The sequence below is a fragment of the Neoarius graeffei genome, chromosome 18, assembly GCF_027579695.1.
Source record: "Neoarius graeffei isolate fNeoGra1 chromosome 18, fNeoGra1.pri, whole genome shotgun sequence".
NCBI classification, from domain to species: Eukaryota; Metazoa; Chordata; class Actinopteri; order Siluriformes; family Ariidae; genus Neoarius; species Neoarius graeffei.
This window is the reverse complement of record NC_083586.1, coordinates 21,268,907-21,340,995: the sequence shown is the minus strand read 5'-3', so window position 1 is coordinate 21,340,995 and position 72,089 is coordinate 21,268,907. Positions and strand designations below refer to the sequence as shown.

Genomic DNA, 72,089 nt, shown 5'->3' with positions numbered 1-72,089 from the left:
AAGCCATGGCTGACAGGGGAAGTCTATAGGCTCCTGTGGGCTCGGAATGCCACCTTCAGAGCTGGGGACGAGGTGGGCCTGAGGACAGCCAGGGCCAATCTGTTACGAGGCATCAGGGTGGCCAAGAGACAGTATTCCAGGCACAGTGCTGACCATTTCAATGACAGCAGAGACACCAGGAACCTGTGGCGGGGGATTCAGACCATCACAGACTACAAGCCCTCACGACAGACCTGTGACAACTCCACGTCTCTGCTGAATCAGTTGAACAACTTCTTCGCTAGCTTTGAGGCAGACAACAGCACCACAGCAAAGAAGACCCCACCACCTCCCGGCGACCAGGTGTTGATGCTGTCCCCAGACAGCGTGAGGAGAGCTCTCAGGACGACAAATGTACGAAAAGCCCCGGGTCCTGATAACATTCCTGGTCGTGTCCTGAGAGACTGGGCCAAGGAGCTCACAGATGTCTTTACAGACATCTTCAATATCTCGTTGAGCCAGGCTGTTGTCCCCACGTGCCTCAAAGCCACCACCATCATCCCGGTCCTGAAGAAACAATCTCCCTTCTGCTTCAATGACTACCGCCCAGTCGCACTCACTCCCATCCTCATGAAGTGCTTCGAGCGGCTAGTCATGAGGCATATCAAGTCTGCCCTCCCCCCCACCCTGGATCCTTTCCAGTTTGCATATCAGTCCAACCATTTGACCGATGACGCCATCTCCACTGCCCTCCACTCAGCCCTCACCCACCTGGAGACAAAAGACTCGTATGTCAGAATGCTGTTCATAGACTTTAGCTCAGCATTCAACACAATCATTCCTTAGCAGCTCATTCACAAACTGGACCAGCTGGGACTCAACACCTCCCTGTGCAACTGGCTGCTGGACTTCCTGACGGGGAGACCACAGACTGTACGGGTCGGCAGCAACTTCTCCAGCACCATCACACTAAACACGGGGGCCCCCCAAGGATGTGTGCTGAGCCCCCTCCTCTTCACTCTGCTGACCCACGACTGCACACCAACATCCAGCTCAAATATCTTCATTAAGTTTGTGGATGACACGACTGTGGTGGGTCTCATCAACAACGGCGATGAGACAATCTACAGGAGTGAGGTGAGCCGCTTGGCCATGTGGTGCAAGGACAACAATCTCCGTCTGAACGTGGAGAAGACGAAGGAGATTGTTGTGGACTTCAGGAGAGAGCACACCCAGCATGCTCCACTATCTATCGACGGTGCTGCAGTGGAGAGGGTGAGCAGCACCAAGTTTCTGGGTGTGCACATCTCTGAAGACCTGTCCTGGAACAACAACACCGCAGCACTGGCCAAAAAAGCCCAACAGCATCTGTACTTCCTCCGCAAACTGAGGAGAGCAAGAGTCCCGGCCCCCATCATGCACACATTCTACAGAGGCACCATCGAGAACATCCTGACCAGCTGCATCACCGTGTGGTACGGCGCCTGCACCGTGTCCTGCTGCAAGACTCTGCAGCGCATCGTGAGAGCAGCTGAGAAGATCATTGGTGTCTCTCTCCCTTCTCTTATGGATATCTATAACTCCCACCTCACCCGCAAAGCCATCAGGATTGCAGGTGACCCCACCCACCCATCTCACAGCCTCTTCAGCCTGCTGCCATCGGGGAGGAGACTGCGGAGTCTCCGGGCCAAAACCAGCAGGCTCAAGGACAGTTTCTTTCACCAGGCAGTCAGGAGGCTCAACTCCTTCCCTGTTCTGCCCCTCCTCCCCCCTCTGCCCCCTGCCACAGATTCTGCTCGCACACCCCCCTGGCCCCCCTTCAGCATCTGACATGTCATCCTCACAGTTCCCCCCCAACACACACACACACATACATACATACATCTCATCGTTCATTAACACACTGAACTCAGGGACCGCACATTTCACTTTACCTCGCTCATTTGCACTATTCCGCACTACCTCACCTCAACAGCTGCTAGTTTGTTTATTCTGCTTATTTCATGTTTCATGTTTACCTGCTATACCTCAAGTGCCCTTGACTGTTTGGTTATTTGTACCAATTTATGTGTGTGTGTGTGTGTGTGTGTGTGTGTATGAGTGTTTAGTCTAGTTAATATCTAGAGTGTTTATACTGTTTATATTGTCTGTTTGAGTGTTTAGTCTGTCTTGTTGTTATCTAGTGTTTATACTGTTTATATTGTTTGAGTGTTTAGTCTGTCTAGTTCCTATCTAGAGTGTTTATACTGTTTATATTGTTTATTTTTTCAATTATTCTATTTTTATTTATTGCATTGCCAGCATACCTGTCAACCCTCCCCTCCCGTTTTTCCCGGGAAATCCCTTATTTTGACTTATTTCCCGCTGTCTTCCCGTTTTTTTATTTTCCCGAAAATATCCCGTATTTTCACATTATATAAAAGTCGGTAGGTCCAGAATTCATGACGCGCCTCTGACAGGAGTTTACAGCAGGAAGTCGCGCCATGAATTCACGTCCCCGCCCTCTCCAGTACAGCAGGTGGCAGTCTAGTAATTACACATTGATTTTAATTGCATGTCTGTGAAGAAGACTGTCAGAACCATAGCGCTAGTCTGACCCATAGATTTACATAGAAGACTAGATTCCTCACCGCGTATTCCAGAACGTCCGCACAGGGCGGCCATCTTACCACAGACGAGGGGGATGAAGACTTACGCAAGCACAGCCCAGCCCAGCACTCACATTATGATTTACAGGAAATCAAAGTACTGACTTTGATGACAAGCTGATGTGTGTGTCTGTTTTAATTGTAGATGTTTATATCAGTATGTTTAGTTTTATTTTAACTGCACATTGGAGCCTAGTCAAATGAAATTTCAATCTTCTGTGCTAACATATATTGACTTTGACATGATAATCAGCTTTGAATGTTCTTTTTGTAAATGTAAAGAGATCTTTTTATCCTTGGAAGTATAACCACATGTGATTAATTAAGTGCTTTTTTTTGTCACAAACTACCGTGAGTCGCTGTCACTGTTTTATACTATTACTTACTCGGGCAGTGCATTTGTTATTATGCTGTGATGTGAGTTTGCATTTGTTATTATGCTATGATGTGAGTGCATTAGGTTTTTGAGGTGGATGAAGTATTTCTGAAGTTTCAGAAGTGAGTAAGCTGTTTATTTAACTTTAGCTTCCCCTACGGCCCTATCACATGTAAAAATATTTTCACTAAAAATTGGAAATAAATTGTATGGTTATTTGTCCTAAGGCCGCAGTTATCCATAAGTATGCAGTGTTAGGCTTCTCACAGCAGAGGAATTTCAGCATGCATCCTGTCTTACAGTCTGTAGTATGGACCCTTTTCACGTGACGTCACGACAAACGCGGCCGCCATTTTGGACATGTACTACCAGTAGTTTACCACAGCCAGCATTGAGGAACGGCAGGAAAGAAAGTGTTTATTTTCAGCAAGACTTCCATCATGCCACTATATTGTTGTGCACCTGGATGTAGTAACCATCAACAAACAAGGCAAGGGTTATCATTTTATCGGATCCCGACGGAGAAGATGGATAGCGGCCATTAACAGATTGGCAGCCCTCGGCATACCAACGCTTGTGCAGTGACCACTTTGTTGGAGGTAAGACGAATAAAATTAGCCAGAAAAGGCATTACATTGCTGTTAACATTCTGTGGCGGCGAGTGTGTAACCAAATAGGCTAAAATAACCCATTGTAACCTCTTTGTTCTTCTGTAGTAGCTATTAGCTAACGACATTAGCTAGCGTTGTGTTCCTTTGCTGTTGGTAGACTGTAGGACAGATCAGAGGCAGTGTCCTACAAACAGCGCTTAATTTGAGGGGGAGCAAGCCGGAGCGCGCTCCGGAACCTCGGGCGTTGGCTCCGGCAGCTATTTACACTGGATCCAGTGATCCGACACCTCTCTTGACTATGTAACAAAAAAAAAAAAAACGATTGTCTTTAGGCTTGCCATCCTTCCACTTGCGAGTGGTAAGTGATATGCGCTGGGATCACACACACAGCGGCTCAGTCCCGAATCGTGGCTCGTGCACTTCACTCGCGCGCTGTGTGAGCTGCGCAGGGCCGGAGTGCGCACCCTCCAGAGGGCACTGGCTGTTCAGGGCGGAGTGATTTGGAGCGCAGGATGCCTGCGGAGCCGAGCGTATCCGTGTATTGGTGTTGCTGTGTGCACGCGAATCGTGTATTGGTGTTGCTGTGTGCACACTAATCGCTTTTAAAGACGTTAATCTGATGATCCGCTGATACGGTCTAATGTAAACATGGGCTAAGTGTTCAAAACAAGAGGAACATGTATTTGTCTCTTAAATCCAGGCCGTTCCCTGTAATCTCTAACAACGGTTGGAGAAATAGTGAGTGCACAAACCGTAGAAGGTAAACTGTACACAGCGCCAGGGCAGTGTGATGGTATGTCTACTTTTAGATTGTGTTAGCTTATCAATGAACACACTCGTCACTTGACGAGTTTCACGTCTTTACGACGGATACTTAAATGTGTGTTAGGTATTATTGTTGCAGTCTAAGCAGTCATTGTAGCAGCTAGATGAGCGAGAACCGAAAGGGTCTGTGCCATAAACCGTTATTTCTGTACGGCGTTGCTAATGTGTCGTTACTGTTGTTATTTCTCCCTCTGCTCGCCCTGTAAATGCCCTACGTCGCTGGATAGCGAAGGTGTTTTCTGCATCTCGCTCCTTTTTCTTGTATGTTCTCCGTTTGTCGCCTTCCTCGCATTCAAACCAATTCGAGCCGAAGTCTGCTACATGTCCAAAATGGTGGTCGCGTTTACGAAGGTCACGTGACTGAAAAGGGTCTATACTGAAATATTTTCGCCAAGCTATGCGTATTTTTTTAAAACATAAAATGATTATTCATCATTAATATCATAAATACATACTTCCGTTTGTTTTTTTTATATAACAAACCAAACCGTTTGAATATCGATTGAAATTTGAGGAAGTTACGGTCATCTGAAAAGTACATATCGCTACCAACACAATGTACTGGGTAAGCCAGCTGTCTGAGGTAAGATGGCCGCCATGTGCGGACGTTCGACTTCGTTGACGGGCAACGGGGACGAGGCATCTAGTCTTCTATGTATATCTATGGTCTGACCAAGGTCACTGCTCAGAACTTCTCACAAAACTAAAAGATGGTCATAATTCTTTCCTCAGGGAGCGAGTTTCAGTAGACGGCGAGACTAGAGACATGAATAAAGAAAGGAGCGAGGCAAAACCAAAAAAGGTGTATTGCCGCTACTTGCCCAAATGGCAGGACGAATTTAATTTTGTGAAGAAAAGTCAGTTTGATTACCGACTTTCTGAAATTTTTGGAAAGTTCGACTTTCTGAAATTTTCGGAAAGTTCGACTTTCCGAAATTTTCCCTTATTTTGAGTTAAAATCTGGGAAATATCCCTTTTTTTCAAACCTCAAAGTTGACAGGTATGATTGCCAGTTTGCACCAGGGGTCAGAGAGGACTGATATTTCATCTGTGCTGTATGTCGAGCATGTATAGCATATTTGACAATAAAGTTGACTTGACTTGACTTGAATAGAGAGGATGGTTAGGAAACCCGGCAAACTTCAAAGGACCGTCCTATTGTTTCGTATTTGAGGTTGAACTGTACCGTGACGTCATCACGAGAGTGCACACTTTAACCCGGCAACAACAAACATAGCGGACGGATCTGACGACTTCTTCTTGTTTGGGAATGATTTTGATGCTATCTTAGATATTTTATTGGAAAATGAAGAAATAGAGGAGCACTTTATGACCTCAGTTGATGATGTGAGTATGAAATTTGTGAATTTGCGCGAAAGTTGAGCTGCCCGACTGCCCAGACTAAACTCGACTAAACTTGAACTTGATCTCTTGTGGTCTAGATATCAACCAAAAATACAAGTTCATGCCTAAGTTCAAGTTTTTTTTAAAAAACATTTGCACCCGAACTCTCGTTTTCATGTAGTTTTAGATCAGAAACTTTGTTTGAACAGCTTTCGTTGTTTTGTTATGGCCATTCTTTAATGCATTGGTCTCTCTTGTTTGGCAGGTTCAATCAACAGAAATACTTTGTAATGATTGTGGGAAAAAATACCAGACCAGACATAGTTAATAGAGGCTTGTTAGAGGTTTCATGGCTTCTCTTAGCGTTGTACGGTCTCAAACCGGTGCGCGGAGACTCACTGATCAATAACAAATAATAACTGAATACTTACATATTTCGACATCTTCAGGCGCAAAATGCTTCTCACAGGTGTAGACTGTATCCCTTTTGATCTTTTCTCTAAAATCTTGGTCTACTTCTCGTCTTCTTTAGCTCACCAAGCCATTCCTTTCGCCATTTCTTATGAGCTTCATCGCTCGCCAACAGCAGCTTAAAAATGCCGATTCCTTTGGTTCTTCTGCAAGAACCACAACCAAAAACCGCACAATTTCGGCCTGGCATTTCTGGAAACTTGAATAAAGTTTTGCTAAAGTAAAGAAATCTAGGAAAATATCACTCCCTTGAAATACTACTTTCTTGGTTCTCCCCTCTACTAACTCTGCTAGTGTGCACTCTCAGGGTCACGTGATCAAGCCTAAACCATAACAAAGAGTTATCCCTTTGAAGTTTGCCGGGTTTCCTAACCATCCCCTCTACTAAGGCCCTGTTTACATTATTTCGAATCAGCGGATCATCAGATTAACGTTTTTAAAACGATTCGCGTACACACAGCAATGCCAATACACGATTCGCGTGCACACAGCAACGCCAATACACGGATACACTAATCACATGACTAATTAGACGGCACGTCACATGATCCCAGTGCATATCGGGCATGCGCAAGTCACTCACCACTTGCAAGTGGAAGGATGGCAAGCGAACACCTTCTCCAGCAGATAAACACACCTGGCTGTGATGTTCATGTTCTCACTGAGTTTAAGCGCCTGAAGGAGGTTGAAATGTGTAAATAAACCTCAGTGCGGCTCAGCGCTTCCTCCTGCGCTCCAAATCACTCCGCCCTGAACAGCGAGTGCCCTCTGGAGGGTGCGCACTCCGGCCCTGCGCAGCTCAGAGAGCGCGCGAGTGAAGCGCACGAGCAGTGATTCGGGACTGAGCCGCTGTGTGTGAGATCCCAACGCCAGCGAATCAGAAAGGTGGATGTCACAGTGACGTTGTCCAATGACGACGTCAGCTAGAGCTCAGCACAGCGTATCCGCATATTCTCAATGTTTACACAGCACCGGACCAGACACGAACTGGATTGAATACGTGGGCTCTGGCGGATTCCCGTTTCCCGGCGTTTTAATGTGAACGGACAGTGCATCCGCAAAGAAAACGAGACAGATACGGTCTAATGTAAACTTGGCCTAACTCTGACACCATTTATCTCTCAGCCACCTACAGTGCAGTCCTTGGCACACTTCCCAGACAACTGAATACACATCCACATCAAGACTCAGCTGACTTCAGTGACTACGTTTACATGCACATCCAAACCGAGCTGCTGTCGGTAATCGAGCTGAAGGTCCCAGCAGGGTGCCAGAGAAATCCAATCCTACATGCACACAATGAAATCGGGCTATTGTGTGAGGTGCATTGTGCACCCGAGCCACAGGTGGCGCAACACGCCCCATCGTGTTGGTACACTTCCGGTTGTCGTCATGAAGAAGAGCTATTCAAGAGTGTAAACAAAGTTATCAGTTCCATGTTCGCCATTGCGCGTTTTTCTCCCGTCCATGAATTTTAATATATTCAACTCCTTAAGCTGAATGAGCATGAACTCTGTCTCCTCATTGCTCCAGAAGTGCATGTTTCTGCTCGCCATTTTCTCTTCTCCGTTTGTTCCTTCTGACCTCTTCTGCTGCTCGCTACTACTGTTGTCATGCCGACCGAGGCTGTTGTGTTTCCCGCTTGTGGTCTCGTCACTCGTCACTTCCGGAAGGGGCAGTAAGTACCCCGATAGCAGAGGGTCGTTGAAACGACGTAGAGTTTTGGTCAGAATGGTCGGTTTCCGTCGTACGTCAGAAAATCAACGTTGAAACGGCGCCGTGAAACGTCGATTTCTCCGCCGTCTGAGAGGGTCGATTTATCACCGTTGAATCACCGTGGGTAAAGGTTGATCTGTCGACCGTCAGAGAAGGTTGAATATACGACGTTGAACCATCGTCACTTTTGCCGGCCAGTTTTCAACATTGGTAGGATGATCTAATTCTGGCCCGTAGCCAGGGGGGATCGGAGGGTTCGTTCGATCCCCCCCCGCGACACCGCACCCCGGACACACACGCCCCTCAAGATTACTCAAGATTTATTCATTTGTTCATGTCCGATGAATATACATTGATTCACATTTAAATTTACAATATCAAATCCAGACTAATCAAAAAAGAAAAGTAGACTAAGTGAGGACGAGTTAGAAAAACGGGTTCATTTCTCCTATGTTTATGTTTACACGTTTTGTTCAGACTGCTTTACACCCCAATCCAGTGGGTGGCGGGAATGCCCCCATTAGACCCCTTTCACTGACGTCACCCGAAACCGGAAGTAAACAAACCCTGCGCCACATTGGAAGACCAACAAACTCGTGATTTGGGGGAAATAAAGGCAGCGCGCGGTATGTGAACCCACGAGGCACTTGGTTCATCATAAACCTACAATGGTAAACTTTTGTGCTGTGTTAGGGTTCTAACAAAGCTGATGGGAAAGGTGAAAAGAAGTCTTTCTACAGAATACCAGCTGTGATTGAGACACAAGGGGAGCAAACCAAGGAGCTTTCTGCCAGGAGACAGAGAGAGGATTTAGCTGCTTTATGCAGAGCGGATCTGAATACTTCAAGTCTATTTTGTTACTGGTAAGTCACTAGGCTAGAGTGTTGTAGAACATTTTTTTTAAATGTTTACTGAATAAAAACATCCTTAATTTTATCAAATATTCTCTACTCTATATTTCATTTCTTTCTTTTGTTTTAATTTTCCTCCCTCCATCCCTCTTTGGATTTTAAATATAGTTTTTCCCCATGTCCAAATAATGAGGTAGGGTGGCATTTAGAAACCCATAGCCTACTGCTGACTTTCTTTATCAATGCTGCATCAAATTAATTTTGGTTATGTTTTTCTGTTTCCATGTACAGGTCTGCGCCGCAGGAGGAATAGGCCACAATTATAAATAAATCATAAAATGTTTCTAAGAACTTGTTCAAGTGTGTTCTGTTCCTTATAAATGTTAAAAGTTATGCCTCATTAGATAGCTTGACAAACATTAGGAGAGGTGCATTGTTGCATGCATTTTATATCCTGTTGTACATTAAACAGGACGTAGCCTACGCACATTGATATAAATTAAGTTTCACTTTCATCGTTGAAGTATGCATGTGTGTGTTCATCCTAGGCAAGAGCCCCGATGCTTTATTGTTAGCTAGTTTAATTTAGCCTGTTTTGCTTAATTTGTAGCCTTCCTGTTGTACATAAAACAGGAAGTAAAGTTGGATGAATCATCGCCGAAAATTCAACTATAAATTGACCGAAATACGTAGTTGAATAAAGGGTGAAAGGGGGTCTATTCTCTGTCGACCACCAGCCACTTTTCAACGTCGTTTCAACGGAAACTCGTATGAGCAAAGCGGTGTTGAATCAACGTCGGTGATTCGACGGCGTATAGGTCGAAGAACATGCCGATGATTCCACGTCGAATCAACGACCCTCTGCTATCTGGGTAGCTCGACTACTAGCTCGATAGGGTATACATGCACTAAGTAGCTCGGCAGAAATCGCATAATCTAGGTCGTGTAGCTCGATTCCGAGAAATCAAGTTCGGTTCAATTTCAGCCGAATTAAGGTGTATACATGGCATTTTGAACTTCGATTTCAGTCGAGCAACGGCAGAAATTCGATTCTCTCTATGTGCATGTAAACGCACTGAATGACTCACATGATGGCAGAGAGAGCTAATGACCCACAGATCACCCTAATGACCCTCTAGGCTGCTAACACCATTCAGACCTGACCTCCAGTGACCCTAACACCTACAGAATGACTGAGAGGGTCAACGACCCATGTGACCTCAACGATTGTCCTGAGGGTTGTTTTTGGTCCACTAGAGGATAAATACCTGAAACTCCCCACTAGTCAGAAAGAACTGAAGAAGCCTTTTGGATGAGAGGTGAAACGTTTTCAAGGATTTCAAGCAAGTCCAGTTGCCTTCTTTAGCACCTACAGTGAACAAAATGTGTGTGTGTGTGTGTGTGTGTGTGTGTGTGTGTACCTGACAGACACGGAGAACTCTCCTGGAGTGCTCTCACTCTCTCGGATGAGGAATGCTCCGCTCTCCAGAGGTCTCAGTCGGCTCTCTGCGGCCAGGCGAGAAATTCCTCCGACAAACCACCTACAAAAACAAAAAAACCCACAGCTCACCGCTCACTGCCCCATTCAGCTCCATAGAATTATTATTATTATTATTATTATTATTATTATTATTATTGCCCCCTAGTGGTCAAAATGGGGACTGCAACAAAAAAGCATTAATAGAGGCCCTTCGGGGCAGGACCTATGCTGCCCCACGCTCAGAGGAGGTACAGCAGACAGGACGGATAATACCAGGGATGCCAGGTTGGCATATTTCACAAAAAACACTTGTTGTAGATTAAAAATACTCTGCAGCCATCAATAAATTGTTTTATATCTAAATTAAATGTAATAAATTTCTATGTCTGTCTACTATGTCTATGATGTACAGAACCATTTCTATGATATGATCTACGTTACAGTATTGTAGAGATTGAAAGAAAAGGGGATATTATGAGAAAGGAGTGAATCATGTCCAAAGATCAGAAATGCGTGTGCACCACAGTGACCTTGCTTCTCCACCAAAGGCTGAATGAACAGAAGAACAGAAAAAGTGTCTAGCTTTTCCAACACCTGGATATTTTCATGTCTTTTTATAATAAAGAATTTTTGAGCTGAATGTTTTGCTGAAACCTGCCAACCCTGGCCAGTGGTACTGTATTAAATCTCCAGGAAACCCAACAGCTTTATTTACAAAGTGCTCAAAAAAAAAACCTGCTGAACTGTATTACAGGGTTATGCTAAAAAAATTCACTAGATATTAGATTCTATTGTCCATTTTATACTACTACATGACTTTGTTGCAAGATCTCAGCATTGTAAACAGAAACACACACACACACACACACTAGATAATCCACTCATACACACACTTACTGATGATTTTTATTTACATTGGATACTTACGGATGAGGTCTTACATTGATATAATTTTTGGGTACGAAGCCTTTCCGTCCCGAAAGTTCGGCTGTGTACCAGTTCGGATCTTCATCCATATTCATCACCTGGATGGAACAAGCTTTTATTTATTAAGAGTTAGCTTTTATTTCAGTGCGTTGATGCTGCACTTCCTGAGAAAATATGGACACATCTATTACTAAAATGGGAAATTTGCTAAATTTCGACTCTAAATTTTTACTTAAACTCCATTAAATTTAAATCTTATATGTCACTCCATTGTACAACAAATAAACTGCACAACACATTTTTAGAAGCCAATAAGTTAATCATTTGAAATGTCAAATAAATAATGATTAAAAATGTAAAAAATCAGACAAATTAAATATTTATTTCATACAAATTTGCTAAATTATTTCATCACCATTTATTGTGAACAAGAAGTAATGAATTTAACCTGAAATGTGATTTTGTTTTATTTTAACAATCGATGATTCAAACAATTGTGAATTTCCTTTTGAACAAATTACATTTTAGACAACTATCTTTATACATGTCTATTAGCATCCATTCAATCCATGATAAAAATTTCACAATAATGTTCAAATGGTCTAAGCTGTATTTTACTATAAACACACATTTTGTGTGTGTGTTTACAAACTTTAATTTACGTTACATTCAAGTAAGTTTTCACAAATATTATAGCAGCTACAGTCATTTCCATCACCAATGTCTCTTTCTTCTCTCTCTTGAAGGTAATCAGACAAAAAAAATTCATGCAGTTTGTTGTTTTGTGTTTCAGAGAAACCGCAAAGAAGCATAAATTCCTCTGTCCTGAAGATGTTGGAAAAGTTACAGCTTCACCTCTGACTGTTACAAAGTGCTGACACTGGAGACTCCTTCCATAAAGATTACATAATAAACCTATCAATGATTGAATAAGCCGTTACTATAGAAACGATAACGTATTAGAACAAGTGCATTAATACAAACCTGCACTACAGTCAGAGCAGCTGTTTTAGAGAATTAATCAACAACTGACAACCAATCACGATCCAGAATTTCAAAAGTAGTACTATTATACTAAAAATAACTTCTTAAAGTTAAATTTGTACACACACACACACACACACACACACACACACACACACACACACTCACCTTCAGGATGTCACCCTTATTAAAACTGAGCTCATCACATTCTGTGGCTCTGAAGCTGTACAGTGCTTCAGCCTCCATCAGGTGGTGAAGGACAGAAAGGAGGACAAAGGATGACGTGAGTGAGAGAGAGAGAGAGAAAGAGAGAGATGCAGCAGGGGATGGAAATGAAAATGACAAAGGGATGAAATGAGGAGGTTAGAGTGAGAGAGAGAGAGAAATGGGATGTGAACCATGATAGAAGCCTTAATCTTGTGTGTGTGTGTGTGTGTGTGTGTGTGTGTGTGTGTGTGTGTGTGTGTGTGTGCGTGCGTGCGTGCGTGCGTGCGTGCTTTCACATCATTAGTTACTGTGTTATGAAAAACACAACCTATAAATGTGGGTATAAAGAATAATTAATAATTTGTCTTCCTTTCCGTCCACTGTCATAACTATTCATGCAGCTCATTAATGCTATGCAACATGTAAACACTGAACCTGACATCAACAATTTATTTCCTTGTCATTTTAAAAATGTTTGATTCAACAAACAGGAGAACATTTTCACTTCATTAATCGAAATAAACTCGGTGAATCTTCAGAGTTTGGGACAATCCAAAAGATGAGGTCACGAACGAGGACGTTGATTTTCACACATAAAATCCATCAAAATGCAAGAATCAAATTCTATTTATTTTTTCTGAAGATTGTTTTCCCCCTCACACACACACACACACACACACACACACACTTGAAAGCTCCTTTCAAACGTATGCACAAAAAATGAGTTCATGGATGTAATTCATAGATCATCTTATCTACCTGTTCACTAAATTTCTATGGATGAAAAAATTTCATTAGAAAAATGGAATAAAACCTTGGGGGACTTATGAGGTCCAGTAAAAGGACCTCACAACTTATTTTGTCCTGTTTCTATGCTTAAACCAAAATGTGGTCCTCATATGTACAGCACTAAATCATATCCGAGTGTTTAGGTAAAAGTGTATGTGTGGAAATACGCTTTGCGCATTTTCCTAACATCCTGTCACCTTGTTTACACGCGAATGGACTTATATGGACAAAAGATTTTTCAGGACAAACATTTGGGTCACCAAGATTAAGAACCTTGATAATTTAATGTGTGACTTTTACAGTCTGTGTATGAAACAAAATAGAGAGTCTGTTCTTGTGGGCCGAAAAAACAGAAAAGGACCTCACAAATCATTTTGAATCCCATTGGTTGGGATTTGGTCCCCAGAAGTCAGGTCAGAGTGTGTATGAAAATGGGATTGTTAGACAGAGTGAAATATGATCCTAGAATAAATGTTGGTAGTTTTGAGGACCGACAAAAGGACCTCACAAGTCATTTTGTTATGCTTGCATGCTTAGGTTGGGATTTGGTCCCCATAAGTACAGCACTACGTCACATCAAAGTGTGTATGAAAAAGAGATACGGTAGTTATACTCGCTGTCTGTGTTTGAGGAAAATGAGAGACAGAGCGATATATGATCCTAGAATAAATGCTGTTCATTTTGAGGACTAACAAAAAGACCTCCTAAGTCATTTTGTTATGTTTCTGTGCTTATGCCGGTATTTGGTCCCCAGAAGTACAGCACTATGTCATGTCAAAGTCTGTATCTAAATGAGAGGATTATGCTTGCTGTATGTGACACCTGAAAGACATATACTCCATCTTGGGGCATGTGTATGTGACAGCAAACATCTGAACCAACCCCCCCCCCCCCCCCCCCCACACACACACACACACACATACAAACACGGCATGCACACAGGCTGGTAGGATATTTGCTCCTGCAGAAAACATTGTACCAAATGAAAGTATTACTGGACAGTACCTGTGAGCAGGTAAGTAAAAAAAATGTTATTTACGTTAATTTTTTTGTAAGGAGAAATGTGTTTATGTAACATTTACAGAAGGAGTCTCCAGTGTCAACACTTCGTAACAATCAGAGGTAATGTTTTCGGGACGTCTTCCGGACAGAAGACTTTACTTTTTGTGGTTTTCTTGGTAACATGACAAGCTGCATTTATTTGTCTTATTAATGTCAAGAGAAAGAAAAAAAAGAAAGACTGACTGACTGTTTATCGCTACATTGACATCAGTGAGAACAGGAACTAACTTCCTTTTCATAGATGTTCCACAATGTAAAATGTGTCTGTACACATAACAATCTTTATATAAAATTAGTATTGTTAGTAAAATAAAACAAAATTAATTGTTAGTAAACTGCTGTGGTACAAGATGAATAGAACATTTCACACTTTGCAAAACTTTTGTTCATATCAGTAACTGTTCATGCAGTATATTCTCAATGCCTGTACACGTTATGAAGCATTTCTCAAACACCTTCAAAAATTGCTTGCTGAAATTCTGTACTATTTGCTTTACAATTCATCTATGCCTGTAATTCAAAGTTGTTTAGATTAAATGAATTGTTTGGGAAAAATCAAGTTCACAGAATCGTGTTTAGATCAATTGTAGATCTGAAACATTTCTTTATCCTGGAGCTATGATGCTAACATACTGTAGCTAACAAAGTAATAGTGACTTATGATCACCAGTTAGCATCATGCATATTGTAATAATGCAGTAGGAAGGAATGAAGGAAGCGTTAAATTAGAGATTTAGGTTGGAATATTCCTGGTGTAATTCACAAAATCTCTTTCTTTTAGAGTCCATTGTTGGGCTTATCATCTGTCGCAGCTCTGTCTCAGCTCCATTCTCAGCTCACCACAGTCCTGCAGGAACATCAACTCCACTCAAAGCAAAATTATCACTGGCAGGCAAGCTTTTTCTATGTATAACAAACAATTGCATAAAACATCACTGGACCAAATATAAGACCCTGTGGTACACCATGATATTTGTGTACCTCAAGAAGCAAGTGCTTTTTTATTGTTTGATTTTTGGTTGTATTTTTCATAAGCGCTATAGAGTGGCGGCTACAGTTTTCGACACCTTAATGATCTTTTGGCCATTGCAAAAGTAGAAAAGACTTTCATTAAGTAAATTATGCATGAATAACTGCTCAAAATTCCACTGAAAAAAAATGAGTTGATTCCTGATTACTTAGTGTATCAGATCATGTGACACCGTTCCACAGTTATTGACACCTTTGTTCACAGTTATCAACACCGTTCCACAATTATTGACATCCAGATGATTATTTATTTTAAAAAATAATCGATATTTGGGGGCGGCACGGTGGTGTAGTGGTTAGCGCTGTCGCCTCACAGCAAGAAGGTCCGGGTTCGAGCCCCGTGGCCGGCGAGGGCCTTTCTGTGCGGAGTTTGCATGTTCTCCCCGTGTCCGCGTGGGTTTCCTCCGGGTGCTCCGGTTTCCCCCACAGTCCAAAGACATGCAGGTTAGGTTAACTGGTGACTCTAAATTGACCGTAGGTGTGAATGTGAGTGTGAATGGTTGTCTGTGTCTATGTGTCAGCCCTGTGATGACCTGGCGACTTGTCCAGGGTGTACCCCGCCTTTCGCCCGTAGTCAGCTGGGATAGGCTCCAGCTTGCCTGCGACCCTGTAGAACAGGATAAAGCGGCTAGAGATAATGAGATGAGATGAGATAATCGATATTTGGTATTAAGTTAACAAAACATAGTTTTTATTTAAAATTTGTTTTACATAGACTTATATTTAGTACAAAATATATTTTATATAAATATATCAACGTCGGTGTTTATGTAAATGAGGAAGTAATTCTAATGGTTGTAAACAAATGAACTGATGTTTAACCTGTATTAGAAAATCTTTTTGTTTCACTTCCTACCCACTTTCTAAGTATTTTCGTAGATCACATTTTGTTAATCATTCGTTGCTGTTTGTATTAATTTCTAGTTTTGTAGTTTACCAATAAATGTCCACAGGTAATTGACATTGTAACCAGATGAAAATCCAGGTCAAAGGTTGCATGTCATTCCTTGAACCAAAATATAAAATGTCTACTGATATTGTAATATGTGGTTATTTGCAATAGGATTCCAAATACTCTATAAACATTCAATTCAGTTATGAATCAGAACAAAAAATATTATAAATCACAGCACTTTAATTTTTTTTAAAGTACTTAATCTACTTCAACAATGTTACACACAGATCGATCCATAACAGTTGTAAATGTCCATTAATTCCACAAGGTGGAGATAATGGTGGACACTGGTGAAAGTGATCACTATTATAGACACCTCATGTGACTTCTGAAACGCGCATTTTGATACAAACTGATGACTGTCAAGTGAAAGAGTAAGAAACAAAGTAGGTTTTGACAAGGATATCATGAAATATCAATGAATTTGATAAGTAAAAACACGTCCATAATCTTTCCACCATGCTTACCTGCGATGATAATGTCCGGGGTTTCCTGAGATTACTGATTGTGCTAAAACAAAAAATTCCATCTCAGGTAATGAGCTGTGTCATCAGACAACAAGATGAAAGGGCAAGGGGGGGTCTTCCGGTTGATTAATTAACCAATAATAACTGTTGCAACTGAAACTCACCTTTGTAAAATTGTTTTTATTGGTAAATCTGAAAAGGTGTTGATAATTATGGACTGTCGATAATTGTAGCTGCTGCTCTAGTTCTCTTTCTCATAAATGTCTTTTAGTTATAACATACAGTATAGCATTGCAAACATCCAAGTATTTTAGCATTATTACATTTTTGTACTTATCACTAGGTATACATGAAATTTTGTTGCATATGAAAGATACATTTCATGGATGCACAGGGACACATCATCAGTGATGTAATCTGGAGTTATCAGGTGTTTTGGGTCTTTCAACATCATACATCCTCTCCCAGGCGACCCAGCCAGGGTTGATCAGACCCCAGCTTGCATCCCAGCAGCATTCGTCCATGGATCCACCCTCTTAATCCAAAGCCACCTTGTGGCTTTCTCTGTGGCTTCTGCTGCATTCTTCATGGCTTTCTTCTTTGCCTGGCCTGTGATGCCCAGCAATGTAAATGCCCTGCAGAGTGACCGCCCTGCAAAGCCTGCAACTCACTTCCACTGGCTCACATCAGACTTGCCAGCCTTGGCTTTGGCATGTGTCCACAAGCTCCTGGTACTTGGCGCGCTTTCTCTCGTTGGCCTCGTCCACACGCTCTTCCCAGGGTACAGTTAATTCCAGCATGATCAGTTGCTTGGTTGGTCTTGAGACAATGATTATGTCTGGCTGCAGAAGTGATGGTACTATCTGGGCTGGGAATTTAAGCTGCTTGCCAAGGTCCACTTCCAAATGCCAGTTGCTGCTGGTGGTGAGGAGGCCAGCCTTTGGTCCTAAATGTGGGTGCGGCTTCTCACCAGCTCCCACAAAGTCAATCCTTTTGGACTGGTGGTGGCCCTTGTTGTTGTGGATAGCTGTGGCTACACTATCCGCAATTGCCTTGAGGACCTGGTTATGTCGCCAATGGTAGCAACCATCTCCCAGGGCTTTTGGGCAACCACTGAGGAGATGTTTCAAGGAACCTCTTCTGGAGCATTGAGGGCAGGTAGGTGTTCTGCTCTTGCCCGACATGGAGGTTTGCTGGACTTGGTAAGGTGTCATATACAGCTTGGACCAAGAACCTTACACGATGGTAGTCTGCTTGCAAGAGGTTAGACCATGTGACCTTCTGTTGCAGGACATTTTCCCATCTCATCCATGCCCCTTGCTGTCCCAGCCCCACCATCCTGCTGGCCCGGACTTCCTTCGTGCCTGCTTGGACTTCTTCCTGGATGAGGTGCTGCCACTCCTTGCCTTGGGCTTTGTCAACTGTGATAGTCGCGACATAGCCAATGCCTGCCTGCCCTACTGCAACGAACCCCACCAGCATCCTCTGCCTCAGGCATGACTCTGCCACCTCCAAGGATCTGGCTGCACTCCACTTCTTGCCTGTCTGAACCTGGATGCCAGCTGTTGCCACCTTTGGGTCTTTGGATTCTCTGTACTGCAGAGCTTCCTGAGTCCGCAACACCATGAATTCCTCAGTGAGGCCACTGACTGGGAACTGCAAGGTGTTAGTGGTGCCATATAGAGCAGCACTGCTCAGGCTGCATTGGAGTCCAAACCACCTCTGCAAGTAGCTGGTGATCTTCCTTTCTAGAGACTCAACCATGGAGATCGGTACTGTGTATATCAGCAGGGGCCACAAGATTCAGGGAAGCACAGAATGCTGGTAAATCCAGGCTTTGAACCTCCCTGGCAAACCAGACTTGTCCGCCTTGGTGAGCCAAGTCCCGAGCTCTTCACTGGTCATTCTGATGGATGCAGTGTCGTTCAGGCTGTAGTCAAAGATCTTCCTGAGGCTCCTGACTGGCTGCTCCATAATGGACGTGATGGTGGTTCTGGCAATAGAAAACCAGAGCTTATCCACTACTCTCCCCTTCTTCAGCACTAGAGACCTGGATTTTGTTGGCTTAAAGCTCATTCTTGCCCAGGAAATGAGTTTCTCTAGGCCTTGAAGGATCCACCTGTTGCCTGCAACTGATATTGTGGTCACGGTCAGATCATCCATGAAGGCTCTTATAGGTGGTTGTCAGACTCCAGACTTAGGCCCTGTCCACATGGCAACGGATTCAGGTGAATCTGATAAAATTGTTTATCATTTCGGCCTGGCGTCCACACGGCACCGGCGTTTTGGGTGTCCCAAAACAAAATCTTTTGAGAACGGGTTCCAGAGTGGAAAAATCTGGCAAAGGCCCCGTTGCGAAGTCGTCTGAATGAGTAGAACGGATTTGTTTATGATGATGTCACAACCACATGACTGTCAGTGCTTCACGCCGGGTAGAAGTGTAACGAACTCAATGCAAGTTGTCAATAAATCCTATAACTTGGTTCATGAAACACGCTTACAAAATATTTTCACTGTGAATATTTATTGTGTAATGGTGCAAAGTGAGAGAGAGAGAGAGAGAGAGAGAGAGAGAGAGAGAGAATAGCCCTTAGGGCAGAGTCTTTAGTCCAAACACTGTGGAAGCAGTACCAAACCACGCACCGCCCGTGCGCTTTCCAAAAACAAAAACAATCCCGCCAGCAAAAATAGGAAAAAAAAGGAGCGATCTCACCTCTTCAGATGTTGGTTTAAGTCTGACAATACATTCCTCAAAAAGGGCGTAGAAGAACAAAGTAATCCATCAACGTGTAGCATTCAATTTATTCCGGACCATTAAAGAATTCTGGAGGATATCAGAATGTTGGCGTACCGGCTTCCATCTACCCCCATTCATTCCTCTTTCCACGTCTTTTGTTTTATGCTACTGATTAATAATCAAAACTTTATGTGGCTAATGCTACAGAAGAAGGGGTTTATGCGCATGCGTCTACTTCTTCTATTGTTCTGGTGTCTCCGATGGGACCATCTTACAGCGCACATAGAGGTGCGGCATGTGTATTGCATCGTTTTCAGCAAGCGCTGCGTTGCCATATGTACCTAAAATTTTACTGATCCGTTGCCCAAGTGGACGCGATATTTAAAAAAAAAATCTCGTTGCCGTTGTTGTGTGGATGTAGCCTTAAGGCCTCTGCATGCTCTTGCGACAAGGCTTTCGCAGATAGCTTTTCGCAGACAGTTGTGATTTATTGTTGAGCGGGGATAATAGGCGTGCGCGATGTTATTCACTGGCACAACGCAAGGGGGCGCGAAGTCGCTAGGAGTAGTTGGTGGGTGTGGTTAGTGGAGTGTTTATCCTCCGGTTACTTATAATGACTAGAACTTTTTTTTTATAATGACTAGAACTGGAGTCGTATAGATGTATGTACTTCCTCAATCAACCGCTCTTCATGCTGCTCCATCTTCGCTCGTGTTTTTAAAAATGCCACTCGTGAAAACAAACCAAACCGGGAAAGTAGGGAAGCGGAAGTGCGTGTACAGCGGACCATCAGAGCCCTCTTGTCTGTGGCGCTGTCTGCGAGGCTTCTGCGGTGGTCACAATTTTTGGGAGGTGCGCGCAGAGCGTCTGCGAAGGTGGGGGGGCTATGCAGACATTGTCTGCGATGCTATCTACGAGTACTGGGTTGGCAGCATAAATTGGTCTTTAGTCAAGGGACCTCTGCATTCTGGCTCTGCTGACTTGACTACCATGTTCATGGCAAGGGTGAAAAGAAGAACTGAAATTGTACAGCCTGTTATAATTCCCTTCTTGAGCCGATGCCAGTCTGATGTGCCAGACCCAGCAGTGACTCTTAACTTGAAGTTGCTGTAATAGTCCAGGATAAGGTCCTTAATTTTCCTGGGAACATGGTGCTGAAGCAGAGCAAGCTTGATGAGTTTGTGTAGCATTGATCCATATGCATTTGCCAGGTTCAGCCACAAAACATGTCGTTGCTGCTCTAGTTCTCTTTCTCATAAATATCTTTCAGTTATAATATACAGTATAGCATTGCAAACATCCAAGTATTTTAGCATTATTTAATTTTTGTACTTATCACTAGGTATACATGAAATTTAGTTTATATATATATATATATATATATATATATATATATATATATATATATATATATATATATATATATATATAAAAGCAAAGCAAAAAACACTATTTATTTAGTTATTTATGTATGTATGTATGTATGCATTTATTTATTTATTTATTTATTTAGGCTGCCTGGAGCAGATGTTTTTTGCATCATTCTGTGCATTGGTCCAGTATACACTGGCCAGGAGCTTTACTGATCACCCTATGTGCAGCTAGCTTAATCACATGCCACGCCTTTGATCAAAACAGGTGACACACAATCACACCTGGCACATATGACACACTCACAAGAGTCCAACTGCCTGAAATCTTCCAGAGAAGCTGTTTTTTTCTATAATTAATTATAAAAACTGAATGTTCACGGCACTCTGCTTAGAGGAGGCCGTTGATGAAAAATCATAAAGAACGGGTAAAGAGGGGATACACAGTGAGACAACCAAGGGGCCAAGGCTAACAATCAGCATGATGCTCCCACCACCATGCTTCACAGGGTGTTTGTTAGGCTACCAGCAAATGTAACACTTTTTGTCATGTTCATTTTTGGTCTGTTTAAACCAGATAACCTTTTCCCCAAATGTTAACATTGGCATCTTGGTTGCTTCTCTGAATAACTCCCTCTTCAGGTTATCCAAGGTTATTTGGGCTATTCAGGAAGGCCAAAATGTTTCCTTATTAGGGTTCCAAACAGACAAATTTGTCGGAACTGTGCAATGAACAAAAGTCTGCTCATTAGTGGTCCTAGTGCAAAATGTATAGAAGCTTGATAAAGCCTGTTTAATTTTTATTCGGACCCCATGCGCTTAAGATTCAAGAACGTATCACTGACGTAAATTAATTAATGTACAACGTAGGTATTTATATTTTGTTATAACTTTTTACAATCAATGACAATGATAATATAATATTCTGTGTACATAACTAAATATACACACTCTTCTCAACATATTCATACTTGATCTTCCTATTTGGTTGCCATAGTGACAGCACAGCTTTGATCAGTAGCTGTGCTCTTTTGCTCCTCCTCTTGGCTGACCTGGTTGCCATGGCAGCTCTTCAGCAGCTGAAGATGTTGGAGATGCCGCGACGAGTGGAAACATTGCTGAATACTTTACAGGGTAGCGTCTGGATCTATGGACACACACACACACACACACACACACACATAGGGGATCGTAATAAATTTGCTAATGTACAAAACAGTTTGTTTAAATTCAGCAGTAGTGTACAGATTTAATGTAGAGGTTTGAGTCAAACCCTAAGTTATTAAATAGATGCAAACAACTGTTTTTTTTTTTTAAATAATTATTTTAGAAATAATTTAGTGTTTTCCAGTGGTGAACTGTTACTATTAGAGCTGGGACTTCAGCTCAGCCAAAACTTAGCCAGACACATCAAAAAAGCACCAGGACAAAAGATTTTGCAAGGGATTTGCAGAAGGGTGCCAGGTAGCTCTGTTGTGTTTAGCTGTTGATGTTGATTTTAAAAGTAACTAAGTGAATTATATCAGGAAATGCATACTTACAGTAAGTCTGAGTGAAAAATACTGTGGTGAGTGTGTGTAACCGACTATAACCAGTCAGTTACTCTCCTAATAACTAAAAGTCTCTGTGTGGCTAATAAATGATGCAGAGGAGGTGAAGAGTTGATCTGTCAGCATTTATTCTGGAAAACAATGAATGACCAACACACAGAGACAGGGGAAAGAATTCTGGCATCCCCCTTTCCAGACATCCCAAGCACGGTTAAAATAAAAAAATATATACTATATTAATGAATATTGTCCATGCAGGATGCACGTAGCCAGCTTACCCCTTTCCAGACATCCCAAGCACGATAATGTCCACAGGTGTGTTAGACTAATTAGCACCCCATCAGAAACAATAGTGGAACCATTAATGGAAGCCAACAAATTAACATATTTTACAATAAAGGGATTTGAGGAAGTTCACAACCCCTCCCCCCCCCCAAAAAAAAAAACTTTATTCAGATGAAATTATGACATTGCTACATGTGTGTGGAAGAAGAGTTTAGAGACAGAGTTCTTAGTTTCTCGGTCATTAGCCTGTGCTACTTGCTCTTGGTAGCACTGGCTTGACCACTAGCATTGGCCTTCGGGAAGGCCAAGGGCAATAATTGTTTGGTCCCACCCACTGTAAATCAAAATCTGATTGGTTAATTCATCTGTCACTTCCAACATAAACATACACTGCCATGGCCTTCTGTCCTAGCAATGAAGTCCCAACCAATGAGTGAGCCAGCTCTTCTCTGCCTAGAAACAACAAACAAAAAAATCTCATTGGATAACTCAATTTTAATGGTTTTAGGACAGTACCCCTTTCATTTCTGAAGTGAATTTGATCAAAAATGAGGCCAAATTAGAATTAGAAGAGAATAATTATAATGAAATTGTGAAAGAAATTAAATATAACATTGGAAATGCTAGGGCGGCACGGTGGTGTAGTGGTTAGCGCTGTCGCCTCACAGCAAGAAGGTCCGGGTTCGAGCCCCGTGGCCGGCGAGGGCCTTTCTGTGCGGAGTTTGCATGTTCTCCCCGTGTCCGCGTGGGTTTCCTCCGGGTGCTCCGGTTTCCCCCACAGTCCAAAGACATGCAGGTTAGGTTAACTGGTGACTCTAAATTGAGCGTAGGTGTGAATGTGAGTGTGAATGGTTGTCTGTGTCTATGTGTCAGCCCTGTGATGACCTGGCGACTTGTCCAGGGTGTACCCCGCCTTTCGCCCGTAGTCAGCTGGGATAGGCTCCAGCTTGCCTGCGACCCTGTAGAACAGGATAAAGCGGCTAGAGATAATGAGATGAGATGAGATTGGAAATGTTGATATGTTTGGGCTAAAAGGCCCTGACATGTCCTCTCTGTTGTTTTCCCATATAAACATGTGAGAGGTAATAATAATATTAATATCACTATGACTTGTACAATTATTATTAGTAGTAGTGGTAGTACTAAAAAAAAAAAAAACGTCAAAGTCCCTCCCTGTGCCAGCACCTGGTGTTCCAAGGCAGTACTAATTATCCCAGTACTAACGAGGCCCTTAAGGCACACAGGGCAGCGCCAATCTCTGTTTCCATAGCCCTTGGCCTCTCACCTATTACACAGCTAGGGTTACAGTGGGAGGCTGGTCCTCTGGTAACCATGAGAGTTTGACACCCTACTCACATTTGTATTGCAGATGGTACCATTTTGATAATGGACTTTGGTGTGACCTGACCATGAGTAGAACTCACAATCTCCTGATCAAGAGGCAGACATGCTAACCACTAGGCCAGCTCGTAGTAGTAGTTAGCAGTAGTTCTAATATAAAATTCTTACTTGCTGTAGACTTTTTGCTGCATCCACCTTCTGACTGGCTGAAAGACACAGAGGACCTATTCGTTCCCTCCCTTCCTGCTGTGACTTTACAGTGGACATACCGAGACGGCCGATTGGTTAACTTACCCGTCAGTCTCCTCGTAGAAGGTGACATCATCTCTCTGCGTCCAGGCAGCGAGGCCCCCACTGAGCTCAGGGGTATCCAGGTCAGCACACATAGCTCAGAGTTACTCAGAGTATAGCGAGACTGGTCAAGGATACAAAGAGACTAGTAGAAGCAGACGATTGTTTTATTTACTCAGTTTGGACATGACAAAGTATATTTTAAGACAAATCAAAGATATTGTATCCTTCCTTCAGCTTTGTCTGTCCCACCCCTCACTACAGGAAGAAGAACACGTCATCCTGTCTCAAAGCGATGTGTTCAGTCATCTCTCAAGTCCTCCATCCCCTCTAGATCATGAAAGGTCACGACCCCACCGTTTGCTCCAGCCTCAGCTTTTCAGGGTCACTCGCACTCCAGCAGTTGAAGTAGTTCAGTGAGTTGATGGAAATGTAAAATTTCCACTCCATACATACCATGTCCAAGAATTGGCTTAAAATGTTGATGTCCGTAGTGTAATGATCATCTGTGCTTCCCAGGAGATGAAGGGTTCACTTTCAAGTCTGGTTTATCCAAATCTCAGGTGTACTTTCTTTCAGGGATTTCATTATCAGGGATCAGAATCTGGGTCTTAATCTCTGTTTTCTAATTTGTAACAATTCTATATAATCAGTGATAGAAGTACATACTGTGTTCGGAATTCTAACACTCTAATGAACTGTACATGCTAATTCATAATTAGCATAGCTTGGCATTTAACTATCCTAACCAGCTTTCGCATCTAGCAGAGGTTGTAAAAAGTACTCAGATTCTTTTCTCAAGTAAACATCGAATAATTATCAAAATAAATCCTCTGGTAAAGGTTGAAATACAGCACAGCTTCAAAATCATTCAAATTAAAGGAGTAACATACTTAACAAGTGTTTCCAGGCAAAACAAACCTCGCCCGGGAGCACTTCTGATGAATATGAAGGAAAATATCATGAAAAAAAATAGGTACCCTATGGGTACATGTGGCTACTGCTTATAAATAAAATTGTTTTCTGATCCCATGTCCATACAGTAAATATAGCATATATATTTACACTATGAGGCAGTAGCCACAAAAATGAAGCGTAATCCAAAAATGAACAATTTAAAAATCACAGAAGTAAAATATACCAAGTGTCTGTACTTTATATTATTCTACTCTTACCTCTTACAGTTTTCAAAACTGAAACCTCCGAACCGAGGCTGATATACACACACTTTCGCCATGACTGAAACTCTTATTTCCTGGAAATGGCCTGGCGCTAGAGCTCAGTGGAACGCACTTTCCCTCTGTAATAAGCATAAACATGTCTGAAAGTGATTTCTTTAGTCTAGTCCATTTATTTCGAATGGTGAACCAAATTGTATACACTCACCGGCCATTTTAATCGGAACATGTGTATGCGCATGTGCAGTGCGCGATTGTTACACTCACATTCTTACAGCATGATGACGTAGTGGCTAGCGCCTCTATATGAGGCAGTAGACACAACAAAAATTATTTTGACTTTTTTAGTGACCTTGACTGGATGACCCTCAAAATGTTGGAGGTTCTATTTGAGACCAATGCCCATCTATCCTGAAAGTTTCATGAAGATTGGTCCAGCCATTTTCCCATAATATCGTTTACAAAGAAACAAAGAAACAAGCAAAGAAACCCCACCAAAAACAATACCTTGCCCCCGGTGGACTCCATCCTGGGCGAGTTAATAAGCTATCTCTTTAATTCATTTACTTAAAGATTCATCAACAAATAAAAATGCTTCAGATCAAACACTGATTTTAGTTACTGATAGCTTTTTTGACCAAGAAACCAAAACATAAGTGTGTAGCTTATAACAGCGTTACTGTTAATCTCTTACATGCTAGCTAGCTGACTACACAAATGAGCTGAATGCTAATAGAAATACAAAGCGTACGTAGAAAAGAGAGATTACAGTTATGAAAAGGTATGAAATCGAAAGTATTAACATTTGATAGGGAAAAAAAACAATGAAACATGAAACTTGTTCGCTGATTATTTCTGGTTGTCTTCATTCATTCACTGTGTTCCATCCTAATATTGATTATATCAAGCACATTGATAATAAAATACGCAAATTTGTATCGTCCTATTAGCTAATGATCTTGCATCATTAACTCTAAATAACTGCTCCATGTTTTATGTTGTCAAATACTGTTGCTGTTTTTCCCGCCTGTGTTCAGGAGGTGTTTGGAGCTTTCTCAGCACAGACCAGTCTCCGTGTTGGATAATGAACGCTTCACAGTCCAGATGTTACTCGAGCGAGGTCCTGTTCCACTAGCTTTGGTGAGTCTGGAATTTTATTTTTCATTCATTGCTAATTAGAAATCGTTGCACAATTAACAACACATAATGTACTCTACTTCCGAAGTGTTTTTATGTGAATGCTTTCATTTCATAGCTGAATAGTGTTTTGTGATGTGCATTCTGAAGTGTTTTATTCCTCTTATACTACAGCAGTATGCCAATGATTCAACTTTTTATTAATAGACAAATAGAAGAATTAAAGAGCATTTTAATTTATCTTTATAGTTTATCGTTACACTTAATGTTATCAGAAAAACAAATCCACAAAGCAAATATAGTCACTTCACAGCAGCTGTCCACCGTCTTCTGCATATACAAACTCACAGACACCTGTGATTGGCTGGTCTTGCTGTGATTGACAGGGCAGACAGCGTATGCCCCTCCCGCCCAGACAGTATGGACTTGCAATCTCTGGATGAAAAGGCAAACGGTCTTGTACAACCCCAATTCCAAAAAAGTTGGGACAAAGAACAAATTGTAAATAAAAATGGAATGCAATAATTTACAAATCTCAAAAACTGATATTGTATTCACAATAGAACATAGACAACATATCAAATGTCGAAAGTGAGACATTTTGAAATTTCATGCCAAATATTGGCTCATTTGAAATTTCATGACAGCAACACATCTCAAAAAAGTTGGGACAGGGGCAATAAGAGGCTGGAAAAGTTAAAGGTACAAAAAAGGAACAGCTGGAGGACCAAATTGCAACTCATTAGGTCAATTGGCAATAGGTCATTAACATGACTGGGTATAAAAAGAGCATCTTGGAGTGGCAGTGGCTCTCAGAAGTAAAGATGGGAAGAGGATCACCAATCCCCCTAATTCTGCGCCAACAAATAGTGGAGCAATATCAGAAAGGAGTTCGACAGTGTAAAATTGCAAAGAGTTTGAACATATCATCATCTACAGTGCATAATATCATCAAAAGATTCAGAGAATCTGGAAGAATCTCTGTGCGTAAGGGTCAAGGCCAGAAAACCATACTGGGTGCCCGTGATCTTCGGGCCCTTAGACGGCACTGCATCACATACAGGCATGCTTCTGTATTGGAAATCACAAAATGGGCTCAGGAATATTTCCAGAGAACATTATCTGTGAACACAATTCACCGTGCCATCTGCTGTTGCCAGCTAAAACTCTATAGTTCAAAGAAGAAGCCGTATCTAAACATGATCCAGAAGCGCAGACGTCTTCTCAGGGCCAAGGCTCATTTAAAATGGACTGTGGCAAAGTGGAAAACTGTTCTGTGGTCAGACGAATCAAAATTTGAAGTTCTTTATGGAAATCAGGGACGCCATGTCATTCGGACTAAAGAGGAGACGGACGACCCGAGTTGTTATCGGCGCTCAGTTCAGAAGCCTGCATCTCTGATGGTATGGGGTTGCATTAGTGCGTGTGGCATGGGCAGCTTACACATCTGGAAAGACACCGTCAATGCTGAAAGGTATATCCAGGTTCTAGAGCAACATATGCTCCCATCCAGACGACGTCTCTTTCAGGGAAGACCTTGCATTTTCCAACATGACAATGCCAAACCACATACTGCATCAATTACAGCATCATGGCTGCGTAGAAGAAGGGTCCGGGTACTGAACTGGCCAGCCTGCAGTCCAGATCTTTCACCCATAGAAAACATTTGGCGCATCATAAAACAGAAGATACGACAAAAAAGACCTAAGACAGTTGAGCAACTAGAATCCTACATTAGACAAGAATGGGTTAACATTCCTATCCCTAAACTTGAGCAACTTGTCTCCTCAGTCCCCAGACGTTTACAGACTGTTGTAAAGAGAAAAGGGGATGTCTCACAGTGGTAAACATGGCCTTGTCCCAACTTTTTTGAGATGTGTTGTTGTCATGAAATTTAAAATCACCTAATTTTTCTCTTTAAATGGTATATTTTCTCAGTTTAAACATTTGATATGTCATCTATGTTCTATTCTGAATAAAATATGGAATTTTGAAACTTCCACATCATTGCATTCCGTTTTTATTTACAATTTGTACTTTGTCCCAACTTTTTGGGAATCGGGGTTGTACTGTATGTTTATGTTTCAGTGTGTATCAGGCGTTTCATGTTGTGTATCTTACATATGAGTTTTTAGATCATGCAAAGGAAGTAAGGTTGGCTAACAACTAAACAAAGTGATTCTTGTATAAAAGTTTTTTCTACCAAAACTAGATGGTGTTGCTGGTCTTGAACACACTGCGCTACGTTCTGGGAGCTCCTGGAGTTGGACCGTGGCATATTACACTACTGCAGCTACCAGTACAACACACACACACACACACACATATATTATGACAATCCTCTCTGTGTTATACATTATTGTCCATCATAAACCCTACTATATGATGCACTCGTCCTGCTATGCTGTAGGTCAATGGCATCCTGCCGCTTTTACCCCTGACCTTCCCGCTGCTCTGGTTCTTGGTTGGAATATACGGCGAAGTGCGAGTCCTCCTTCAGCTGGACCCTCAGCCAACGGCCTTGTGGGTAAGCTCCAATTATCAGTCGTGTTGTTCACATGGAAATGTTTAGAAGGTATCCTAAAACATCTCAGGTAACTTACCATAGACAGTAATTTTGTCGACGTAAACATTTTGTAACACATAACTGAAAAATCATCATTATGCCAAAATAAAAAAAGACCCTTGAAAGGAAACTACAACCGTTACACCATTACTGTTTATCTAACATTAATGGAAGGTGTTTCCAGTGTCAAAGGTAAAACTGTGGGTTTCTGACAGGTGTTTACACTTTATTGCATTTTTACCATGACAGAATAAGCGGGGTGAGGTATTGTAATCAGTGCGGTTTGTTTGTTTATTTGTTTGTTTGTCTGTTTGTTTGTGTGTCTGCCTGTTAACAATCTAGCGTCTAGACGGTTGCACTGATTGACTTCAAATTTTCAGGGTAGGTGGGCAATGGTCCATAGATTACCTGATTAAATTTTGGGGGTAATCAGGTCAAGGTGAAGGTCAAGGTCACCACAAGGTCAAAATGTCATTTTCCATTATAACTCAAAAACGATTGCCGATAGACAGATGTTTACTCTTATGAGCATATAGGAACTCCCATATGGCCTTTGATTTGGCACCATTATATTTGACCTTGAGTGAGTTTCAAAGGTCAAACTCAATTTTCAGAGGGCTGTAACTTGAAAACAGTTGATGGTAGACAGATATTTACCATTATCAACTTATAGGAAGTGCCATATGGGCTTTCATTTGACACCATGACCTTTGACCTTGAACGACTTTGAAATGTCAAGCCCAAGGTCATGGATTTTCAGAGGAATGACACCTGATGATTGAGAAATATTACCATTATCAACATATAGTTATAAAATAAGTGCTGCCGGGTGAGGTTTGTTTTGCTTGGCAACACCTGTTGTGTATAAATTTTGTTTTATTCAGTGTCAGATGTGAAAAATGTTATCGACTTTGTTGTTGATTTTGACAAACAGGAAATGTGGAAGCTAACATGTGGAAAGTTTCTCGCTGTGCTTTTCGGACAATCTTCAGCGCTCTGTCACACTGCGAGTCTGCTGCACAACCTAGGCTCTGTTACTGTAAGTGTGTGTGTGTGTGTGTGTGTGTGTGTGTGTGTGTGTGTGTGTGTGTGTGTGTGTGTGTGTGTCAAAGTCATTCAAGTGTGTTCCTGGTCTAGAAAGCTAGACTTCCCAACTGTTATAGGCTCCCACATCTCATGTTTCCTGGTTGGAATTCTGCTGAAATGCAATGAAACAAAGTCTGTAATCAGGTCCTAAATTCTAGTTTCCTTGGTACATGTGAAATAAAACACTTTAGGACATGCTGAAATAGGAAAATAATAAACTTTGGTTGCTAGCAATAACTACACTTCATCACACCATGCCATGGTTGAGTATTTTCCTTTAATAGCCTGTGTTTTAATTAGATATCCAACATTTTTTTTTTGTATTTGAAAAATAAACAGTTATTGCTTGTGGAAATTTGGATCTTTCTGGATATTTGTGTGTGTGTGTGTGTGTTTCAGGTGTTGTGTTGTGTCGATAAGCAAGGCATCCTATCCTGGCCCAGTCCAAACCCAGAGAAGATTTTATTCTTTAGTAAGACTCTGTCCTCAGAGAGAGAGAAACAAAAAGAGAAAGACCGAAAGAAAACCAAAGACGACAGCTCCAAGGTGTTTCCACTTTATATTAAAGCTCATTAAATTGTGTGATTCGAGTCTGTGATTGGAGTCTGTGATTCAAGTCTGTTATTTGAGTCTATGATTCAAGTCTGTTGTGTGAGTCTGTGATTCGAGTCCATGATTCAAGTCTCTTATTTGAGTCTGTGATTCGAGTCTGTTATTCAAGTCTGTGATTGCAGTCTATCCCTATGTCCGAAATCACTCACTCGTTCGCTACTCCCTACTCACAATATAGGGAATTACTATATAGAGGACTATATAGTTAGCTCATTGGTAAAATGTAAAAACGCTTTCGGGCACTAGTCCGTCATGCTGGTATTTACGTCATTACTGTCACACAATTAAAATGTGCTAGATCAGTCGGCTAGTGGGTTTTCAAAATAATAAATACATGCATGTATTTTTGTGATAAATACATATTATACTGAGCGCATCTCCCACATTAATCAATACAAAGTACTTTGTGTCTGTTGCATCTTTCAGTTCTCTTAAATCAAGGTCGAATACTTTCTTCTTTGCTGCTGCTTTTTTTTAATCAAATTTGAGGCTTTTGATTAATTCCTTGCTCTGCACTGTAACTTTTATTCTTGTATTTTATCTGTCTTATTCTGTTTTAGCTTTTTTCTATTCTCTTATTATTTTTAATTGTACTTGAATGTCCATTTATAGTGTGTTTCTTCCTCTGTCCATTCACCCCAACACACTTTTTTTTCTTTCAGAATGACTGCAGTGCATGATGGTATATATTGCTTGGTTAGTGGCCATCGGTTGTACACTATTTTTCATGATGCATTGTAGGATACTTTGAGTGCACTATATAGGGTGTAATAATTTTCACAATACATTCGGACAGCACTACAAAATTGCAAACTCATTATATAGTCTACTATATAGTGAGTAGTGAGTGATTTCGGACACAGTCTGTGATTTGAGTCAGTTATTTGAGTCTGTGATTTGAGTCCATAATTCGAGTCTCTTATTTGAGTGTGTGATTTGAGTCTGTGATTCAAGTCTGTGATTCGAGTCCATGATTCAAGTCTCTCATTTGAGTCTGTGATTCAAGTCTGTTATTTGAGTCTGTGAATCAAGTCTGTGATTTGAGTCTGTTATTTGAGTCTATGATTCAAGTCTGTGATTCAAGTCTGTTATTTGAGTCTGTGATTCGAGTTTGTTACTTGAGTCCGTTATTCAAGTCTGTGGTTCGAGTTTGTGATTCGAGTCTGTTATTCAAGTCTGTGATTTGAGTCCATGATTGGAGTCTGTGATTTGAACATGTCATTAAGTAACAAATGAAGTTATAACACATATTAATTATAGCTAAATGACAGCATGTTGATAACATCCTGAACTAACTAAAATTTGCTTTCAAGCCTCAGTTCTGAATTTAACCAGTAAACAGGTTCGTTAAGCTGCTGTTCATTAATTTTACTCACGAATGGCCAGTGCAATGATGGACTTAATGTGTTCTGTTGACTGAAATATTGACATAAATGAATGCTTTCTGTTGGTTGATTAGCCCCGCCCCTTCTGTGGTCTGGAGATGCTGAGCCTCTCGTTGGACCGGGCGCACTTTGATGATACTCAGGTGCAGTTTGATGACATGCAGTGGGAGCGCCACGCCTCTTCTCTACGTCCGCTCGGTTTGGCCATTCAGCTGCTGCTTGGTGATGCCACCATGGCGACACGCATGCTCCGCCTCTCCGATCACCTTACCCATGCTGCACTGCTGCGCACACGCCCACCCTGCCAGCCAGTTCGCCCACCGTGGGGCCTCTGCCAGATCCCAAAGATTTTGGGTAAAAAAAACAAATACATTATACAAACAAATACATATTCAATTCTTCTCAAAAGTATTAACAACATGTAAATATAACAAGATTTACCAACAAAAATGAAAAGCAGAAGGAAATAATTGTAATTTAAACATTTGCACCACAGCTACAACTTTGTTGAAGGAAGTTTTTTAATTTGTCCATTTTTCATAGAAAATTTCAAATTTGATTTTGGATACATTTGCATAAATATGATTTTTCTTTGAACCCTTTCCTGACGAGTTGATAATCATAAACACATTGTCTTTTGTCTTGAACATAAGACTACAAAATGCAGCTTGTCACATTAGTGAGAAACAGCAAAAAACATCAACTCCTCTTTTACTTACAGTTACAGCTTTACCTCTGACTGTTACAAAACACTGACACTGGAGTGTTTCATGGCACTGTTATTTATACAGTCCTGTGCAAAAGTCTTAGGCACATGTAAAGAAATGCTGTCGACCGAAAATGGCGTAAAAAATAATGAAATGAAATGTTTCAACATTAAAAAAATACTATAAACAGCAGTAAGCTATAATAAATGAAACGAAGTCAATATTTGGTGTGAGACGACCCTTTGCTTTAAAAATAGTAGTCTGAGGTCCAGTGAGTGCAGTTTGATGTGGAAATGAGCTGTAGGTTTTACTGAGCATCTTACAGAACCAGCCACAGTTCTTCTGGACACTTTGACTGTCACACTCACTTCTTCATTTCGCACCAAAACCCAGCAGCCTTCATTATGTTTTCTTTTTTCATCTGAAAAGTGTTCTCTTGTGTAATATGCTGCTCAGATACAAACTTTTTTGTTGTAGCATTTAATTTTGTGCTGGAAAATGAACGTTTGGACTCTAAAATGTTTTTTGTACTGACTCGATAATGTAGAAGTCATAAAATCGAAATCTATAACAAAATTTGTATGAAATAAAAATAGGGTGCCTGAGACTTTTGCACAGGATTGTATATCTTTATGGGGCGCCGTTTGTAAAGCATGTCCGTGCTGAAAATTTCAGCAACATTTTGTCACATTTAGCTTAAAACAGTGTTTTAAAAATGGTGTGAATTTTTCAGACTCCCCTTTTTGCACATTTATAACAATATTTGTCATTCATTCATTCATTCATCATCTCTAGCCGCTTTATCCTTCTACAGGGTCGCAGGCAAGCTGGAGCCTATCCCAGCTGACTACGGGTGAAAGGCGGGGTACACCCTGGACAAGTCGCCAGGTCATCACAGGGCTGACACATAGACACAGACAACCATTCACACTCACACCTACAGTCAATTTAGAGTCACCAGTTAACCTAACCTGCATGTCTTTGGACTGTGGGGGAAACCGGAGCACCCGGAGGAAACCCACGCAGACACGGGGAGAACATGCAAACTCCGCACAGAAAGGCCCTCGCCGGCCCCGGGGCTCGAACCCAGGACCTTCTTGCTGTGAGGCGACAGCGCTAACCACTACACCACTGTGCCGCCCCCAATATTTGTCATCTTAGAGATATTTTAAATAGTTATATCTAAATGTTAAATGTTACAAATAAATGTTAAATGTTAAACCTAAATGTAAATATATATGTTAAATTTAAATATAAATATAAAAATTAAATCTAAATGTTAAAAGTAAATGTTAAATCTAAATGTTAAATCTATATATTAAATCTAAATATTAAATCTAAATGTTAAATCTAAATCTAAATGTTAAATCTAAATGTTAAATCTAAATATTAAATCTAAATTTTAAATCTAAATGTTAAAATATCTCTAAGATCATTTAACATTTATTTGTAACATTTAACATTTAGATATAACTATTTAAAATATCTCTAAGATGACAAATATTGTTATAAATGTGCAAAAAGGGGAGTCTGAAAAATTCACACCATTTTTAAAACACTGTTTTAAGCTAAATGTGACAAAATGTTGCTGAAATTTTCAGCACGGACATGCTTTACAAACTGTTTTAAGCTAAATGTGACAAAATGTTGCAGAAGAATTTTCAGCACGGACATGCTTTACAAAAGTTTTCAGCACGGACGTGCTTTACAAACGGCGCCCCATATATCTTTAAATCATAAATATCCATTGTGTAAAGTGGTGTTTTAGTGCTTTAGTGTTTAAGATGTTTTTATACAAATCTATAGTGGACTCAGACTCAGAAATGCTCTGTGAACATAAGCTCCATTTAATTCCCTATTAACCTGAAAAGCAGTAAAGCTCCATCACCCAAATTACTTTTGCATTTTGCATGTGTGTGTGTGTGTGTGTGTGTGTGTGTGTGTGTGTAGGGTTCTCTCCTTTGGCCCAAGAACCATTTCAACAGAGGATGAGCGTGGCTGCTTACACCTTACCCACAATCCCTTGCTCTGGAGAGCCAGGGGTGATAGCCCCTCCCACTGTTTCCATGAGACGCCTCCCGTTCTCACATCTCGTCGCCCTGCTGGTGCACCATGCACACACTGGTGATCACATACACACACATTTTCATATCACACTTCTGAGGACCTTCCATTGACATTAGTAAAGCTAATGAATATTATGCAAACCCTAAATCCCAGTTTTAATCTTGGTATCCAAAAACAAACCACTTGGGGACCAGCGACATGTTTCCACGCTGTCAAAACTATCAGAGATTCCTACACTTATGGGAACGTTTGGTAAAAGTGGTTATATAGTCCTGTCTTTGTGGGGACATTTGGTCCCCATATGCCACACACACACTTTGGAATTTAAATACCCATTATGTTAGCTCACACATAATTGCATGTGTTTACTCTGGCTTCCAGGTGAGTTCCAGCTGTTTTCTTATGGCTCTGCTGATGCTGTCCTCAGCACATGCTCTGAATTCTGGGATGGAGAAGACCTCCAGACCCTGACAGACTCAGACAGGTCAGAATCACATGCTGTATAAAACGTGTCTTCGCACACAGTTCAGGTGACACTTTATTTGGATAGAAGCTCAACATGCCAACAGATAATCAGTTTGTCTATCTTTCAACAACATGCAATAAAATTAATAGCACGCTTTTAATGTTAACTCATTAACAAATTATAATGACCTTCAACAAAGTACCTGGAGATGTTTATCGGTGAATTTATGACCTGATAAAATACCATCATTAATGGTCCTGAACTTGTGTTGTGTAGAAAGAAGGTGGTGGATTTTTACCAGCGCTCCTGCATGGCAGGTCAGTGCGTCGCTGTGTCATTCAAGCCACTGCTTCAACCTTATGATCCTGCAATAGATGGGATGTGTGTAGAACTTCCACCGAGTCTGAGCAACGAAGACGCAGGTTTATCTCTCTGATACGCTAATGACAATACGGTAGACATAACAACACCATAAATAAATCTGATTTTCATATCAGCACAGGATTGATGATATAATGAGATAAAATATTTATGCTAAAAAACAATGACTTGTGTGTTGACTCTATCAAGAAATACAGCGCCCTCCACAATTATTGGCGCCCCCTTTAAGATATGTTCTTAGGCTTCTAATAAATTCATTTTTTAAAAATAATATAGGACAACAATGCAAAAAAAGAGAAAAATCGAACCTTTAATTCAAGTGCATTTATTCAGTGGGAAAAAAAATCCCACATTAAGAAATAATTATTTTACATGAAATCATGTGTGCCACAATTATTGGCACCCCTGATGTTAATACTTTGTACAACTCCCTTCTGCCAACAAGACAGCACTTAATATTCTCCTATAACATTTCACAAGATGGGAGAATATAGAGAGAGGGATATTCAACCATTCCTCTTTGCACAATCTCTCTAAATCATCCAGAGTCCTGGGTCCTCTCCTATGCACTCTCATCTTCAGCTCACCCCACAGGTTTTCAATTGGGTTGAGGTCTGGGGACTGAGATGGCCATGGGAGGAGCTTGATTTTGTGTCTGGTGAACCATTTTTGTGTAGATTTGGCCGCATGTTTAGGGTCATTATCTTGCTGAAAGACCCAGTGACGACCCATCTTCAGCTTTCAAGCAGAGGCCACCTGATTTTGATTTAAAATGTCCTGGTATTTCAAAGAGTTCATGATGCCATGCACCCTAACAAGGTTCCCGGGGCCTTTGGAAGAGAAACAGGCCCACAGCATCACCGATCCTCCCCCATACTTCACAGTAGGCATGAGGTGCTTTTCCGCATACTCCTCTTTTGTGATGTATTAGAGTGTTTGTTGCCAAAAAGCTCTATCTTGGTCTCATCTGACCAAAGCACACGGTCCCAGTTGAAGTCCCAGTACTGCTTAGCGAACTCCAGACATTTACGTTTATGCTTGTAAGTGAGAAAAGGCTTTTTCCGTGCATGCCTCCCAAACAGCTTGTTGGCATGTAGATCGCGCCTGATGGTTGTTATGGAGACTTTGTGACCCCAAGATGCTACTCTTTGATGCAATTCTCTAACAGTGAACTTTGGAGAACTTTTTACTTCTCTTCCCATCCTCCTCACTGTGCGTGGTGGCAAGATAAACTTGCATCCTCGTCCAGGCTTGTTTGCCACTGTTCCAGTTGTTTTAAACTTCTTGATTCCTCTGACTGTAGATATGGGCAGGTGTAGGCGAGTGGCTATTTTCTTGTAGCCATTGCCAGACTTATGAAGGTCGGCACACATCTGCCTTACTCGAATGGTGTGTTCTCTTGTCTTTCCCATGTTGAAGAGTGGATAAGAGAAATAGGCCTCTGTGACACATCATATTTATACCCCAGGGAAACAGGATGTGATGAATTACTAATTAAAGGTTCCTAACTCTGATCAACTTTATAAACTACAGTAGAAATGACAGAAATGCTTTAATTACATTTGTTTTCTAGGAATTGTTATGGGTGCCAATTATTGTGGAACAGGTGATTTTATGAAAAATAACTATTTCTTAGTCAGGGATTTTTTTTTTAATTCACTTGAGTTAAGGGTTACATTTTTCTACAATTTTCAGTGTGAGATTATGCTTCTGCAATAAAAATTGAATTTATTTTAAGGCTTTTAACATATCTTAACCAGGGGTGCCAATAATTGTGGAGGGCACTGTATCTGCAGTGGTGTTATAGGAGAATAATCAATAATATACAGCTCAGCGGTACCACCATGAAGTCTGTACTTCCCCTTACACCAAGACAATTTGCTACCACTTATGATTTTTTAAAGATTTCTTTCACAACTTCATGTCACTTTTTATCTGCTTCTGGTTATATTTATTGTCGTGAAAAAGAAGAGAGATCATTGATCCATGTGCATGAGGTTTATTGAAAGGATTATCCAACAACTCGACTGATAGATGACATCGAAAGCCAGAGAAACAATAAATGCAACACAGAGTGATTGGCAAGACTTCGCAATGATGCAGACAAATGCATGAGTTTATTTTTAAATATATATGTAAATACTTGAACAAGGAAGTGAGAGAGCAAGACTAGAACTCAGGAGACAGTGACCTCTGGTGGTGGGGAAGGGCCAATGCTCGGGGTTCATCCGACGTTTACAAACGTGAGAGGAAAAAGCAGGTGTTAATATATTCTAGTAGTTTCTGTACACAAATAATTTCATAATTACATTGTTACTGGGTGGCATGGTGGTGTAGTGGTTAGCACTGTCGCCTCACAGCAAGAAGATCTTGGGTTCGAGCCCAGTGGCCGACGGGGCCTTTCTGTGCGGAGTTTGCATGTTCTCCCCATGTCTGTGTGGGTTTCCTCTGGGTGTTCTGGTTTCCCCACAGTCCAAAGACATGCAGGTTAGGCTAATTGGTGGCTCTAAATTGACCGTAGGTGTGAATGTGAGTGTGAATGGTTGTTTGTCTCTATGTATCAGCCCTGCAGTGACCTGGCGACTTGTCCAGGGTGTACCCCGCCTCTCACCCATAGTCAGCTGGGATAGGCTCCAGCTTGCCCGCGACCCTGCACAGGATAAGCGATTATGGTTAATGGATGGATGGATGGATGGATGGACATTGTTATTGCATGTGTGGCAGATAATGGAGTCATGTGAGAGTGTGTATGAAAGTATGAATAATGAGTGGTTAAAAAAAAGCCTTGTCCTTGACCGTGTGCGTGTGTGTGTGTGTAGAGGATGTGTTTTTGTCTCCCCTGAAGCAGCAGGTATTCCTTGGCCTGGTTTCTTCTCAGTACCAGGTGAGACCTGACATGGTCCGACTCATCTCTGTACTGGACAGCGCCTGCATTCGCTTCGTTTATTTCTCGAATGAGGAAGAGGTTCGGAGCAAGGTTCGTTTTCTCTCTCTCTCTCACACACACACACACACTACACAAACACAACCATAAATACGCTCTGTTAATCTAGTTGCAGGTCTTTTCTCCAAGCTCCAAAGATCCCTAATATACCACTGCAGTAATACACTGTTTATACCCTCAATTCCACACATTGGTTTATTCTTTTGTGTTAAATAATTAAAGAAACTAAAATATAAATAAATGAAATGTGAAATGGTGGATTTCAGATTTAAAAAAAAATCAAATAACTTGTGGTGATGTTACAGATAAAAAAAAAAACAGTACAGAGACTCGGAGTACTCTGCTTCGTAATATCAGAATTTTCTTTTAGTACATCATAAAACACTCTGTGGCATGCTGCTGTTGTAAAATAATCAACTTTGGCTTTGAAATAATAACTCCACTCATGTCAGGCCCCATCACACCATCCTGAAGTTGATTACTTTCCAGTAACAGCAGCTCCTGAAGTGTTTTATTCCTCTTATACTGCAAGAATTTGCCAACAATTACATTTTTTTTGTTTGTTTATTGAACAACTTACTTTTTTCCATTTTTAGTTGTATTTAATGTTGTGAAACTTCCACAAAACAAGTTCTCCGTGTTACCTGTTTCACCTTATTGACTCCTTTTTCTGGAAATATAAAGGTTAATGTTTTTACATGATTTAAATTTCTGGCTTTTATGCTTTGTGTTAGCATTTGATAATGAAATAAAACAATTCACAAAGGTGGATTACTGAACTCATTCTCTCTCTCTCCCTCTCTCTCTCTCTCTCTCTCTCTCGTGTGTATGTGTGTGTGTGTGTGTGTGTAGGTGTTTGCTGAAAAGATGGGATTAGAGACTGGGTGGAACTGTCACATTTCTCTGCAGTCAGAGTGTTTCCCTCTCGATCCAGAAAACATTCATATAACAGAAAGAGAGGAAGGTATGAGATATACACACACTTATAGACTTATACACTGACACACCTATGCACATACACACATACACTTATACACTAACATGCTTACACACATATAATTACACACATACACACACTCGCACATTTATACACATACACTAACACACACACACACACACACACACACACACACACACACACTTACACAGTTACACACATAATTACACATTTACACACAGACTTACACACATACACTTCACACTTACACACACTCACACACTTCAGACTTCTGCAGTTATAGACACACACACACACACACACACACACACACACACACACACACACACACTTACACAGTTACACACATAATTACACACTTACACACAGACTTACACACATACACTTCACACTTACACACACTCACACACTTCAGACTTCTGCAGTTATAGACACATACACACACACACACACACATTTATACAATTACACACATAAACTTATACACTTACACACTTACTGTACACACACATTTATACACTAACACACACACACACACACAATTACACACATACACTTACACATTTATACACTTACACCAGTGGCGGCTGGTAGTCTTTCAAACAGGGGAGGCTGGTCGGTTACGATATTTCCAGATTTTAAAAGAAAAAACACATCAATTTTGCCCATACTCTTGCCTCTGATCTGGCTGATTGTTGGCAGGGTCACAAACTGTGAAATAACAGGTTCTTTTGGCCCATTAGCCTACTGTCCAATATACATGATGGTGGTGTTGGGGGGGGGGATATTTTAACATTTTATATTTTAAAATTGTGGCATGTTGTTTAAAAATTGATCATTATTGAAAGCAGCTCTTTGTCAGGAACCTCAGCAGTAACAGCAGAGTGTTCTGGAATAGGCACAAGCACTGACCTTGGGGAGCCAAACATAGAGCTGGGGGCCACACATTTCATTCAATGACACTTTCCCTATATTTTACTTATTTTGACTGAGAAATGTTTTACTGACAATTTTGATAACCCTTCACTTTTAATCCAGGTCTGTAGTGTGAAATGTTCTCGGCTGTGTTTTTGTTTAAAAATGTTTTCCAAATTGTAGCTGTGTTTAATTCATATCCAGAAAAATATATATTCCAATATAATATACTCAGCATAAACATTTTAAATAGATTCTATATTTTTGGTCCATCCATGACATATTACTAAAGTAGCCTATTTACTGTTGTTGATGTGGGTCACTTGCTGTTAGCCAATTCACTTTCTCGTACCAGGAGAGCTGAAAGGAACGAGTATTATTCCCTACCTTTTTCACCAAGTCAATTTGAGGCGGTGATCTACCCTGCTCTTTAATTTTAATTTTTTCCTCGAAAGGAAGACTGGCAAATGGCTTCGCCAAAATTAAATCAGCAATGCTTGGCATCCGTGCGCAGCTTTCTTGCTAGCTGACTAGCCCCCTCAAGTTCAAGTTCAGTCACTCAAATAAACGACATTTCTGGAACTAAGATAGCAAACTTGACAACACTATATTTACACTTTATTTACAATGAAAATATATACAAACTAAAAAAGCTGGTAGAAACCGTATGTAATGAATGAAATCGAAATGTAAGCTGATCTCTTACAATACACCACAGCACTTGCGAATCCGCATGGGACTGAACTGAGATTCACCGCTGCCTGTCTATATTTGAAACGAGCTGTCAATCAAAGAAAATATCCGGCCGCTTTCACCAATCACCAGTCTCCTCGCGGAAAGCTTTGCCATGTCCCTCCCACTGTGAGGCTGGGAGTCCGTGGGGCAGGCGTTTTCGCAGTATTTGTCCAATAACCGTCTTGCATTTTGAGATTGAAAAGCGCAGAGCTCCCAAATGCCATTGAAGTCCACTGAGGCTAGGAGTCTGTGGGACTCCGTGGGCAGGCGTTTTCGCAGTATTTGTCCAATAATCGTCTTGCATTTTTGAGATTGAAAAGCGCATAGCTCCCAAATGCCATTGAAGTCCACTGAGGCTGGGCTGCATCGCGTTGTCACAAGGGGGAAAAACTCACGCACACATTAGGCGAACTGGGGAAAGTTATAACGGAATGATTTCGCACTGTAGTGGGTTGAGCACATATATTTCTATGATTCTGGATCTGAAATAGCAATGTTATAAGGTCGGCTATAACATAAGCCTAGCGCAATTCATCCTACACGATGTTCGTCATTTTTAGAGGAGGCTGAGCCTCCCTCGTTGTCTTAGAGCAATCGCCCGTGACTTACACACTTTTACACACATACACTTATACACCTACTTACACACTTATACACTTACATACCTCTATTGAGGTTTTTCACCTGACGTCACAGGGTCACGTGACGCCCCGGTGTCCGCCATTTTGAAGGTCAAGCTAGCTAATGTCAACAACATAGTAGCTAGTATGTTACTGTAGCAATGTTTACGTTCAGTCATTTGGATGACTGTTAAAACCTTTCAGTCTCAAGTTTTTCCTTTACTGTATTTACTGGTTTACTGTAATTATGATCCGGCAGCTATTTACACCGGATCCAGTGTAAATAGCTGCCGGAGCGCGCTCCGGCTTGCTCCCCCTCAAATTAAGCAGCGCGCTCCGGCTTGCTCCCGGAGTGCTCCGGCCGAGGTTCCGGAGCCCGCTCCGGCTTGCTCCCCCTCAAATTAAGCAGCACGCTCCGGCTTGCTCCCGGAGTGCTCCGGCCGAGGTTCCGGAGCGCGCTCCGGCTTGCTCCCCCTCAAATTAAGCAGCGCGCTCCGGCTTGCTCCCGGAGTGCTCCGGCCGAGGTTCCGGAGCGCGCTCCGGCTTGCTCCCCCTCAAATTAAGCAGCGCGCTCCGGCTTGCTCCCGGAGTGCTCCGGCCGAGGTTCCGGAGCGCGCTCCGGCTTGCTCCCCCTCAAATTAAGCAGCGCGCTCCGGCTTGCTCCCGGAGTGCTCCGGCCGAGGTTCCGGAGCGCGCTCCGGCTTGCTCCCCCTCAAATTAAGCAGCGCGCTCCGGCTTGCTCCCGGAGTGCTCCGGCCGAGGTTCCGGAGCGCGCTCTGGCTTGCTCCCCCTCAAATTAAGCAGCGCGATCCGGCTTGCTCCCGGAGTGCTCCGGGAGCAAGCCGGAGCGCGCTGCTTAATTTGAAGGGGAGCAAGCCGGAGCGCGCTCCGGCAGCTATTTACACTGGATCCGGTGTAAATAGCTGCCGGATCATAATTACAGTAAACTAGTAAATACAGTAAAGGAAAAACTTGAGACTGAAAGGTTTTAACAGTCATCCAAATCTCATCTCATCTCATTATCTCTAGCCGCTTTATCCTTCTACAGGGTCGCAGGCAAGCTGGAGCCTATCCCAGCTGACTACGGGCGAAAGGCGGGGTACACCCTGGACAAGAGTCATCCAAATGACTGAACGTAAACATTGCTACAGTAACATACCAGCTATGATGTTGTTGACATTAGCTAGTGCTAACAGCTAGCTGCTAGTACACTGCTACAACACAGACACCGACCCTAATAATACAGTTCTTGGTCATTGCCTGGTAACAGCAAATTTATAACGGGCCATGTCTCAACAGACTAAGAAGTTATTTCAATGACATTTAATAACATTTTGTTTATCCTGAGGACCGAAAGTAAATGAAAATGTGAACAAACCTTAGCTGTAATAAGATGGCGACCACCGGCTCCAGGGACGACCCGCTGATGTAGGCATGTTACCCAGCCTGACACAAAATATTTGTAGGCATCCAAACTCTTATACGCTTTCAGATCAATACCTGTGTATGGTGATGGGTTTTTAACGACATAGGTATACAGATCATGTGGGCCGAAGTCAGGTAAAGACGAGGGCTTCGTGTACTTCTGTACATCAGTGAACAATCCTGGTGGAAGCAGGTAAACGTCGTTCTCTAAGCCTGCTAACCTCAATTTTTGCAAATACCTCTCCCTCTGCTCGCCCTGTAAATGCCCTACGTCGCTGGATAGTGAAGGTGTTTTCTGCATCTCGCTCCTTTTTCTTTTATGTTTTTCTTTTGTCGCCTTCCTCGCATTCAAACTGATTCGAGCCGTGACGTCCAAAATGGCGGCCTCACATGACTTGGTCACGTGGGTGAAAAACCTCAATACTTCTATAATTACACACTTACACATATACACTTACACACTTGTACACTTATTACCATGTCTCAGTTCACATACTTCCTTTAGTACCCTTCCGTGTACACTGTGTACTGTGCACACTGTGCACTTACTTGTGTAGTGCATGAATTTGAACAGGGTCATCTTGTCTCAAATCAAACACAGCTAGTTGTACACTTTGTGGAAATGACCAATACAAAATCACATTCCACACACATCACAAAGGCATGGCTGTGGAAGAAGAAGGTGTGTCCCGTCTGTCCAATAGAGAATGTGTGGAGAATTTAGAAATGAAAAATATGACAGCGACGACCGTGTACTGTAGCACATCTTAAGACCTGTTTGCAGGAAGAATGGGACAAAATAACGCCTGAAATCTGAAAAACATACAATGAACATACAATTTTTAACATACAGTAGCCCTAATATACCAATTATTATTTGTAGTCATATTTCCTCCTTCCTTGAATAACGATCCTGTGGGGAAAAGATAAAAGGGACATTTTGACCGGAAAAGATCCTTTGAGCTATGTTTAATTGATTGATTATTTTTTTTAAAAAGCTTTTTTATTTGAATCATTTTCAGAGGAATCTCATCTGATTGGGGAGTGTGTGAGAGAGGAGGCAGAGTCAAGGTCGATGGAGCATGAAAGCACGTTTCTGACTGAAGATTTGAACAGGGTACCACACACACACACACACGCACACACGCACAAACACACACACACACGTTGTACCTAGTTGGTATTTTGGGTGTTTTTCAGGCTAAGCTGCCCAAAGGTATCGAGAACGTCCGTCCTCACCTAGAGAACATCGATAACGTCCCACTGCTGGTCCCTTTATTCACAGACTGCACATCTCAGAGTACACACACAAATCTATTTCTGTATTAGAATATTAATTTTACATAAACATCACATAGTGTGTGTGTGTGTGTGTGTGTGTGTGTGTGTGTGTGTGTGTGTGTGTGTGTGTGTGTTTGTGTGTGTGTGTTGTAGCTGAGTGTGAGATGGTATGTATCATGCAGGAGTACGGAGAAGTTGTGTGTTGCCTTGGCAGCAGCCAGAACATCAACAACAACACCATCTTCCTTCAGAGTGACATCAGGTCATGTGACGTCTTTATTCACCTTTTCTTTGATCACAGACTCCTGATGTCCCTCTAACTTTTAGCTTCTCTTTCTTCTCCTTCACACGCCCGCAGCATCGCTCTAGAGCCACTTGTCCCCATGTGCTGTCCGTCAAATAACGACACCCACCCGAGAACTCAGAGCCAACAGAGCGCTGTGAGTCTGAGTCAGCTCTCCAGCGCCATCTGTGGGTTAGCCTCCACTGTGCAGCTGCACCAACAGGACAACAATGCCATCATCAGACTGATCAGACAGGTACAAACACACACACACACAGAGTACTAAAGCAGGAATGTTACTGTCAGATGAACAGTGTAATGTGTACCACAGGCTCGCCATACCACAGCTGGGATCAGGAAGTGTTTCCTGTTTTTGCTTCAGTCTCAGCTGTCGCTCGTTCTTCTCCAGGTACTGAACACCCCACAATAATTCCACAGGTGCCGAACACCCCACAATAACTCCACAGGTGCCGAACACCCCACGATACCTCCACAGGTGCCGAACACCCCACGATAACTCCACAGGTGCCGAACACCCCACGATAACTCCACAGGTGCCGAACACCCCACGATAACTCCACAGGTGCCGAACACCCCACGATAATTCCACAGGTGCCGAACACCCCACGATAACTCCACAGGTGCCGAACACCCCACGATAACTCCACAGGTGCCGAACACCCCACGATAACTCCACAGGTGCCGAACACCCCACGATAACTCCACAGGTGCCGAACACCCCACGATAACTCCACAGGTGCCGAACACCCCACGATAACTCCACAGGTGCCGAACACCCCACGATAACTCCACAGGTGCCGAACACCCCACGATAACTCCACAGGTGCCGAACACCCCACGATAACTCCACAGGTGCCGAACACCCCACGATAACTCCACAGGTGCCGAACACCCCACGATAACTCCACAGGTGCCGAACACCCCACGATAACTCCACAGGTGCCGAACACCCCACGATAACTCCACAGGTGCCGAACACCCCACAATAACTCCACAGGTGCCGAACACCCCACAATAACTCCACAGGTGCCGAACACCCCACGATAATTCCACAGGTGCCAAACACCCCACAATAACTCCACAGGTGCCGAACACCTCACAATAACTCCACAGGTGCCGAACACCCCACAATAATTCTAAAGGTACCGAACACCCCACAATAATTCTACAGGTGCCGAACACCCCAAAATAATTTGTCAGAGTGCAGGCACTTACAGATGTAGGTGCAGAGGAGAGCGGGGAAGTAGATGGCTGACAAAACCAAAAAGATAGACAGAAGCGAGGTCAGGAAACAAGTGAAGGTCAGGTGATCGTCAAACAACGTAGAATGGGCGCGACAAATAGCGTAGTAGAAACAAGCAAGCAAAGGTCAGAAACTAGAGCGTCAAACAGAGAATACAAGGCTTGGTATGCACTGGGTAAACAGAATGATACTTCGCATTGGAGTGTTGTGTGAAAGTGGCTTTAATAGGTGGAGTGCTGATTAGGGGAATGCGTGACAGCTGTAATTAATACTCAGGTGACAGAGGGTGCTGTGGTTCTTGGGGATTGTAGTTCTGAGTGTCCATGTTTGCAGTTTGTGTGTTCTCAGCAGACTTACTGACAGACACCCCCCCCAATCTTTTGAGGATGCCAACCGAACACCCCAAAATAATTCTCCAGGTACCGAACACCCCAAAATAATTCTACAGGTACCGAACACCACAAAATAATTCTACAAGTATTGAACACCCCAAAATAATTCTACAGGTACCGAACACCCCAAAATAACTCTACAGATACTGAACACCTCTAAATAATTACAGTTTTAATATTCCACAAAAACGTAGTGATGTCGCATGCTATCTGTAACGTAGACAGTCAAAATACCGGAACATCAAAGGAGTATTATCATCATCATCCATCCATAAATCAACAAAGCAAAAATTGCCTGCCGTTTGTGTGTGTGTGTTATTGTAGATGCTGGCATGTATGTGCCAACTGCCTCCTCCTCTGGCTACCAGTGATGTTCTCCTTCTCTCATGTTGTTATTACCCATTGCTCAGGTACACACACACACACACACACACACACACACACACACACACACACACACCACTAATTCTAGAAAACACAGTTGGTGTATAAACAGTATCCTGATCCAGATTTCAGTTTAACATTTCCTAAAATTTATGAATAATTTATTTCTGAGTAAAATATTTGGATAAGTATGAGATCTGTGTTTATTTCATTAGCCAATCCTGACTCTCGGATCAATCTGTAGAAGACAGAAGGCAGTAATGCGAATTAGTGTATTTATGAGTCACATTTAATTTATCATTAACTGTTGCTATTTATATTTTTCTTGAACAGTGCTTAAGCTACAATAATCTCATGAATGTAGAACGTTTCTGCTCAGAATAGATTCATTTTCAGGGAAAAAACATGTCCTATTCATGTGTGGAACATCTGTTTCATGACTTCACATCTGTCCAGTGTGTCACTACTGGGAAAACCATCTGACAACTCCATCATGAAGGTTCCTACCGGAAAGAATCTGAGATTCCTACCAAAGAAGGTAAAAAGGAAATACAGGCAGTATTTTATTTGACAGTACAGAAAGAAGCACATATCTGATAGACCATCATACTCTTTACTCACCCCATCTTTACATATTAAACACTGACTACTTACCCCATACTCACCTATTATCACTAACTACCAGGATACCTATTAAATACCAGCTACTTACCCCCACCTTTACATATTAAAAAACTAACTACTAACTACTTATGAACTACTCTATACTTCCCTAATATTACTAGCTACCATATATTAAACACTAAGTACTTACAGTATCATATACTTATAATTACTAGCTACTGCATGTTTCCCCATCTTTACATATTAAACACAAACTACTTACTAACTATTAAAACTAGATGGCCTTTCGAGTTCATAAAATTGGTGAAATTTAGTTCCCTCTGAAATTTGGTCAATGTGATATATGTTTATTTCTGTAATATCTCGCAAAATATCAGGCCATTTTGTAGCTGGGAAGTTTTTTAATTTGAGGGGATTAAAGCAAATAATGTGCAGGAAATTGCTCATTTCGCGCAGCCAAGCAGACAGAAGAAATCTGGTGTTCGCATGCACACGCTTACCTTCGTCTTCTTCTTTTGGGTTTTACAGCAGCTGGCATCCATAGTGTTGCATTACTGCCATCTACAGGTTTACCTTGACCGTGCACTGACAGTTCCATCATTCTGTCGCTAAACGAACAGCTGATCACACCGAGGTGCTTGCTGACCGCCGATATTTATTAGTTTGGTCCTGCATTTACTTTCCTTCGCAACATAACGTCTTTTCTTCTCGCTTTCTATTACTATAGTCGATCTTTCACGTTTCATTTGCATCCTCCTTCTCTCCTGTTTCAAATTTGTATCCCACAGTGCCTTGCGTGAACAGGGAAAGCCCACCACATGATGTATGATGTAGTATCTTGTATTGTGTCATGTTGAAGCAGGAAAAAATAGCAGAGAATTTAGGGCCACATGACTCTAAATTCATTAATTGTTGTATAAAAAAAAACTAATAAAATTGGAAGTCTGTGATTCGAATTCAGTAACTTTCAGTCCACTAAACAAAAATAATTAGCTGTCAGGGAAAATTATTTTTATGACCTTCATTTGAAAAATCTGAAAGGCAGTCTAGCTTTACCTAATTACCTACCCTAAACAGTGGATATAAAAAAGTTTACACACCCTGTTAAAATGAGAGTTTTTTTCTGATGTAAAAAAAAAGAGAGAGAGACCACGATAAATAATTTCAAAACTTTTCCCACCTTTAATGTGACCTATAACCTATACAATTCAATTGAAAAACAATTTAGGGGGAAAACATTAAAAAAAACAATAAGCTGGTTGCATAAGTGTGCACACCCTCAAACTAATACTTTGTTGAAGCACCTTTTGATTTAATTACAGCATTCAGTCTTTTTGGGTCGGAGTCGATCAGCCTGCCACATCTAGACTTGGCAATATTTGCCCACTCTTCCTTGCAAAAGCGCTCCAAATCTGTCAGATTGCGAGGGCAACTCTTGTGCACAGACCTCTTCAGGTCACCCCACAGATTTTCAATTGGATTTAGGTCTGGACTTTGGCTGGGCCATTCCAAAACTTTTGCTTCTGTGCTCTGTTTGTGGATCCATGTTGTGGTGTTCTTGGCGGTGTTGCCTGGTGGTGTCACGGTGGCTATGCAGGCAGTGTGGGACATACTTTTGTGCACCTTTTGGTGGGACTGTGGGCAGCTACGCCACTGGAATTACATCTTGACCCTTTTTTGGTAGGCTTTTTTTTTGGTAATTGTAAAGCAGGGCGGCACGGTGGTGTAGTGGTTAGCACTGTCGCCTCACAGCAAGAAGGTCCTGGGTTCGAGCCCCGGGGCCGGCGAGGGCCTTTCTGTGTGGAGTTTGCATGTTCTCCCCGTGTCTGCGTGGGTTTCCTCCGGGTGCTCCGGTTTCCCCCACAGTCCAAAGACATGCAGGTTAGGTTAACTGGTGACTCTAAATTGACCGTAGGTGTGAATGTGAGTGTGAATGGTTGTCTGTGTCTATGTGTCAGCCCTGTGATGACCTGGCGACTTGTCCAGGGTGTACCCCGCCTTTCGCCCGTAGTCAGCTGGGATAGGCTCCAGCTTGCCTGTGACCCTGTAGAAGGATAAAGCGGCTACAGATAATGAGATGAGATGAGAATGAGAATTGTAAAGCAACCTTGGTTGTGAGAAAGATGCTATATAAGTTGAATTAATTATATTATTTATTATTATATCATGTAAAAGACTCAAAAAGGTTAAAAAAAATGAGTTTGTGAGCTCATGTATGAGGAAGGGAGTAGGTAGGGCTTTCTGTCCTAGTGAGTTACACTGTGCTGTGATGCAGCATGAACAGTGTACATGTTCACCCTCACCAGTTGGTTGGGATTTGACAAGTGACCAAATTGGGGAGAAAAACGAGGGGAGAAGAATTGAGAGTGAACTGGAATCTCATTTCCACTGAATAGCATTGCATTATAGAGTTACTATTGCAAATGTCCAAGTTTGCCCTGTTGGTGGTGCTACAGCTCTTGATTGGCACCAAAATTGGTGGGTAGGGAGCTCAGAGTGTCCTCTATCACTGTGCCCAATTTCATAGAAAGCATGTGAAGCGTTCTATGGGCTTTAGAAGAAACACATATAGTACTAGTACAATGAATACATTTGCATTTTTAATCAGTAAATATAAACAGACTCAAACGTTTCTGGAACTGGAAAACTTAAACAGAAATATATTAAATGTGGGCTTGTAATGAATGTGATAGCTATGTGTAAAGGTTTTATCTAACCTTGTAAAGTACACAAAATAATAATAATAATAATAATAATAATAATAAAAAAACTTCATCTCCTGTAGACGCTGCGTTTCTTCATGCTCTGTTTCTCGGTGAAGTTTGGCCTGACTGTGTGCATCTGTTTAACATGCTTCGGACTTTTACTTCATGCTTTCTGCCTGGAAATAAATCACGAGGTTGAGAAACTGTGTCACCCAACAGCTCTACTCATGTACGTGTGATATACATATATTTACATTTATCATTCTTTTCTTAGAATATTATTTTTTAACATAAAAGCTTAAAACTCTGAATGAACTATTAAAATTAAAGTATTTTTTTCTTTCATTGCTGATTAAACACAAGTTCCTTCATTGACCCTTTTTTTTTGTTTTAATCATTTACGAGTTTTCTTACTTATTCTAATTTCCTAATTTTCTTACTTACATTTGTATTTCATATGAAAGATCTATTCATCAGGTACCATTTTATTTTATCTTTTTATTTTGTGAATTGTTTTATTTTACAGCTTTCACTTTGTTTTTCAATTCAAATCAATTGAATTTCTTTAGACATTGTCACAAAGCAGCTTTACAGAAATGTATAACTTTTGAATATAGATTTTAAAACATATGAATTTATACATTTATCCCTTTTTATCTATTTTTTAAAACGTTTTTATCTAATATTCCTGTATGATTATATTTTATTTATTTATTTTTAAATTTAATTACATTTTATTTAAGCTTGTTATTTTATACAGTTAGGCATTTTGATCTAGATTTTAATATTTGGAAGAATTATATGTATTATTAATAAATTATTGATTTTTTTTGCAATGTATTATGAGTATTTGTTTATTTATTTAGTAAACCTAAGTAAAGCTTTCAGTTGTATTAAAATGCCAAAATTTACCAACATCGTTTCTTTTCTTTCTTTTTTTCACCAGGAATTCTACAGTGTGGTCCCCAGACTGGTACGGCAAACACTCGCATGGTCTTTCTCTGGGACAGAAAGTCATTGCCTTGCTCGTTCTTCTATATGCCAGTGAGTAAAATGTAGCTCCTAATTACAGTGGTGCTTGAAAGTTTGTGAACCCTTTAGAATTTTCTATATTTCTGCATAAATATGACCTAAAACATCATCAGATTTTCACATAAGTCCTAAAAGTAGATAAAGAGAGCCCAGTTAAACAAATGAGACAAAAATATTATACTTGGTCATTTATTTATTGAGGAAAATGATCCAATATTACATATCTGCAAGTGGCAAAAGTATATGAACCTTTGCTTTCAGTATCTGGTGTGACCCCCTTGTGCAGCAATAACTGCAACTAAACGTTTGCGGTAACTGTTGATCAGTCCTGCACACCGGCTTGGAGGAATTTTAGCCCATTCCTCCATACAGAACAGCTTCAACTCTGGGATGTTGGTGGGTTTCCTCACATGAACTGCTCACTTCAGGTCCTTCCACAACATTTCGATTGGATTATGGTCAAGACTTTGACTTGGCCATTCCAAAACATTAACTTTATTCTTCTTTAACCATTCTTTGGTAGAACGACTTGTGTGCTTAGGGTCGCTGTCTTGCTGCATGACCCACCTTCTCTTGAGATTCAGTTCATGGACAGATGTCCTGACATTTTCCTTTAGAATTCACTTATATAATTCAGAATTCATTGTTCCATCAATGATGGCAAGCCGTTCTGGCCCAGATGCAGCAAAACAGGCCCAAACCATGATACTACCACCATCATGTTTCACAGATGGGATAAGGTTCTTATGCTGGAATGCAGTGTTTTCCTTTCTCCAAACATACCGTAACACTTCTCATTTAAACCAAAAAGTTCTATTTTGGTCTCATCCATCCACAAAACATTTTTCCAGTAGCCTTCTGGCTTGTCCACATGATCTTTAGCAATCTGCAGACGAGCAGCAATGTTCTTTTTGGAGAGTAGTGGCTTTCTCCTTGCAACCCTGCCATGCACACCATTGTTGTTCAGTGTTCTCCTGATGGTGGACTCATGAACATTAACATTAGCCAATGTGAGAGAGGCCTTCAGTTGCTTCGAAGTTACCCTGGGGTCCTTTGTGACCTCACCGACTATTACACGCCTTGCTCTTGGAGTGATCTTTGTTGGTCACCACTCCTGGGGAGGGTAACAATGGTCTTGAATTTCCTCCATTTGTACACAATCTGTCTGACTGTGGATTGGTGGAGTCCAAACTCTTTAGAGATGGTTTTGTGACCTTTTCCAGCCTGATGAGCATCAACAACACTTTTTCTGAGGTCCTCAGAAATCTCCTTTGTTCGTGCCATGATACACTTCCACAAACATGTGTTGTGAAGATCAGACTTTGATAGATCCCTGTTCTTTAAATAAAACAGGGTGCCCACTCACACCTGATTGTCATCCCATTGATTGAAAACACCTGACTCTAATTTCACCTTCAAATTAACTGCTAATCCTAGAGGTTCACATACTTTTGCCACTCACAGATATGTAATATTGGATCATTTTCCTCAATAAATAAATGACCATGTATAATATTTTTGTCTCATTTGTTTAACTGGGTTCTCTTTATCTACTTTTAGGACTTGTGTGAAAATCTGATGATGTTTTAGATCATATTTATGCAGAAATATAGAAAATTCTAAAGGCTTCACAAACTTTCAAGCACCACTGTATATTTGTTGCACTTTTTGTTCATCCAGCCACATTAAAGTTAACATGAGAATAAAAGTGTCATTCTCCATGGCCTTGGTGAAAGAGTTCAGAAAAGACATAAATGAAACAATGACAGTGCAGTTCCACATGAGATTAAAGACAACAAATCTCAGATTTTATCCATTTTTGTACAATTCTCTGAAGGTTGTGAATTCCTGGACACACAATTTTTAACCACAAAAAAAAATTGTGAAATCTGAATACTTGAATCTGATTGGTCTGACAGTGTGCATTAATCTATTTGTATAACAGCAGTTCTACCTATAACATTAATGCGCTTGTTTGAATAGGCTATGTTATCGTTTCTATAGTAACAGCTCATTCACAGGGTTTTATATAGATTTAAAAAAATATATAATTATGAAGAAAAAAAAACATCTAGTATGGTATGTGAAATTTTTTGTTCGGACAATTTCCGATAACATTATGGATGGAGTCTCCTGTGTCAGCACTTTATAACTGTCATGGTGCTTTGTAAAGTTCAGACATTAAACAACATGAAATCTATGAAACTATAAAATGTTAAAATGTGTGATATACTGTTTATTAAAAAAATTAAATGTTGAAATCATCCAGACTGGTGGCTAAAGAAAAGTAATCCACCTCAAAGTGGAGCATGTTCAATGTGGATTATTTATATTTTGCTATTATTTTGTTTCACGAGTGTGCGCATCTGTGAGTCATGTACATCGGTCAGCGCCTTTGTGGAAGCAAAACCCTCTGAGCAACAAAAGCTGGTGTGCTGTTGTCTGTACGCTGTGAGTCTCAGTACATTTCTGAAATATTTTTGATGTTCACACACTGAATATTGTAATATAATTGTTTTCTGGTCTGGAAAAAATAAACATTGAAGGAAAAATGATTCGTATTTAACAATTTAATTCTGACACCATCGCAGGAGCGTTGTGGATGTTTTTGATCCTGAATACAAACTGAATTGATGAGGGTTATATCCATTTTGTTACATCTCGTAGCTGCAACCTGATGAATGCTGTGTGAGGAAATTACTCTTATGTAGCCGGGATTCAGACGTCTTTCTACTTTTCACACACACAGACTGTTCTAGAATTTGGACAAGAGTTTATTCAGATCATGTAAAGTGTGATGAGTAACAATCATAACACAGAAAAGACGAGAAAACTCAGAGAGTGTAAAACATACGTACAAAATTTACACATCGTTCTGGTGGAATATAGTTACGATATATTTAGGAAATTAAGGTTTAAGCAGAAAACTGTCATTTTAGCCAAAACTGAATTTTTGTCTTTTTCGACTGTTTGCCACAGTGATGTCTGATGGATTTTTCTAGACCAGCAACAAAACGTTTTTTGTTTTTGTCATGTAATCAGTTAAATCCTGTGTCTTTTGGATATAAAGAGAACATAACGGTTGACTTTTTAATTATCATGATTAAGATTTTATTTACATTTCAGCCTTATGCAGTTTTTCTGTCACGTTCAGACCCTTCCTGAGTGTTTCCATAGCAACTGGTTCCCGCCTCCTGTGGCATGACCCCACCCCTCACCACACTTTTCACATCAGTGATATACCTCTGGTAACCTGGTTGCTAGGAATTCTTTGGCTCCTCCCCCTCATGTTTATTAATGAGGGAATAAAACTGCATGAGATCAGGTAATAACTGACTCAATAATCCTGTTGCGAACAGATGATAGCTTTTATCCTTTTGTAGCTACGTGTTTACTCTCAGTAACGTCCATAAAGCAAGTTAGTTCTTGTTCTCACTTATGTTACAGCAGCTATAAACACTCAATCCCTCACCAGCCTGTAGGTCTTTCTTTCTTTCACTTTGTCTGTCTTTAATTCGGTATCTATCTATCTACAGTGGTGCTTGAAAGTTTGTGAACCCTATAGAATTTTCTATATTTCTGCATAAATATGACCTAAAACATCATCAGATTTTCCACACAAGTCCTAAAAGTAGATAAAGAGAACCCAGTTAAACAAATGAGACAAAAATATTATACTTGATCATTTATTTATTGAGGAAAATGATCCAATATTACATATCTGTGAGTGGCAAAAGTATGTGAACCTCTAGGATTAGCAGTTAATTTGAAGGTGAAATTAGAGTCAGGTGTTTTCAATCAATGGGATGACAATCAGGTGTGAGTGGGCACCCTGTTTTATTTAAAGAATAGGGATCTATCAAAGTCTGATCTTCACAACACATGTTTGTGGAAGTGTATCATGGCGCGAACAAAGGAAATTTCTGAGGGCCTCAGAAAAAGCGTTGTTGATGCTCATCAGGATGGAAAAGGTTACAAAACCATTTCTAAAGAGTTTGGACTCCACCAATCCACAGTAAGACAGACTGTGTACAAATGGAGGAAATTCAGGACCATTGTTACCCTCCCCAGGAGTGGTCAACCAACAAAGTCACTCCAAGAGCAAGGCATGTAATAGTCGGCAAGGTCACAAAGGACCCCAGGGTAACTTCTAAGCAACTGAAGGCCTCTCTCAAATTGGTTAAGGTTAATGTTCATGAGTCCACCATCAGGAGAACACTGAACAAAAATGGTGTGCATGGCAGGGTTGCAAGAAGAAAGCCACTGCTCTCCAAAAAGAACATTGCTGCTCGTCTGCAGTTTGCTAAAGATCACGTGGACAAGCCAGAAGGCTATTGGAAAAATGTTTTGTGGACGGATGAGACCAAAATAGAACTTTTTGGTTTAAATGAGAAACGTTATGTTTGGAGAAAGGAAAACACTGCATTCCAGCATAAGAACCTTATCCCATCTGTGAAACATGGTGGTAGTAGTATCATGGTTTGGGCCCGTTTTGCTGCATCTGGGCCAGGACGGCTTGCCATCATTGATGGAACAATGAATTCTGAATTATACCAGCAAATTCGAAAGGAAAATGTCAGGACATCTGTCCATGAACTGAATCTCAAGAGAAGGTGGGTCATGCAGCAAGACAACGACCCTAAGCACACAAGTCGTTCTACCAAAGAATGGTTAAAAAAAGAATAAAGTTAATGTTTTGGAATGGCCAAGTCAAAGTGCTGACCTTAATCCAATTGAAATGCTGTGGAAGGACCTGAAGCGAGCAGTTCATGTGAGGAAACCCACCAACATCCCAGAGTTGAAGCTGTTCTGTACGGAGGAACGGGCTAAAATTCCTCCAAGCCAGTGTGCAGGACTGATCAACAGTTACCGCAAACGTTTAATTGCAGTTATTGCTGCACAAGGGGGTCACACCAGATACTAAAAGCAAAGCTTCACATACCTTTGCCACTCACAGATGTGTAATATTGGATCACTTTCCTCAATAAATGAATAATCAAGTATAATATTTTTGTCTCATTTGTTTAACTGGGTTCTCTTTATCTACTTTTAAGACTTGTGTGAAAATCTGATGATGTTTTTGGTCATATTTATGCAGAAATATAGAAAATTCTAAAGGGTTCACAAACTTTCAAGCACCACTCTATCTATCTATCTATCTATCTATCTATCTATCTATCTATCTATCTATCTATCCCTTATTTACTTCTTTCTTTCTTGTTTTTCATAATGTGTTTCAACAACGAGAATTTGTGTGTGTGTGTGTGTGTGTGTGTGTGTGTGTGTGTGTGTGTTACAGGATGAGGGTGAGGTACCAGAAGAGGCAGAAGCTGCAATTTGACACCAAACTTGGAATGAATTCTCCTTTCTGACACACACACACACACACACATGCACGCATGAGTACTAAAGCAGGACAGCCGTGAGATGGCAGTGTTACTCTACAAAACACCAGATGCAGCGACTCCAGCACTGAAAACTCATCATGTTTGCCTTTTGTGTTTATTTTTTGAAAGTTTTGCTCCTTTAATGATCTCTGTTGACTTTGTGAGAAATAAAGCTGCATATTTTTCTGATATTTATTTCTGTACTGTGTTCCTTCTTAAGCCTGGGATCAAGATGATCAAACTGACAAAGAAGAACACCTTCCTGGTGTTGGTTCAGTGACAGCAGAGCAGAGAGATTTCATAAATTACATTTTTATTTTGTTTAGAGGAAATGAGTTTTTATCATTTATAAATTTTAAAGATGTGACATAAAGAGACACTGTCCACTTATTTCATATAATTCACGTCATTTAAATTTGAGTGCTTCTTTAGTGTCAGTAAACCTGCTGTCGAGACTCGAACTACAAACATGGACATTCAAGACTACAATCCCCAAGACTCATAGCGCCTTCTGTTTCCTGAATATTAACTACATCTGACACTCATTTCCTCAATTAGCCCCTCTCCTACTTAAACCACACTCACACTCCACTCCAACATCAAGTATCGTTCTGTATTCACCCCATTCATACCAAGCCTTGCATTTTTCTATCAGCCTCTCAATTTTCTGTCCTTTGCTATCCTTCCTTCGTTTACACCCTTTGTCTCATCTTCTCTACGTTGTTTGCTGATTGACCGACCCTCACTTGTTTCCTGACCTCACTTCTTGTTTATCGTTTTGGCTTCGTCAACAGTCTGCTTTCCCGCTCTCCTCTGCATTTACATCCGTAAGTGCCTGCACTCTGGCAGGATACTTCACCATTATGGATGTAGCGGAAGAGGCGAAGCGGACTGCTTTGAATGTTCAGGGTCGCTTGCTGGGACAACATCAACAGATGCTAGTGGACCTCAACACCCGTCTAACGCAGCTGACCACCGTGATGTCATAGGCCTTCCTACTGCGCCCTGAGTCTCTTCCTAGCCCCACGCTACAACTCCCTGCACCCGAGAAGTTTGCTGGAGACGCCCTTGCTTGTAAGGGTTTCTTAGTTCAATGCTCTATGTATTTCGCCACCATGCCGAATCTCTCCGATAAGCATAAGATTGCTAAATTCCTTTCTTTTCTCTCTGGCAAAGCGCTACGCTGGGCAAGCACAGTATGGGTCAAAGACCAAGAACAAACCACATAATATGAGCAGTTTCTCTCTATGTTCAAGAGGGTATTCGACCATGAACTGGAAGGTATTGAAATTGGTAAGTTTGCTTACCATTTCACAAGGTTCTCGAAATGTGGCAGAATACGCTCTCAACTTCAGAACCCTGGCAGCAGCCAGTGGATGGAACGAGCCCACTTTGAAGGCTGTCTTCCGTCAGGGTCTACATCCCGCTATTCTCAGTGAGCTAGCATGCCGAGACGAACAACTAACGCTGGACTTGCTGATTGATTTGGCCATCCAGCTCGATCATCTGTTGGCTCACTGCCCCTTCATCCAGGAAAGCGTTAAGCCTATCATGGCTACCGAAGACAGCTCTCCCATGGAGGTTTCACGCACTAGGCTGTCATGTCATGAACATTAGCTCAACCACTGTCCCATTCGTCCATCCCGTGCAGCTCCAGCAGAAGGTTCTACATGCTCTGTGAGTCCGGTGAGAGAATTTACATCCAAGTCTTTTAAAATCCCAGTATTATTGAAGTTGACCGATTCCACACACCTCCTGTGTGCTTTCATTGATTCAGGGGCAGAAGGAAACTTTATCAGCCGTTCCATCGTACAGAAACTCAACTTGCCCACAGTTCCATTGCAAAGCATGCTCAGCATTAGGTCCATTCACGGAGGACCAATAGGAGACGGTCTCGTCACTTCACGGACCGCATCACTTCACCTCCAAGTGGGCATTCTACATTCGGAGCAAATCTCGCTATATGTCACAAATGCAGTAAGTCATGACCTTATTCTTGGCTATCCATGGCTACAGCTTCACGATCCCTTGATCTCATGGCAGAGCAAGGAAATTCTTCAGTGGTTTACAACTTGTTTCATTATGTCGAACATGTATAGCATACCGTATTTGACAATAAAGTTTACTTGACTTGACTTGATTAACTGCATCTCTTATTTTCAAGTTAAGCTTTCCTCCACCACAGTTGAGAGTCCTCAACCTGATTCATTGGAAGGTGTCCTGGAGTGCTACATGGATTTGCAGGAGGTCTTTAGCAAAGGAAAGGCATGCAGGCTACCACCACATTGGCCCTATGACTGCACTATTGATCTTCTGCCAGGTATGTCACCTCCATGGGAGCGCATCTACCCCCTTTCCCAGAAAGAACATGCCGCCATGGAGGAGTACATCCAAGAGGCCCTGAAGCAAGGATGTATCCGCCTGTCCAAGTCTCCCACTTCTGCAGGGTTCTTTTTCGTGGAGAAATGAGGCAGCAGACTCTGACCCTGCACTGATTACAGAAAAATACCTTTTCCTCTTCCTCTAGTTCCTGCGGCTCTAGAACAACTTTGATTGGCTAAGATATTTTCTAAGTTGAATCTAAGTGCATACAACTTGATCAGGATCAAAAGGGGTGATGAATGGAAGACTGGCTTTAGCACAACCGCCAGCCATTTTGAGTACCAGGTGATGCCATATGGTCTTTCTTCAGCACCTAGCGTGTTCCAATGCCTAATCAACAACATGCTATGGGACATGCTAGACAGATTCGCTATTGCATACATTGACGACATCCTGATCTACTCCACAGATGAAGAGAATCACAAGAAGCACGTCAGAGCCATCCTGAAGCATCTACTCGAAAATAACCTCTACATCAAGGCCGAGAAATGTGAGTTTCATCAGGTTCGAATCTCTTTCCTCAGATACATTATAAGCACTGAAGGAGTTACCATGGACTCCTCCAAGGTCTCTGCAGTTACTACCTGGCCCACACCCACTTCTGTAAAGGAACTTAAGCATTTTTGGGGGGTTTGCAAACTTCTATCGCCGATTCATCAGGGGTTTCAGCACTATCGCTAACCCCTTAACAACATTACTGAAGAAAGGTCCAAAACACCTCCAGTGGAACCCTGAGGCTGAGGAAGCTTTTCAGCGTCTCAAGCAAGCCTTCACATCTGCTCCAATACTCCAACATCCAGACCCTACCGAACCATTTATGGTAGAAGTGGATGCATCAGACACAGGTGTAGGGGCAATCCTATCCCAGTGGTTTGGTGAGAAACAGAAACTACATCCTATAGCCTTCTTCTCAAAAAAAACTTTCTTTGGCAGAGACAAACTATGATGTCAGCAACAGGGAACTACTGGCCATTAAGCTAGCTCTTGAAGAGTGGCGGCATTGGCTTGAGGGGTCCACTCACCATTTTGTTATTCTCACAGACCACAAGAACCTGGAATACCTCAAGAAAGCCAAGAGACTAAACCCTCATCAGGCCAGGTGGGCATTATTCTTCACGGGGTTCAATTTCACCATTTCATTCCACCCTAGTTCCAAGAACACAAAGGCTGATGCTTTATTTTGCAGTTTTCGGTCTACGCACCAAGATCCTGTAACCCATCCCATTCTCCCAACTCAGTGCTTCGTGCAACCCATCACCTGGGACTTGGACAGAGAGATAAGAAGGTCTCAACCACAAAATCTTCCCCATAACCTCCCTCCTGGTCTACTCTATGTGCCCAAGCAGTTTCAAGGGTGACTCATCACATGGGCCCATGCGTCACCCACCACAGGGCACCCTGGCAGCCACCGCACTCCTCTGATGTTAAAGAATAAGTATTGGTGGGAAAACATGCTGACAGAAATTAGCCCATTCATAGCCCCTTGTTCTACATGTGCTCAGGCCAAAGTTCCTTGAGCCCCTCCCGCTGGCAAATTGTGCCCCCTCCCTGTTCCTCAAAGACCCTGGTTCGATATAGCCATTGACTTCATCACGGACCCCCTGCCCTCTGAGGAGAACACCACCATTATGGTAACTGTGGACCGCTTCTCGAAGGCTCTCAAACTCATCCCTCTACCAGGCATCCCAACAGCATCCCAGACAGCAGAACTCCTCTTCCAGTATGTGTTCAGGTACTATGGTATCCCAAAAGATATAGTCAGTGACAGAGGATCACAATTCATTTCTTGTTTCTGGACCTGCTTTATGGAGAGGTTAGGGGTTGCTGTAAATCTCACATCAGGTTACCACCCTCAGTCCAATGGTCAGGTTGAGAGAGCCAATCAGGAGATCAGTTGCTTCCTGAGAATCTTCTGCATGCGCAACCAGGGGGACTGGGCATGCTTTCTCCCATATGTACAGAACTCCCTCAGACACTCCGCTACACAGCTAATGCCATTTCAGTGCATACTCAGCTACCAACCACCCTTGTTCTCTTGGGACAATACACCAAGCCAGGTACAGGTGGTAGATGACTGGTTTACACGCACTCAAGCAATATGGGAGGAGGTTCACCAATGCCTCAAAACACCAACACTAATTATAAGGAATATGCAGACAGACATAGAGGAGAAAACAGACTTCTCCCCAGGTGACAGAGTATGGGTGGCTACAAAAAACCTGAGAGAGCCCAACACCTGCAAAAAACTTCAGCCTCGATACATTGGGCCATTCAAGATATTGCAACACATTAATGAAGTCTCCTACCGCTTAGAACTCCCCCCGCACGGCAGACTATCACCCATGTTTCATGTCTCCAACCTCAAACCAGCTGTCCTGGGACCCCTGGCCGAGAACACTCCAGTCCAGGAACATCCTGAACACCTTCTAGAGGGGGAACCCATCTACCAGGTAAATAAGATTCTCGACTCCAGACACAGAAGAAGACAAGTTGAGTACCTGGTAGATTGGGAAGGCTATGGACCTGAGGAACAAAGCTGGGTCTCTGCCAAAGACATCCTAGACCCTCTTCTCAAACAAGAATTTCATGCTCAACATCCACACAAACCAGCAACACAAAGTAGAGGGCACCCTCAGAAAAATTCAGCTCCCAGAGGGAGCTCCTCGGGGGGGCTCTGTCAGTCAACCTGCTGTCAACACTCAAACTACAAACATGGACATTCAAGACTACAATCCCCAAGACACACAGCACCTTCTGTCTCCTGAACATTAACTGCAGCTGACACTCATTTCCTCAATTAGCCCCTCTCCTACGTACTGTAAACCACACTCACACTCCACTCCAACGCAAAGTATTGTTCTGTATTCACCCAGTTCATACCAAGCCTTGCATTTTTCTATCAACCTCTCAATTTTCTGACCTTTGCTAGCCTTCCTTCGTTTACGCCCTTAGTCTCGTCTTCTCTACATTGTTTGCTGATCGACCGACCCTCACTTGTTTCCTGATCTCACTTCTTGTTTATCATTTTGGCTTCATCGACATTCTGCTTCCCCTCTCTCCCCTGCATTTACATCCGTAAGTGCCTGCACTCTGACATTTAGCTTGGTTTTAAACCCTGACACACACACAGACACACTTTTCCTTATTTTGTGCAATTTATTAAAGCTAGACAGCCTTTCAATTTCATAAAATCACTGAAATTTGCTCATTGTGATATATGATTATTTCTGTAATATCTCACAAAAAATCAGGCCATTCTGTGGCTGGGAAGTTATTTAATATGAGAGGATTTGCTAGCTAATAATGAGCATGAAATTGCTTGCTTCGTGCAGTCAAGCAAACAGAAGTCGTCCACATGCGCATGCGCAGGTTTACCTTTGACTGTGCACTGACAGCTCCATCATTCTGTCGCTAAACAAACAGCTGATCACACCGAAGTGCTCGCCAACCACTGATATTTATTAGTTTGGTCCTGCGTTTTCTTTCCTTCATATATAACATAACATAACATCTTTTTGTCTCGCTTTCCATTACTGAAGTCAGTCTTTCATGTTTCATTCGCACACTCACGCCCTCCATTTTTCTCTCCTGTTTCAAATTTGTATCCCACAATGCCTTGCGTGAATGGGGAAAGCCCACATGATGCATGATGTAATATCTTGATATGGGTCATGGTGAAGCAGGAAAAAATAGCGGAGAATTTAGGGCCATGTGGCCCTAAATTCATTAATTATTCTATTTAAAAAAAAAAACTAAGAAAATTGGAAGTCTGTGAGTCGAATTCAGTAGCTTTCAGTCCACTAAACAAAAATAATTGGGTGTCAGGGAAAATTCTTTTTATGACCTAAACTTGAAAAATCTGAAAGGCAGTCTACCTTTAACAGTGATTTATGAATGCATGTTGGAGAGATTTGCTTGTTTGCCTTGATTTTATCTTGATTTTTCATCAGAAGTCTGATTTACTGCAGCCCTGAAACTCAATGTGTGTGTAAATTAATACAACTGAAGGGCAGTTAATAAATTTGTGGAAGCTTGTTTTTTGTCATTTAAAGAAGAAAAACATTAATTTATTAAGAAACATTGAGATTCGTCACATTTTCACACTTCAGTATTCAACAGCATTAAAGAACCATTTGCATTTACCTTATAAACAGAAACATATGAGAACAATCTTTTATTTTATATTTATTTTATTATGTATTTATATTCACTTTGAACTTTTTAAATATTTATATATAAAGTTTGAGTTTAGTTTTACAGCTACTGTGAATGATTAGTACATAAGTTTTGTCTCATGCAATGCAGAAAAACATCATTTACACAAACATGCTCACACTAACTGCATGAACCTCGGCCAGACATAGGGCATCAGGATGGATCAGGCAGGTGTGAAGAGCAGTAGAGGTCAGCATCACTGGTGTCTCAGGATCAACATGTAATTCAACAGAGCAAGAGAGAGGGAGAAAGAGAGAGAGCAAACACAGGTTGTTAGGTATGCCCAATGTCATCTAATGAGTAAGAACAGGATAGATTTTGCACTGAGTGCAAGCAGGGACTCCAACAAGACTAACTATGACAGCATAACTTAAAGGAGAGAGCCAGAACGTAACACAGACATGAGGGAGCCCCGGGACATAAAGCAGCCAGCAAGTACACCATCAACAAATCCAAGTGAACAAGTGAGTGGGGGGTGACAGCATCCATACATCCCAATTTACCAAAACACTCTGCCTGAGGACCCTTCAGATCTATTCCTTTACCTAATAAAACTATTAACAAACAGCTTGACTAAACAGATATGTTTTCAGCCTATACTTAAACACCGAGACTGTGTCTGAGTCCCGAACACTACTTGGAAGGCCGTTCCATAACTGTGGGGCTTTGTAAGAAAAGGCTCTGCCCCCTGATGTAGCCTTTACTATTTGAGGTACCAACAAATAGCCTGCACCTTTTGATCTAAGTAGGCGTGGCGGGTCATAAAAGACCAGAAATAACCACAATTAATAAAAGAAAAAAAAACCTGAAGCTCATTTTAAAGTTCTATATATTATTAATATAATCTAATTCTAAAATTGACTTCGTGAACTGGGCGGCACGGTGGTGTAGTGGTTAGCGCTGTCGCCTCACAGCAAGAAGGTCCTGGGTTCGAGCCCCGGGGCCGGCAAGGGCCTTTCTGTGTGGAGTTTGCATGTTCTCTCCGTGTCCGCGTGGGTTTCCTCCGGGTGCTCCGGTTTCCCCCACAATCCAAAGACATGCAGATTAGGTTAACTGGTGACTCTAAATTGACCGTAGGTGTGAATGTGAGTGTGAATGGTTGTCTGTGTCTATGTGTCAGCCCTGTGATGACCTGGCGACTTGTCCAGGGTGTACCCCGCCTTTCGCCCGTAGTCAGCTGGGATAGGCTCCAGCTTGCCTGCGACCCTGTAGAAGGATAAAGCGGCTAGAGATAATGAGATGAGATGAGACTTCGTGAACTTAATTAACATTTGAATATTTAAATGTAGCACTTGTAGACCCTGCCCAGTAAAATAAGCACCTTGGCTCGGAAGAGAGGTAGGCTCACACAAGAAGTTAAAGGAGCTGAACAGTTGACAATTTTATTGCTGGTCACAATAGTAGTGCAACTTACACGGCATTAAACTCACAAGAAATGAAATGAATAAAAAGGAAGAGCTCTTCAAAATAATAAATGAACATAAAATGAAAAACCCTTTTAGTTCAGTCCTTTACCCTTGTGTGTGTGTGTGTGTGTGTGTGTGTGTGTGTGTGTCCAAAGAGGGATCAGTTCCTTGAATTTTGTGTGTATTGACTACAGAGTTCAGTTCCGTGAACGAGTGTGTGGGTACTGATTCCAAAAGTTCAGCTCCTTGAATGTGCACAGGATGCACTACTATGACTATTCTACCTGTGTAGAGTCAACAGTGTGGATACTCTTATCTGGTATCTCAATGAACGAATCAGCAAGTCAGGTTCCTTCTCTGGGACAGATTGCACAGTTGGCCACACAGCTTCCACAATCGTCTGCAGTCTCACTGGGCTGTGCTCGCCATCTTGGATCCAAATTTTATCCGGTCGTTCAAAAAGCCAATCTACACAAAGTGCAGAATAATAAGTGTTCTGTTCTATTTCTATTTCTAACATAAGACCTCAATAACTTCTTGTCTTCCATTTAAAATGTATATTGTGTAACCAATAACTAAGGATACACTTAGATTACAGTGAGACGAATTACATACAGTGTCTTGCAAAAGTATTCATCCCCCTTGGTGTTTGTCCTGTTTTGTTGCATTACAAGCTGGAATTAAAATGGATTTTTGGAGGGTTAGCACCATTTGATTTACACAACATGCCTACCACTTTAAAGGTGCCCATTGATTTTTTTTTTTTTTATTGTGACACAAACAATAATTAAACTGAAAAAACAGAAATCTGGAGTGTGCATAAGTATTCACCCCCTTTCGAATGAAACACCTAAATAAGAGCTGGTCCAACCAATTCACTTCATAAGTCACATACTTAGTTGATTAAGATCCACCTCTATGCAATCAAAGTGTCACATGGTCTGTCATATGATGTCTGTATAAATCAACCTGTTCTGGAAGAACCCTGACTATGCTACACTACTAAGCAAGCAACATGAGAACCAAGGAGCCTCCAAACAGGTCAGAGACAAAGTTGTGGAGACATATAGATCAGGGTTGGGTTATAAAAAAAAATATCCCAAACTTTGAATATTCCAGGGAGCACCATTAAATCCATGATAGCAAAATGGAAAGAAAATGGCACCACTACAAACCTGACAAGAGAAGGCTGCCCACCAAAACTCACAGACCGGGCAAGGAGGGCATTAATCAGGGTTGCAACAAAGACACCAAAGATAACACTGAAGGAGCTGCAAAGATCCACGGTGGAGATTGAAGTATATCTCCATAGGACCACTTTAAGCCGTACACTCCATAGAGTGGGCTTTATGGAAGCGTGGCCATAAAAAAGTCATTGCTTAAAAAAATCATGTTTGGAGTTTGCCCAATAGCATGTGGCAAACACAAGGAAGAAGATTCTCTGGTCAAATGAGACAAAAATTTTACTTTTTGGCCATCATGGGAAATGGCATGTATGGCGCAAACCCAACACCCTGAGAATACCATCCCTACAATGAAGCATAGTGGTGGCAGCATCATTCTGTGGAGTTGTTTTTCATCTGCAGGGACAGGAAAGCTAGTCAGGACTGAAGGAAAGATGGATGGCACTAAATACAGGGCAATTCTGGAGGAAAACCTGCTTGAGTCAGCCAGAGGTTTGAGACTAGGATGAAGGTTCATGTTCCAGCAGGACAATGACCCTAAACATACTGCTAATGCTACACTGGAGTGGTTTAAAGGGAAACTTTAAATGTTTTGGAATGGCCTAATCAAAGCCCAGACCTCAATCCAATTGAGAATCTGTGGCATAACTTGAAGATTGCTGTACACCAACGCAGCCCATGTTACTTGAAGGAGATGGAGGAGTTTTGCCTTGAGGAATGGGCAAAAATCCCAGTTGCTAGATGTGCTAAGCTAATAGAAACATATCCCAAAAGACTTACAGCTGTAATTGTAGAAAAATGTGGCTCTATAAAGTATTGACCTGGGGGATACTTTTGCACACTCCAGATTTCTGGTTTTTTTCATCTTAATTATTGTTTGTGTCACAATAAAAAACAAAACAATGTGCACCTTTAAAGTGGTAGGCATGTTGTGTAAATCAAATGGTGCTAACCCCCCGAAAATCCATTTTAATTCCAGCTTGTAATGCAACAAAACAGGACAAACACCAAGGGGGATGAATACTTTTGTAAGGCACTGTACATCACAATAACGATTAGTATTGAAACATAAGCAAATTAATTACTTATAATAATAATAATACATTTCATTTGCAGAGCAATTTTCATGATACTCAAAGATGCTTAACAAGCATAAGATAATCAGTAAAATAATCATTATCATAAGAAAAGTCATAAGAGAACATAAGAACAATAAAATAAGAATAAGAGTCAGAGACACTTGACTAAAGAGAGAAAAGTCATAAAAATCAATGCAATAAAAAGGTATAAGACACAGTGTTAATCATAAATTAAAAGCAATTTGAAAAAGATGGGTTTTAAGAAGGAATTTGAATATTGATAGTTCAGTGTAGTCTCAGATGTGTTGGGGGAGGGAATTCCAGAGGGAGGGGGCAGCAATGGAGAAGGCTCTATCGCCCCAGGTCTGGTGCTTGGTCCTGCATGGTACAGACAGGAGTTTCGCATCAGAGGAACAGAGGCTGTGGGAAGGAGCATGAAGATGGAGCAGGTCGGTAAGATAGGAGGGGGCCTGGTTATGGAGAGCTTTGAAGGTGAAAAGGAGAACTTTGAATTGGATCCATTGAGGGACAGGAAGCCAGTGGAGTTTCTAAAGGACTGGGGTGATGTGATCACGGGAACAGGAGTGAGTGAGCAAGCGAGCAGCAGAGTTCTGAATGTATTGAAGTTTATTTAGGACTTTGGTTGATGAGCCGTGAAGAATGCTGTTGCAGTAGTCAATCCTGGATGTAATGAAAGCATGGATCAGAGTTTCTGCAGCAGAAAAGGAGAGTGATGAACAGAGATGTGCTATGTTCTTTAGGTGGAAGAAAGCAATTCTGGTGATGTAGTTAACATGGTGTTCAAAAGAGAGGTTGCTGTCAAAAATGACCCCGAGGTTGCGGATGTGTGGGGAGGGAGACAATGTGGAGTTATTGATGGTGAGGCAGACATTGTGAGCATTTTTTGTGAGGAATTTGGGACCGATGTTGATCATATCTGATTTTTCCCAGTTTAGCATGAGGAAATTGGCTTGCATCCAGAATTTAACCTCAGTGATACAGTTGATCAGAGTAGAATAAGTTGCAGTAGTGATGGATTTGGTGGAAATGTAGAGCTGGACATCATCAGCATAGCAGTGGAAGTGGAGACTGTGCTGACGGATGATGTTGCCAAGGGGAGCATGTAGAGGATGAATAGAAGAGGACCAAGCACTGAACCCTGGGGGACACCTTGGGACAAAGGGGCTACAGAGGAGGTACAGTTGTTAATATTGATGAACTGTTGTCTATTTGTGAGATATGACTTTAACCAGGAGAGGGCAGAGCCAGTGATGTTGACATGGGATTCCAGACGGGAAAGAAGAATGGTATGGTTGATGGTGTCAAAAGCTGTGGTGAGGTCGAGGAGGATGAGAATGCTGAGGTAGCCAGAGTCTGAAGAGAGGAATAGGTCATTCGTGACTTTGAGCAGAGCCAATTCTGTGCTGTACCAGGGTTAGATCTTAAGGTTTTTCTGCACTAGCCAGCTGGGCTAGTGGCTTGCAAATTGCACTAGCCCGCAGAGTGTTGCACTAGCCCGCTATTTTAAGCCCAATTCCTGTGACAATTGAAAGAATTTTAAATACTAAACAATGAACAAGTTGAAACAACAGAAGCTCCCAATTCAGTGTAACAAAACTAGTACTTTATTCAATCCATTATGGTTCTCATATGTGACTTTGTGTTTCAAACCATAATTGTCACTTTGAAGTATAAAAGAGGTAGTCATTGCTTACAGTTAAGTAGACTAGTACATGTAGTAATCTCGCAAAATGGACTAGAACTGAAATCATTCAGTTGCCTTAGACTGGAAAAAAACATAGCAAATTCTTATACAACACAATTCTGCTTTATTCAGACTTTATTTGCTCTATGCGCATTGGCTAGTGGTGGACCTGGAACCAAAACTGCAGTAAATTAACAACAAAAAATCTGGTAAAGAAAGCTGGCCTTAACATGTCTCTATTTCAGGCATATCAACTTTGATATTTACCTCTATGCTCATAATATACTGACAATTTATAGGTAATAAAATAAAATAACTAAAATTTAACAGCCACAATTTTTAAAAATTCTGTTCCATTCCTGCAAATTAATGAAATTACAAGTGAGCAAACATTGTGAATGCACTCTTCAAAATACAAAATGATAAACTACTGATAACAATACATTGCTTTAAATTGTATGTTATGGCATTAATGCCTTGCCATACAAGCACAATGTGACATGTATTTCAATTCTAAAAACTGACTGATTTGGAGTCATCTTGAATTTTCATACTCACAAGGTTATGCTTCATTCACTCAGAATCACTGGCCATATGGATAGGCCAGTTAAAAACTATGCTGTCTTGCAAATTCAGTGCAAATCTCCTCTTACTCACATCTCAAAACTTTTCAAACATGGCTGACATCAGCCCCCACTGCCCTGCCACCTACTCTTACAGAATATTAAATGTGCTGAATGGTGGTGCCACCTTGTGGTAGGTCTGGCAAATTAGGCACTCATCATGGTACACAGTTACAACCTGTGTCAATGAACTGTGACAGTAATGTTCAGCAACAATGCATTACACCATGTACAATAAATAGAATGAGCTAAAAGATTTTGTATCAGATTTTGCGTGATTCAAGATGGCCACACCCATGTCAAGTTATTGCACTAGCCAACACAGGCTAGTAGCAGAGATTTTGCACTAGCCCGTGGCTATCTGCACTAGCCACGGGCTAGCGGGCTAGTGTTAAGATCTAACCCTGTGTACTGTGAATGGAAACCAGATTGAAATGGTTCAAACAAATTGTTTGAACTGAGGTGGGCTTTGATTTGGGAAGCGACAACACGTTCCAGTATTTCTGAGAGAAAGGGAAGATTGGAGATGGGACGAAAAATGCACATGATGTCAGGGTTGAGTCCAGGTTTTTTAAGAATGGGGGTGACAGCAGCCAGTTTGAGCATTTGGAGGACTGAACCAGAACTGAGGGAGGAGTTTATGATCAGTGTGATGAGTGAGGAGAGAGCCGAGAATCAGCCCTTGATGTAGTTGGATGGGATAGGATCCAGAATGCAATTGGAACTTTTCATTCCTGCCATGATGTTGGCCAGTTCCACTGGGGAAACAGAATAGAACTGAGACAGGGGCTGAGTGGTGAATTGGAGAGATGCACTTTGGAAGCTGAGGAGGGCAAGGGAGGTGGTCAAATTATTGTAGATGGTATCAATTTTAGTTTGGAAAAATGAAAGGAAAGAGTTACACTTATTAACAGTAAAAGTTTTGAGAGTGTTGTCAATGGGCTTGAGAAGATTGTTTATTGTGGAGAAGAGAGCCTTGGAGTTGGTGGAGCCAGAGTGTATAAGGTCTGAGTAATAGGTGGACTGAGCCATAGTGAGAGCTTCTTTGTATTGTTGGAGGTAGTCTGCACTGTGAGGCCAGTTTTCTTGTAGACTCTCTCAAGCTGGCGCTTGCGGGTTTTCATTTGGTGGAGTTCAGGAGTGTACCAGGGAGCTGAGTGTGTGAATGAAACAGTTTTGGTTTTAACAGGAGCCATCTGATCAAGACAGGAGGAGAGTAGATCATAATAATTAACGAGATCAAAGGGATTTTCAGACAGAGGGGGAGAGGAGGTGGACAGTTTACTAGCAAGAAGAGCTGATAGGGCTGAGGGAGAGACAGATTTGAGGTTTCTGAAAGATATATTTCATTTGTCTTTTGGAATGGGGATAGGGATGTCGATGTCCAAAATGACTGCCAGGTGGTCAGAGATGTCGAGGTTAAGGCTGGAAAGGTGATGAATTGACAGTCCAGTGGAGCAGACCAAATCCAAGATGTGACCATGGCTGTGAGTGGGGAAATTGATATGTTGTGGGAAGTTAAAGCATTGTAATAGTGCCAGGAATTCTGTAGCGAATTTACAGTCAGTGTCATCAATGTGGATATTAAAATCACCCAGGAGGAGAATAGAAGATGAGATGGCACATAACTGGGTCAGAAACTCGGGGAAGTCAGAGAAAAAGAAGGCGTTTGGCTTGGGGGGACGATAAATAATGGCAGTGACCAGAGGAGTGGGGCCTGAGAGTTTGAAGGCAATATGTTCAAAAGAACGAGCAACAGGAATGGAGATGGTGGTTGTTTTAATGTCCTCCCTGAATACAGCAGTGACACCACCTCCCTGCCCATCAGTGCGGGGTTGGTCAATGTAAGTGAATCCTGTTGGTGTTGTCTGGTTTAATGAGAAATAGTCCAGAGGTTTGTGCCAGGTTTCAGTGAGACAAAGGAAATCCAGATTGTCAACTATAAATTCGTGCAGGATAAGGCTTTTTTTTTTGTTGAGCAAACGAATGTTCAGCAAAGCCATTTTCAGGTGGTGTTGCTTTATAATTGGCTGTGAGGACCGGGAAAGGGGATGAAGATTAGCCAGATTCACATGCTGTTTGTTGTAGTGATGTAATACAGAAGTTGGTGTACGACAGGACCATAGGGATGGAATAGAATATGGAGACGAAGCTTAACATGTAAACATGCGGCCAGATCCTCTGTGTAGAGAATGGCCGCGGCGAAGTATTCTAGTCTCTATGAAAATGTCCATACAATCGGGACGCAGGTGGTTATTGAGGTTTTGAAGATCCCCTTTATCAGCCAGCCGGATATCATTGGTGTTTCCTTCGTAGGTGAACAAGGCCCAGTTGGTCTCAAATTTTTCATCCACCACCTTTTTATAGGCGGCTATAAGCGCGGCACCGTTTTTACTCAAATTCACCACCATCACAAGTTAAAAAAATAAACCGAGTCCTGAACCAAAAGCGCAGCTTCCACACAGCACAGGGAGACTCGGGCGCCAGGTAAGTGTATGCTTTCAATATAAGGTGAATGAATTGCATAAATCAAGACAATAAAATATATTTTACCATCACAAAGCAAATTGCTTGTCTCTTTTACATTTCTTTTACTGTAACATATCCCTTTTTAAGTTTCAGACATCATTTTAATATACTCCACTTTAACATGACTGACTTGCAAT

General features: G+C 41.5%; 2 protein-coding genes across 2 annotated transcripts in view; one reads left to right on the top strand and one right to left on the bottom strand.

Annotated features, from left to right (window-relative positions):
- Window positions 1–12,458, bottom strand: part of grapb (GRB2 related adaptor protein b) — a 20,057-nt gene extending 7,599 nt beyond the window's left edge. The window contains exons 1-3 of the mRNA XM_060899437.1: window positions 12,381–12,458; window positions 11,229–11,326; window positions 10,243–10,362 (exon numbers count right to left, since the gene is read on the bottom strand). Of these exons, the coding sequence (XP_060755420.1) occupies window positions 10,243–10,362; window positions 11,229–11,326; window positions 12,381–12,458 (296 nt within the window). The remainder of the gene's footprint in view (window positions 1–10,242; window positions 10,363–11,228; window positions 11,327–12,380) is intronic.
- A 9,431-nt stretch (window positions 12,459–21,889) lies between these two features.
- On the top strand, window positions 21,890–56,814 carry LOC132866649 (transmembrane protein 94-like). The gene is made up of 26 exons (XM_060899436.1): window positions 21,890–21,962; window positions 24,182–24,378; window positions 24,560–24,711; window positions 26,511–26,613; window positions 28,823–28,909; window positions 29,021–29,137; window positions 30,111–30,215; window positions 30,662–30,808; window positions 32,334–32,613; window positions 34,917–35,090; window positions 35,415–35,517; window positions 35,776–35,921; window positions 38,700–38,857; window positions 39,677–39,788; window positions 44,500–44,594; window positions 44,678–44,777; window positions 44,912–45,020; window positions 45,117–45,297; window positions 45,373–45,450; window positions 47,022–47,107; window positions 47,538–47,619; window positions 50,491–50,639; window positions 51,357–51,454; window positions 53,800–53,893; window positions 54,597–54,767; window positions 56,742–56,814. Exons 1-26 carry the CDS (start codon window positions 21,890–21,892, stop codon window positions 56,812–56,814), a joined length of 3,270 nt encoding a protein of 1,089 aa, XP_060755419.1.
- The last annotated feature ends 15,275 nt before the right edge of the window (window positions 56,815–72,089 follow it).

Excerpts from the sequence above, each read along its gene's own strand:
- LOC132866649 (XM_060899436.1), top strand. The coding sequence starts at position 21,890 with ATGGCAGCTCTTCAGCAGCTGAAGATGTTGGAGATGCCGCGACGAGTG. Across the intron at positions 24,712-26,510 it reads CCAGCAGTTGAAGTAGTTCA|GAGGTGTTTGGAGCTTTCTC; the intron begins GTGAGTTGATGG and ends GCCTGTGTTCAG. Across the intron at positions 54,768-56,741 it reads ATAAAACTGCATGAGATCAG|GATGAGGGTGAGGTACCAGA; the intron begins GTAATAACTGAC and ends TGTGTGTTACAG.